This window comes from Miscanthus floridulus, chromosome 18 (assembly GCF_019320115.1).
Source record: "Miscanthus floridulus cultivar M001 chromosome 18, ASM1932011v1, whole genome shotgun sequence".
NCBI lineage: Eukaryota > Viridiplantae > Streptophyta > Magnoliopsida > Poales > Poaceae > Miscanthus > Miscanthus floridulus.
Window position 1 is genome coordinate 18,191,908 of NC_089597.1, and position 72,089 is coordinate 18,263,996.

Here is a 72,089-nt window from a genome sequence, read left to right on the forward strand (position 1 = left end):
ATCTGTATATTCAAAGTTCACAAATGAAGAAACATTGAAGTTTTCCTTCATTTGTCTGTAGCCATGCATGCAAGTCCAACAAAAACTGCTAACATCATCACATGTGATATTTTTGATAAACTAAAAAACGCTTAGTTTACAAACTGGGTATCAAAATTGAGTTCCTATTTGACCATTATATATCCTACAACAAATCCTTCAAAAAAAAGACCCTACATGAATATATTTGGATAAAATTTCGTTAACAAACATTGATCTATGAAGATAGAAAAAATTCTTCTATTGAAACTGCATCTTGAAATAATGGCATATCATATAGTGATGAATATATGGCGGTTGATGGGCTGGATCATTAGCGGATGGTTCGTAGCGTTGTTTCCAAATAATATATAGCGTGTTTATTATACAAGCCATGGATTTACATCGATCTAATTAATTTCTAAAGTAATTTCATTGGTGATCCTTAATTATACTTGTCATTTAGAGTTCCAAATATTCAAAACTTGCCTTAAGATATGTTTTTATTTAAAATCATTTAGAGTTCCAAATATTCATTTTTAGTTTCTAGATTTTGTGATTCAAAATTTGGAATTTTCAATCGACCTCGACCGTTGACATGGCTTACACCAAAGTTGTAGTTTTCGACGTGATCTATAACTCGGCAGTGGAGGGCTCGGACGAATGTACAAAGAGATCGATGAATATATCACCTCGATCAAGCTCGGCAGTGTACGTACTGGAGGGCCTCGGGCCGGCGCGGTGGGGCAACGCGCGGTGGAGGGCCTCGGGCGCGGAGGAGGGCGCGGTGGAGGGCCACGGGCAAGCGCGGAGGAGGGGCACGGGCGCGCACGGTGGAGGCCGCACGAGGAAGAAGACGGCGGCGCCGGTGTCACGGAAGGCGAACGGACGCGGCGCGAGGAAGAAGAGGGCGGCGGTGTTCGACGATGAAGAAGACGAGCGGATCGATCTGCCAGGCGCTGGAGGTTATATAGCAGAGGAGAATTACTCCCGGTGCCAGCCACCAACCGGGAGTAAAAACCCTTTACTCCCGGTGCGTATTACCAACCGGGAGTAAAGGTGCCTTTACTCCCGGTGCGTGTTACCAACCGGGAGTAAAGGTATACCTTTACTCCCGGTTGGTAACACGCACTGGGAGTAAAGGCTTTTTTTTGGCGGGCCACGAAACTGCAGCCCACCTTTACTCCCGGGTGGGCTTCCCACCCGGGAGTAAAGGTGGCCTGCAGTTTCGTTTCCCGCCTGTTTTAAGCAATAGTCTTGTTAAATACAATAGAAATGCAATAGTTTTTATTAAATACATAGTAAATTAAATAAAAGGCATAAAATTATTTTGTTAAAAATATGAATTTTATTTTTGTTTATTGCACATAGGAAAAATCGATAACCTAACTTTTTTTATTTTTTGTTAGAATTATAAAACATAATGTAACTAATATTTATTATTTCGTTAATGCAAAAATATAGTGTTTAATTAAAATTATTAAAATTATTGGTTTTGGACAGGAAATTTGTTTTCACATCATTTTAATGTTAATATTTTAATTTTTCATCACTCAGTATCCTTACCTTTTTGAGAGAGAAATCCCACCAAATCAAACATTGATTTAATTTGAAACATGACATAATAAACATCTGAATTCACAATTATTACATAATATCTCAAACACACACTATATTAAATCACTATATCATCGAGTGGGCACAGCAGTGAACTTCTTCTTTACGTATGTCCCTTGGTTATGATCGCTTCGTAACCATGGAGTGTCCTCATCATTTACCAAGATGCTAGGGTCTTTGTTCACTTTGAAGGGCGGAATTCGGTCATCCTTTTCATATTCTTCTGACATGTCTGACTTGTCCTCAATTCCCACGATGACTCTTTTCCCTGAAAGAACTATGTGGCGCTTTGGCTCTTTGGTTGAGTCATTATCGTTTTTCCCTCTTTTTGGTTTGGTAGACATATCATTGACATAGAACACCTGATTCACATCCTTGGCAAGGACGAATGGTTCGTCTTTGTACCTAATATTACTAAGGTCTACTGTTGTCATTCCATACTCGTTGTCTACTGTTACCCCGCCTCCGGTCACCTTGACCCATTGGCACTTGAACAATGGGATCTTCAAAGTAGGTGCATATTCTAGTTCCCATATTTCATCTATGCGTCCATAATATGTCTGCTATTCCCATTCGGGTCTGTGGCATCTATGCGGACACCACTGTTTTGGTTGGTACTCCTTTTATCTTGGGCTACTGTGTAGAATATGTTCCCATTTATCTCGTACCCTTTGTATGTGACGATATGCCATGATGGTTGCATAGCCAATAAATACAGTTGCTCATGGATGCTCTCATCACCTTGACATTTTTTTCGCAACCAACCGCCGAAAGTTTCCATGTGCTTATGCGTAATCCAAGCTTCAGTCTTCCCTGGAAACTCGGATCGTAAGAGATCCTTGTGTGTCTCAATATACGGATCTACCAAAGAGGAGTTCTGTAGAACTGTGTAGTGCGCTTTATTGAAATAATCATCATCCGTACCAATATATGTTTTCCTCCCTAGTGTCCCCTTTCCGCTTAGTCTCCCCTCATGTCTCGATTCAGGAACACCAATCGAGTCAAGGTCGGGAATAAAGTCAACACAGAACTCAATGACCTCTTCTGTTCCATAGCCCTTGGCGATGCTTCCTTCTGGGCGAGCACGGTTGTGAACATATTTCTTCAGGACTCCCATGAATCTCTCTAAGGGGAACATGTTGTGTAGGAACACAGGACCGAGAGTGAAAATCTCCTTGACTAGGTGAACTAGGAGGTGTGTCATAATATCAAAGAAGGAAGGAGGGAACACTAACTCAAAGCTGACGAGACATTGAACCACATCATTCTGTAGTTTAGCTAGATCAGTTGGATCAATTGCCTTCTGAGAAATTTCATTGAGGAATGCACATAGCTTTACGGTGGCTAGACGTACATTTGGAGGTAGAATTCCTCTTAATGCAACTGGAAGTAATTGTGTCATGAGAACGTGACAGTCATAGGACTTTAAGTTACAGAATTTCTTCTCTGGCACATTTATAATACCCTTTATATTCGAGGAGAATCCAGATGGTACCTTGATGTTGTTTAAGCATTCAAACATGATTTCCTTCTCCTCTTTGCTTAGAGTGTAGCTAGCAGGACGTAAGTAATGGCGTCCATCATCTGTCTTCTCTGGATGCAGGTTGTCTCTTTCTCTCAAACAACGCAGGTCCTGTCGTGCTTCAAATGTGTCCTTAGGCTTTCCATACACACCCATAAAGCCTAGCAGGTTCACACAAAGATTCTTCGTCAGGTGCATCACGTCGATCGAGCTACGGACCTCCAGGACTTGCCAATAGGGTAGGTCCCAAAATATGGACTTTTTCTTCCACATGGGTGCGTGACCGTTAGCGTCTTTCGGAATAGGTTGGCTTCCATGTCCTTTTCCAAAGACGACTTTCACATCATTGACCATATCAAGTACATCCTCACCGGTTCGGTTGCGAGGCTTGGTCAGGTGGTCTACCTTCCCTTTAAAATGCTTACCTTTCTTTCTTACGGGGTGATTTGCAGGAAGAAATCGACGATGACCAAGGTACACGACCTTTCGACATTTTTTCAAGAATACACCTCTAATATCACCGAAGCAGTGTGTGCATGCATTATATCCCTTGTTTGACTGTCCTGAAAGATTACTTAGAGCAGGCCAATCATTGATTGTTACGAACAACAATGCTCGCAGATCAAAGTGTTCCTGTTTGTACTCATCCCACACACGTACACCTTCTTTATTCCACAAAATGAGAAGTTCATCAATAAGTGGTCTCAGGTACACATCGATGTCATTGCCAGGTTGCTTCGGGCCTTGGATGAGCACAAGCATCATAATGAACTTCCGCTTCATGCATAACCAAGGAGGAATGTTGTAGATACTTAGAGTAACAGGCCAAGTGCTATGACTACTGTTCTGCTCTCCAAAAGGATTGATACCATCTGTACTTAAAGCAAACCTTAAGTTTCTTACATCATTTGCAAACTCCGGGAATTCTCTGTCGATTGCTCTCCACTGGGACCCATCAGCAGGGTGTCTCAACATATTGTCTACCTTACGGTCTTCTTTGTGCCATCGTAACAATTTTGCATGTTCTTTGTTTCTGAACAGACGTTTCAAGCGCGGTATTATAGGAGCATACCACATAACCTTGGCAGGGATTTTCTTACGCGGACGTTCACCCTCAACATCACCAGGGTCATCTCGCCTGATCTTATACCGCGACGCATGGCATACCGGGCATGCATCCAATTTCTCGTACTCTTTGCCACGGTATAGGATGCAGTCATTAGGACATGCATGTATCTTCTCTATTTCTAGCCCCATAGGACAGACAACTTGTTTTGCTTCGTAGGTAGTGGCGGGCAATTCATTGTACTTCGGAAGCATCTTCTTTTGGATTTTTAGTAACTCTCCAAATCCCTTGTCAGATACACCATTCTTTGCCTTCCATTGCAGCAATTCTAGTGTGGTTCCCAACTTTTTCTGCCCTGCATCACAAGTTGGGTACAACAATTTCTTGTGATCTTCTAGCATCCGCTCGAACTTGATCTTCTCCTTTTCACTTTCACATTCTCTTTGTGCATCACGAATGACCTGACAAGGATTATCAGCCGGCTCATCTTCTGCGGCTACCTCTTCTTCAGCTTCTCCCATTGCAGTATCATTGAAGCACGCACCATCAGGAATAATATCATTGTCGTCCCATTGTTCTTCTTCATCTTCTTCCATTACAACACCGGTTTCTCCGTGCTTTGTCCAACAAATATAGTTTGGCATAAAACCCGACTTGAACAAGTGTGAATGAAGAGTCCTTGAGCAAGGATATTCCACCGTATTCTTACATATGGCACATGGGCAGCACATGAAACCATCGCGTTTGTTTGCCTCGGCCGCACGTAACAAAGAATGCACGCCGTCAATGAACTCTTGTGAGCGACGATCAGCATTATACATCCAATGACGGCTCATCTGCATTACATGACATAAATATCATATTAAAACCTAGATCATAATTAATTATTTATACAACATGCGTGCCACCATAAAAGATACAAATTTATGAAAGCATCGCTACAATGTAGACAATCCCAACTACCACTAAAAGAACTAAAGCTAAAATACATTTCAGGAGCACAAGGATTTCGCGACCAATCTCAACTAAAACAGACAGATCCCCCGATTGTGCAACATCTTTGGGCTTCTTCGGCTGGATCACTGCCTCATTAGCCGCCGTATCTGCCTGTTGTGCAAGATATTTTTGCACGAGTTCAACATACTCTTCCTCCCAGTAGAAGCCTGAACATCGTCCACTGCCATCCCACTGAAATTAAAACAAAAAATTAGAACTTTAATCACAACCATCATAAAAATAGGTATAAACTAACCATAATCATTAAATACGATAAAATAACTCACATTGCGATCCGGACACTTGTAGAAGATACGATCCTTGTTGGGACCCTCCTTCTTCACTCGGTACTCCATCACAATCTTTGTCTCATCACGACACTTGCCGCATGGAATGAGAGGAAGGCCCGGCCTAAGTCGCTTTGGAAACCCATGAGAGGTCGAGGACCCGGAAGCAGTTGCCATCTACTCTCTATACTCATTTTTTAATACACTATAAATTTCTTCTTTTATAAACAAATAAAATTAACAAACTATAAAATTATCTAGATCTCTAAACAATGATATTTTTAATGGTCATTGTGTTCTTGTCTTTTACTGCGGCAGGTAAGTAATTCATATGATATTTCCGCAAATTAACAGAAGAATGGGAATGTACACACATAACAGACTACTACGACAATATCGGGACGTGTGAATAAATAACCATCCGTACTAGTTGACCTTGCTTACGTGATCATCTCGGCGAGCATTTCTCCACCGGACAGCACCGTACTTGGTCAAGAAAGAGCTCCGATTCTATGAGGAAGGGAACACGGTCTCCCACGACCGTTGTCGCTCTCCCTCGTAGAATCAAAGCTCCTCCTTGATGTCCGTTACCGCTCGACAGAGAACATGCTTGCCGAGCTGAACACGGTCCGCAAGTTCAACTAGTACGGATTTTCTATAATTTTCTAACTATTTTCTAAGTTTTTATTTATATATACTACGTTTAGGTACGGTGATTGACAGACTACTACGACGATATCGGGACATGTGAATAAATAACCATCCGTACTAGTTGACCTTGCTTACGTGATCAGCTCGGCGAGCATTTCTCCACCGGACGGCACCGTACTTGGTCAAGGAAGAGCTCCGATTCTACGAGGAAGGGAACACGGTCTTCCACGACCGTTATCGCTCTCCCTCGTAGAATCAAAGCTCCTCCTTGACGTCCGTTACCGCTCGGCAGAGAACATCCTCGCCGACCTGAACACGGTCCGCAAGTTCAACTAGTAAGGATTTGCTATAATTTTCTAACTATCTTCTAACTTTATATTTATATATACTTTAACCTTCTTTCATGTAAATATGCAAGCTTAAAGTGATTTTGAGCTCAAATTGCTTACAAATGAAAAAAACCACAATAAAGAACCATAAATATATATAGTGAATAAAATGGCATAAGAAAATGGTAAAAAATGAGAGTATGAGATTGGTAACCTTTACAACTGAAGAATCGACGGAGGAATCGAAGAATGGATGGAGGAACAATGGAGGGAGGGAGGAAGCAAGAACACTACTGCAGTGAGCTTCAAAATGTGCTGAGCTCGGGCTCGAGGAGGAAGGAGGAGACGGCCGATTTATAAATGGAGAACATTTAGTCCCGGTTGATAGATCCAACCGGGACTAAAGGTAACTTTCCAACCCCGGGCGCAGCCACGGCCCGGGAGTAGACCTTTACTCCCGGTTGGAGTCACCAACCGGGAGTAAAAGTATACCTTTAGTCCCGGTTGGTGGCTCCAACCGGGACTAAAGGTCCCTGCCACCTCTGTCTGGCGCAGTAGCCGTTGGGCAGGGACCTTTAGTCCCGGTTGGAGCCACCAATCGGGACTAAAGGTATTTCTAGTCCCGGGGGCAAAAAATTCCGGGACTAAAGCCCATTTTGGCCGAGGATCAAAGGTCTGTTCTCTACTAGTGTGTAACAGACTGATGATGTGTTCACGGTTTGTTTTCCCTCAGCTTCATCACATTATTGGTTAATCGATTTGTTGAACTGAATCCTAGTTGCTGGATTTCGTGTTTGAGCTAGTTTGAACAAGCAGATGACAGATGCCCATCAATATTCTGTCGTGTTCCGATCTGTACTAGTCAGTCGGCGCGGCGCACAGACCATGCAAACGCTAGTTGGCCCATGTTTAGTTCCACCCTAAAATTCTAAAAAGTGCTACAGTACCTGTCACATCGAATGTTTACGGTCCGTGCATGAAGCATTAAATGTAGACGAAAAAAAACTAATTGCACAGTTTGGTGGGAAATTGCGGAACGAACGTTTTGAGCCTAATTAGTCCATGTTTGAACGCTAATTACCAAATAAAAACGAAAGTGCTACAGTAGTCCGAAATTCCAACTTCCTGGAACTAAACACGCGCTTGCTCAGTTGCTGCCATTGCTACTGGTACTCAAGTTCTTTCTGTTCAAATCTGGAAATGCATATGCTTCGGCGCGAAGCCAACGGCTCCATATGCAGTCGGCGTCGTGTCAGCAGCTTGAGCCACCGGTTCTTATTAGATTGCTTGCACTTTAATTCAACGAAAATTTCCATCCTATAGTGCCGGGCAATTTAATTTATTGCCATTCTTACGGTTGCCACTCCTCTAGTTGCCAGCGTTAAAAGTGCTCCTACATATTTGCCACTGCATGCAATTCGTCTCCTACGGATTTGCCATTTTCGCCGACGTGTCGTGCCAGATGGACTCGCCAGCATGGAAGGCAGCCTGGGAGGCCTGTTTGGGCCTGGCAAATGACCTTCCTGCCCCTTGCCCTTTTCTTTTGTTCCCAGGCTGGTCCCGGTTGGGTCCGAGGCACCCCACAGCACTCTCGCAGCTTCTCTCACCCCACTCCTCCTGTGTACTATTGATGGAACATGTATATGGAACATGGTGAAAAATACATGCTGGAACATGGTGCATATATGCTGAAAAATGCAAACTCAAATTACCACAAATTACCATAACAACATACATAACTGATCCAACAACATGCATAGATCCATACATAAAAGGTCCACGGTCATTGACATTAGTTCTTACAGCAGTGGCACATGACAACCATTAGTGGTACATGGCCATACAAAATAGGTCCTTGATCCATGACTGAATAGTTTCGTTAAAGTAGTGGCACATGATAGCCATTAGTTATACATGTCCATACATAACAGGTCCATCCAAAAAAGAAAACGCATGCAAAATATTCAACACAGAAGCCTTAGTTGGCAGCCTTTGTTGGTGTGGATTACTTCACCTTGGATGCTAGTTGTTTCTTCCTTGGTGTCATTTTCTTTGGAGCAGCTGCTGGTACTATCTCCAATGGCACCGGTTCCTCCAAGTCCAACCTCCTACATTGAACAAATAGTTAGATTTGTATTTATGGTTTTTTGTCAAGTCAATTGTGGCAACAAACCTCTGGCATGGTGGGGCTGCCTCCATTGATGCTGCTACTGGGACAAGAGCCAAACATGGCGACTGTGCTATTGCCTCTCTTGCTGCTCCTGCTGCTTCTGTCGCCGCCTTTGCCTCCCTTGTTGATGCCCTCTTGGCTCTTGGTGTTTCCTCTCCCACTTCTGCTGAATCTTCAATAGTTTTTTGCTTCTTCCTTCCAGGCTTTGTTGTTGTCTTCTTGGTCCTCTTCCTGTACACAAATATTTGTGAAAGTTAGTAATTAAGTGTGACAAGAAACAAAGGAAGTGAAAATGTAATATACCTTTTCTTGGTCCCTGTGAGGCTACACCTCTAGCTAGTTGCTCTATGGCCAAGTTCACCGCAGCCCTTACATGTCACTTGTCTTGTTGTTTTGCCTGACCTCTCCAAACAGCTTAGGGTTCTATTCTTCTTGGTCCTGCCTAGTGGTTTAGGGTCCTTCACCACAGGTGGAGAAACCTTGAAACCCTTATCTACTTTAGGCCATTGTTGCTTGTCAGTTATGTGTGGTATGACTCCTGCATAAGCTGATTGCAACTTCTTCACACTGTATGCCTCATGCACATATTTGCTCATGTCTGGCTGCCTCTCAACAGTTCCAGAGTTCCCAAAGTTCTAGAGTCTTGATCTTGATTGCATCAGCTAGTGAGTCTAATGGCAAGTCTTTGAACTCTTTGATCCAAGAATTCCAGGACTCTGCCAGGTTGTTGTTTATGTAGTCACATTTAATTTCTTCTGAGAACTTGCTTCTGGCCCACTTTAGTTTGTGATGCTCATTTAACCAAGGCCAAATGTCTGACCTTCCTGCAGTAGCCTTTGCCATTAGCTTGTCAAACTTCTCCTCTGAGTATGCTCTAGCTGCTGGCCACATGTACTAACCAGCATAGGTGGAACCACATAACCTCTTCTTCATGTTCTCCATCAAATGCCTAAAGCATTCCCTCTACTCTACCCTGGGGAATACTTGCTTAACTGCAGCCTCTAGGCCCTTGCAGGCATCTGTGCAGATAGCCAAATGCTCTACTGGCCCAAGTGCCTTAGCCAACTGCTCCATGAACCAAATCCAATTTTCCTTGGTCTCAGACTGAAAGAATCCAAAGGCTATTGGAAACATCCAATTATGACCATCTATACCATTGGCTGAAGGCAACTGACCATTCCACTGGCCATTAAGATGAGTAGAATCTATGCTAATGTATGGCCTGCAGCCCTCTAAAAACCATCAATCTGAATTTGAATGCACATAAAAACCTACTAAAGTGAACCTTATCTCCTACTTGAACAGTGTCTATCTCAACCACACTTCCAGGTGACCTGAGCTCTACCTCTGCTTTGAATCTATATAACCAATCAAAAGAATCATCCCACTTACCAAAAAGCTTATCTGCAGCCCTCTGCCTACCATACCAGCAAGTCTGGTAGTTGATCTTGACCTTGTATTGCTTCTCAAGTTCCTTCCTGACTGCCTTTGCCCCCGTTGAGGGGTCATCTCTAAGCAAAGGAACTGCTCTCTCAGCAATCCAGGCCTAGGATGCCATCCTGTTGAGTACTCTTGATCTAGAAGCACAAGTATGAGTATTCTTGTTTATTTGTATCTGCAAAAGAACAATGACAAATGTCACATATAAAATTCACATATAAAACAATGACAGAGATGTTTATTAAAAAACAATGGCAAGTTATTCAAAAAACAATGGCAAGTTATTCAAAAAACAATGGCAAGTTATTCAAAAAACAATGGCAAGTTCGTATTATACCCTGACACTGCCATCAATCTGAGTTTTTGCTCTAATAATCCATTGGCATCCTCCAGATCTGCAGAAACCCCTAAACCTCTTTTTGTCTGATTTTTCAGTGCCCCACTCAAACTCTTTAACTATAGAATGTTGTTTCACTGTCATTCTAAATTCAGGCATTGATGGATAGATTTGGCCTACAGACATATCAGGATTATCTCTGTCATAGAAATACAAAGGCTCAAACTCAGCATTATCATCAACAGGCATAGCTGCTGCATCCATCTCTGCTTGAAACTCAAGAGGAATGACTGGCACAGGTATCTCGGCTGGACCATCACCACCATCTACAAGATCATCTGCAGCTTTGAAGCCCATGGCTTCATATATTTTGTCCTCATCTACTAAGACAGTGGCATCCCCATCTAATTCTTCCTCTTGTAATATAGTGTAAGTTGACCAATCAATTCCATGATCATCTAAGTTAGTATGGTCTAGACTGCTACAAGCATCATCAGTGCATTCAACATTAGCCTGAGCATTAGCTTGCTCTGCTGTTACACCGGATGTGGAATGAACACTATGCTCATTTGGCACATTTGCCTTTCCTGCATCCCATCTAGGCTGTCTGGATGATTCCTTGTCCCTGTCAAGCACCTCACAGTTCACATCCATTTCCTTCTCATCCCATCTGGCCTCTATCATCTCCATGAACTGCTCATCAGTAGTAACCTTCCACTCTGTCCCACTGTCTTTGTCCACACCCCAAACAAGTAACTGCTGATCCCTACCCCCAAATGATGTTTGTCCTCATTTCTTCCACAAACTTAGACAGGGAGCACTGGGTGCTAAGATCAAACCACACATCATGCTCTTGCTGAACCATTTCCACACTGTCATCATAATCACCAGTGGCTGTGTATTTATCAACACAAACATGGATTCTAAAAGCATTTCCAAGATCAATCCTAGATAGAACCATAAGCACATTAAAAAATGTAGAAGAAAGGACTGCTGGATCCCAAAATCTACAGCACATGCAAGCTCGAACTTACCAAGGAGGGCAGCCAGTCCCCTTCATCTTAATGCATATGAATCAACAATAACCGTAGTGTGACTACATTGGATGTAACAAAAATAAGATTGAAACCCTAGGTTCAGCAGATTTGGGTGAAATGGTGTTCAGGGGAGTACGATTCGTACCTACTGCTCGTCGTGCGTCGAAGAATGGGGACAGTACGTCGTCTGTGGCTGGGGAAGTGGCCACCGCCGCGCCCCCTTCCTGGCCGCCGCCGCTGACTTGACCGCCGCCACTGCCTTGACCGCCGCCGCGGCCAGAAGAAAAATGGGGGAGAGGAGGATGGAGGCGGGAGTCGGAGTGGGGGTGGCGATCCGGCCCGAGGCCGGCCTGGCTACGCCGACAGGGAGGTCGTCGGCGCCTCCTGCTTGCCTGCCGCCGCCGCCATGAGGTTCAGGGAGAGGGCGCTGCGTGAGTTGGAGTAGAGTCGGTGGCTTCTCGGTCCGGGATCGGTCCTTTGCCTGGCCCAGAAAAGAACGTGAGGTGGAGGAGGGGCAATATGGTCATTTGCCACACCCAAATAGGGTTCCCAGGCTGCCTTCCACGCTGGCGAGTCCATCTGCCACGACACGTCGGCGAAAATGGCAAATCCGTAGGAGGCGAATTGCATGCAGTGGCAAATATGTAGGAGCACTTTTAACGCTGGCAACCGGAGGAGTGGCAATAAATTAAATTGCCCTATAGTGCCTGTTGTTACAGTGTAGTTCCACTTTCCAGTGTGCTGCTGTCGGCTGATCACGTGTTAGCGTAGGATTCTAGTGGTCTACTAGTTTGTAGTTTCTTATCAGTTCTTACATAGTTTCCTCACATTCTCAGGTACTCTATCCTACCCTGCAGATGATGTAAACCCTCTATTCCAATGCTCTGTTCGCTTGGCTGATAATACATGACTGAAAGTACTGTTAGCTGGTTTGTTGTGAGAGAAAAATACTATTCGTTGGCTGAAAAACTACGGCTTAGAAGCCAAGCAAACAGGGTGCAAAAATAATTACATTTATCATCTTTCTCTAAATCAATTTTTTAGAATTAATCAAATATATAAAAGATTGTAGATATTTATGACATAGTTGATAGTAGAATATACTCCTATTTTTATATTAAATTTATTTAAAGCTAGTTAAAAATAAAATGTTTTGTTATTTAAGAAATAAGATGTGTACTTATTTTGGCAATAAGTAGTTCACCCTTCTCTCCTTTTTTTCATGTTCCGAAAAGTATACTGGAAGCTAGAAAGTCAAGTCATTCGTATGAGTCATGACAATTGATTATTGACAAGTGTGAACAACCCCCCCCCCCCCCCCCCCCCCGAGCGACCGCCTCGGCAATGTCGTACACGTGAGCTGTACGTGAGAAGGCATCACGTCATCATGACATGTGCTCCGCGTCCGCGTGTGCCCCAGGTCTCGTGAAATCCGAGGTCGAAACTCTTGGCCCCCAGCACCGACCAACCATGGCCGCCGTGGGGATCCTCGTCGCCCTCGGCCTCAACCTCGCGCTGAGAAACTGGCTCTAGTCCAATATTTTATCCTAAGTTGATCAATCCAATATTTTACTCTGTTTATTGAAAAGAACAATAATATTTACAATATCAAATTAATATAGTTAGATACATTGTCAGATGTACTTCATCCGTCCTCAAAAGAATACAATTCTGATACAACGTCACGTTTTAGTATATCAAGTTTGACTAATATAGATATTTATAATATGAAATAAATATCATTAGATTAATTATGAAATGTATTTTCATAATAAATTGATTTGGAGCCATAAATGTGAATATTATTTACTAAAAACTTGGTCAAACATGAATCACTTTAACTGGCACGTAACCCATAGTTGCATCATTTTAGGACAGAGATAGTAGTTTCTTAATTTACCTCCTTAATATCATAGATGCACATCTTTCTATTAACGTGGTCAAAATTATGATAGTTTAACTTGTAACAAACTTACATCCTTTATATTAGTAAAGGACGGAGGGAGGAGAAACTTACATATAAAATTGTTAGATGCGTGAAAAGAAACAATATTGTTCCGCTTCGATGGTCAAGAGAGTTTTGGTTGCCATGCAAACGCTTCCCTACTGAAGACTGTAGCCACTAGCAGCCCCCGATGCTCACCTTAGTGGACATGGGACTCACATTTTTCTTTGTTATTCAACACTACTTTTCAGTCATGAAATAATTTGTTTTCACAATATTTTAGCATAAGCATCAGCATTAGCTAAATTAGCCTTGTTTGGATGTATGTGTATTCATTTCAATTTATATGTGCTGAAGTGAAATAAAATAAATTTTAGTTTAATTTTATGTGTATCCAACAAGGCCTGATAGGGGGGGGGAGCGGGGGGGGGGGGGGGGGGGGGGATGGGATGAACGTGGACCTAGAGTGGACACGAGCGCCGTGGGCATCCCGGCCCACGTTCGAGTCTTGGTCGATTCCCAGTCCCTGGTTTTTTCTCGAAGAAAAGCAACGAGCCCTTGGGACCGGATGAACGGACCCAAAAACTATATGGACTGGCCGCCAATAGTCTGGACTCGGTCACCAGCTGAACCATGCTAGACCCCCACGAACGGGAAGTCGAGGCCCCACTCAGACTAGCCCGTTAACAGCTCACCGAGCACCATGTTTTCGTCCATGGAGGAAAAACATGGCACGACTCAGCCCCTCCGTCTTATCGAAAAAAACGTTTAAGGGACGACGATCACAAAGATGAGCCGACCCTTGTCCGGAACCCTGCTACACGCGGGGGCTCGAGGAAAGTTGGACTCGCAAGAAGACCGAACGTGCGGTCGCAGTACGACGGCGGACTGATCGAATCCTAGCGGACCGGAATCAAGAAAAATCTTTTCGACCTCCTGAATCCTACGGTTACATGCCCCCAAGAAGACCGATCACGACAAAAGAGAACCGCCATCTTACCAGGACACGCCGCGGGCTATAAAAAGAAGGCCAAGGCCCTCAGAATCCGCCCGTCTGAAAAAGCCTCCAAATGAGTATTCTACTCCTCCGCAGGCTCGGGGGCTACTGTCAGGTATCGATATTAGGGATACCCAAAGCAAGGAGGTTAGCGCCCACGCTGACTTCCCCGGATGGAGCAAGACGTATTAAAAGGTCTCGCCCGACCCTAAGGCCGCAGGCTCCGTCTCGCCCGACCTCATGGCCGCGGGCCCCGTCTCGCCCGACCCTAAAGCTACGGGCTCCATCTCGCCTGACCCCAAGGCCACGATTTTCGTGTCGTCTTATAGGGACCCACACCGCCACCAACCACTCCAGGTCTAAGCGTATGGGCTTGGGTCAAAATTCTGACACCAGGGAAGAGACTGGCATGCATCGATGTAACCCATGGCCATGACGGGCCATACCTAAGGATTTACATCAAGAACAGTGTCGGGCTTGCCGATGCTATTCTGCCTAACCCTCATACGAACGCTGGCAAGTGTGTCAGTTCACCACGACGTCCGCCGAGGCAGAATGGAACGTCATGACCGGCAGATGACACTTGCACATGGCGCCAGTGACGAACAGGGCTACGACGTGGAGCCATCTCTATTGACATCTAAAGGATCGGCGAGCCCCGCATGAAGGAGAAGAAGGACCCGACGATCCTAGAAGCCTTCTTCTCTCTCAAGTTCTTCTCCTTTTCCTCCACTGTAACGCGCGCTTTTCCTTCGCCTATAAAAGGGAAAGCAGGACGCCCCTACCAGGGGACCGATCGACAAACGAATCGGAGCACAAGAGCACGACATGAGCACACAGCTGAGCGGCAATCGAGCTCTCAGCACCCGTTCACTCATTCCTCCAGATATTTGGGATCCTTTGCCTCTCTCGCCTGTTTGTAACCCCTACTACAAACTAAGTGTCGGTAACATGAGCAACAGCGAACTGGATGTAGGGACGTTCTGTCCAAACCAGTATAAACCCTTGTGTCCTCCGAGCACACCATCCGAGTCAGACGCGCAAATACAAAATTTCTCGTCGGTGGTCCAAAAACACCGGCAGAAACATCCGCGACAGGCGTAGGAAGTGGCTCGGAGCGCCAGGAGACGCCTGCCGCGGTGAGGGACAGGATCTGACCGAGCGCGTGGCGATGCCGCCGATCAGGACGCGCGCGATGTGCACGATCAGGGAGCGCGGTACAGCGGAGGAAGAGGATGGCAGCGGGTCATTGGGATGACACAGTCGATGCGGACGAAGACGAAGTCGACGAGAAGCACGAGCGCGTGGAAGCGGCGTGAGACGAGGGCGCGGCTGCCGAGCGCCTTGATATCGCCGATGCGGTTGAGGACGTCCCGCTGCAGGGCCCTCCTCCTCCTCCTCCATCCCGCAAAAGTTACAGGCACACAGATCGGTATCGGGGAGAGTCGTCGGCGCGGGGCAGGACTGGGCGGGGCGAGAGCCAGGACGGGAAGGACGTGCGCAAGCACGGGCGCTGCGGAACGTGGTGCCGGTGGTGCCGTAGGAGTCGTTCCTGTTCACGGCGAGCGTCCACGAGAACATCCCATAAGGGCGTGACGGAGGCTACTTTCAGTGCCGTCATTTCTGTCGCTTTATTTTAACGGAATGCTATTTTCAGTTTACGGTTCAATCTTTTGGTGGTATTTTATAAGGACGTAAACTTTTGATGGTATTTTACGGAGATCGTGATCATTCGATGCTACACAACTAATTTTCCCTTTTTTTAATGTAAGTACATGAACACATTCTTAAAAATAATTAGGACACGCGGCGAGCGTGTCGTCTAGATCTGGGCCTGGTGGTTGTTGCCACCATGACTCATTGGAACTTCACGGAAATCTCACGGTAGGACTTCACTTGACTGCGGCGCAGAAGCCCCAACCCAATCCCCAATTCAACACTGCGAATCGACCACCGAGCAGCGCGATGGCGTATGCGGCGGAGCTCCCCTACGCCAACGATCCCAACCAGAAATCCAAACCCGCGGCCGCGGCGCCGGCGGCCCCCACCCGCCGCGTCCGTTGGGCCACCGTGGCGATTCTCGTCTTCCTGGGGCTCAACCTCGCGCTCTGCGTCCGCCGCGTCCGCGGCGACGGCCACGGCGCGGTCGCCTTCGTCGTCGTCTCCCACCTGAACCTGGCCCTGCTCCTCTGCGCGCTCCACCGCTTCGAGGTCGCGCCGCACGGGTCCCCCGCGCGCGGCCGCGCCAGGCTCGCCGTGTGGCTCCTCACCACCACGCTCACAGCCGCCTTCACCTGGAAGATCGGGGAGGTGATGCCACTGGGCCTCGCGGTCGTGGTATGGGTCTTGGCCGCCGCCACCGTCGGCGGTGGGTTCTACGCTCTGTTTCTCCATGATGATGACGATGAGAAGCGATCTGAATCTCTGATCATGCGAGACTGCGAGAGGGATGAGAGACATCTGTATGTTCTTGCTTCATAGATGGGTAAGTATAACAGTATAACACCAACTTCTCTGACACACTCTGATGAGCGTCCATACGATCGACAAATAAAAGTGCCATACTGTATCTATTAATATTGAGGGAGCCTAAGCCTATGAGAACTGCTATTACCTGATCTGATAGATGTTTCTGCATTTTGTTTGCGTCGCTTTCGCCATTTTGCATATAGACTCTTCCAACTTGAACAAATGCTTAGTTCTTGAAGGACAGAACACATTCTAGCCACAATATATTATTAATAATTTTTTATATGGTTCGTCCCAAATTATTCTATGCAAATCGCAACGTATCTGCAATATTTGGCTATTTGCATGTGAATGTAGCTCTGTGAACCTTGATATTTGCATGTGAGTGTAGCTCTGTGGATCCGGTGAGAATATCAATAAGTTGGCCACTTGTTGATGCTTTAGTATTTTGACCATCTATTTTTTCTCTAGACTTTGGTTTTGATATTCTTGGACCTATTAGAAAGCTTTTGTAAAATTCTCCAACTTGAACTTGATATATCATACCAATTCGATCAGCTGTAGAGTCATGAGACAACTCCAATTTCAACCATCTCTTTGTCCCGCCTTCACCTTTTGTTTCTTTCACTTGATCTTTAGTGGTACATTTACCATCCCTGAAACAATAGGTAAACTTTCAGCTATCTAGATTTTGCTGCTTTGAATAGCATATACTATGAGCTATCAGTAATGAAAGTTTATGTCAAATACTAGGGCTAGAGACAAACAGTGCTAGCTCCATCTGGGCATTGAAAAAAATATGCAGTAAGCAGCTTTCAGAACCAGTAGTACTAGTAGTGTCTGATTGATGAAACAAGCGTGATGGTGATGTTGCTAGAAAGCTGCCTTTTCTTTTTCCGGCCTAGAACATTTGTTAACTATCATGGTATCATACTCCACTACCGGATAGAGCATCTTTGCCAAGGGCCCAGGGCACTCGGCAAAGGCCTAAAAGCCCTCGGCAAAGGCTTTGCCGAGCGCCGCCCTCGGCAAAGAGCCCTCGGAAAAAAATTTAACGGCAAAGAGGCTCTTTGCCGAGGGCCAGTTGTTGGGCACTCGGCAAAGCATTTTCCGAGGGCCAACGGCGGTGCTCGGCAAAGAAAAGCAGCCGTCAACGGCGCTGCTCCGTTGACGGCGTCTTTGCCGAGTGCCGACAGTTTGGGCACTCGGCAAAGACATTTTTTATTTTTTTTCAAAAACTCTTTGCCGAGTGCCACGGCGGCAAGGCACTCGGCAAAGACATTTTTTATTTTTTTTAAAAAAACTCTTTGCCGAGTGCCTCCCCAGCTTGGCACTCGGCAAAGATTTTTTGCTTTTTTTTTAAAAAAAATCTTTGCCGAGTGCAATGTCCCGGCACTCGGCAAAGTTTTCCAGCTTTGCCGAGTGTCATGACCATTGCACTCGGCAAATCAACCGAAACTGCAATTTTTTTTTTGTTTTTTGCATTCTACTGACACAAACAGTTCAAATATATATCACATGTCACATATATATCACAAACATCACAATAATCACATATATATTACAACGAAACTATTTTCACACATTATATCACAACCACAACTCAAATAACAACATATCGCAACCACAAGTCAAATATCACAACCACAAGTCATAAATTCACAAACACAGTCCATCAAGTCAAAGCACAAGTCACAACCACAAGTGAAGCTCAAGTCGAAGCACATGACGAAGCACAACTCCTCAGAAAAGCGGCCTATGACACGATGGTTCATTCGGTGACGCATTAGCGGGGTTATTCGAACCCGCCGACGGAAGCTGCAAAAAGGATAAGAGGTTGCATGTGTGAGATTCATCTAGTAAGTTTCTATGTGAAGCATTGGTGTATGTCATAGCTAGTGCAAGCATGTAGTAAGTTTCTATGTTAAGCATCTAGTAAGTTTCTATGTCAAGCATCTAGTAAGTTTGTATGTCAACCATGGTTGTATGTCAAGGAAGCATCTAGTAAGAGTGAATTTTCATACTTACAGGAGTGGCTGTAGGAGTAGGCGGTGGAGGTGCTGCCAACGGCAAAGGTACACTCCCTTGCTGGACACTCCGCATGAAAGCCTCCATTTCTTGCATCCTCCTCTCCTGGGCCGCGAACGCTTCCCTTTGGGCCTGCAGTTGCGCGCTCTGAGCCTCGACCACGAGCTTCTGGGCCTGCAGCTCGGCCTGCAATACAAACTTCAATGTTTTAGTAATGCAAATGTAACTTAGGTGTGCAAAGATGAACGTACGACGAGTAAAACAGGACGTACCTCGAGAGCGTCGACCCGCTGCAGTGACGGACTAGGCCGTGGGCGTATGGGCTGGCTAGAGCTCGTGCTCCGTGCTCGGAGCACGTCGAGAGAGGGAACAGTGGTGGAGTCGATGGCGCCGTCTGCAATCCACAGCCGCCCATGCTGCTTGCCTCCTCCTAGCCTCATGATGGTATCTGCATCAATGGGCTTAGTGCGCACATTGTAATCTTCCCCATGGACCTCCCTCACCTTTGAGGTGTACTCTTGGACCTTAGTGTGCACGGTCGGGTCGGAGTACACCTCGCGCGGGGTAGACGGGTCGAAGGAGACAGAGGAAGACGCCTTGCCCATGTGGGACATAGCCCACGCAGAGAACTCCGAGACCTCCATGCCCGGGTGTGCAGCCTCCTGCGAGTAAGACGGCAAGATGGTGAGAAATAAGGCAGAACTCAGCGTCAAATAAGATAAAAGAAATCACTTACATATGCTTGTTTGTAGGCCGGGAGGCTGCGGCTGCCTTGATGGTGAGTAGCACCTCGCCTCAGCAGACGCTGGTCCCGCCGCCTCGCGTGGTTCTCAGCAAAGTCATTGGACAACCACCTGTCCACGATCATCTCCCAGCACAAGGAGTGGGATCGGCACCACCAGGGAACCACCTACAAGTCATCGATTATTTGACATAGAAAAAGATAAAATTAAACCGACTTAATCTCAAAACGAATCATTATTAATGTTTTTCGTCTACCTCAAGGTACTGGGCCCGGGACAGCTCCACCTGTCTTGCATCAGGCTTGCTGATGGACTGCTTCAACACCACGGCATAGTAGTCTCTGTGGGCCTGCACGCGCGCCTCGTGGTGCATGTCGGTGACGTACTTCCTACAGGAGACGGCAGCCGCCTGATCCGCCCGGGCCTCAAGTCCTTCTGGCTTGAAATACATCTGCATACAAAACCGATGTATCCATTCATTATTTTAATAAAAGACTTGCCCAATGAAGGCCGGGGTCCAACATTTCGTAGAAGGCCTTAGCGGCTTCCTCCATCTCCTCCTTCTCACGTCCTTCTGCGAAGTGAGCTTGGTGAGTGTCATCTAGCATGTCTGCTACTCCGGCATCATCATCAAAAGCCTCGAGGCGTGGTCTCACCACCTCCGCTCTTATACGATCTGCTTCACCATGGTGGATCCACCGGTGGTAGCCAGCCGTATAACCATTGTACACAAGATGTTTACCCATGGTCACCTTGTCTACCCTTATGTTGTTGTCACATTTGCTACAGGGACACCAAGGTTTAGAATGTCCTTTAGCTACACCCGAGCTCCATGCATGTTCCAAGAAAGCATCTGTCCCATTCACCCACTCAATGTCAAAGTCACTCCTGCTTCTCCGGCCCGTGTACATCCACTGACGGTCTTACATCCTTCCACATATACAGAACATAGTAATGTAACCATCAATTGCATTTACGCGGTGCTCCTACTCTCTAATAGGTGAGGATAGGTCCTAATCCCACCCGTGGATGCGTAGATGCGGTTAGTTTCCATGCTCCGCTCCCTATCCGAGACAGAATTTCGGCAGCACCTCCCCGCTGTTCTCCCAATGCACGTCCTGCAAGGGAGAGTGTGTATCCAGAGAACAACAGGGGTGATGCCGAAACACCATCTCGGACCGGAGCGGACCATGAAAACTAACTTATCTACGCATCCGCGGGCTGTCCAAAAAACGTGGACAATCCGAAACAGATACGGTCGCAGATATACAAAGATCTGTATACCTCCAACCGTATCTCTTTCGGACGGGAGACACCTAACTAGGTTACGTGACCAAAGACCACATACGGATAGAGGGGTTATACCTAGGGTGCCGGTGAGGTCAGGGTAGCGGGGCGGTGGAGAGTCGGTGCAGTGGCGAGTGAAAGTGCATGTAGCCCTTTAGTGGGTTTTGGATGATTGAATGACAACGTGATTAAAGAACTAACCTGTTTGCTAAGTGTGGACAGGTAATAGGTTATCTCACAGGTACTTAATGAAAGCCAAAATGATGTGTTATTATGTAAACAATCTAGTTCAAGCACAAGACAACAATGCAAATAGAATTCATGCAAAGGCTTATTTATTGTGGGATTTCCATGTTCTATGTGAAAGCAAACTTGTAAGAATTAATTAATGAGACATAAGAGATTGCATATGGATTGGTCTCATATTTGAAGCTTGCTAAATTGAAATGAAAAAGATAATAATACATATGAATAAATGATTCAACACAAGATGTGACTTAATGGCTTGAGATGGTGAAGATAGCAAGGAAAGGCTTCGAGGTACTAAGCAAGGGTGAAGGGCAAGCGACGGCTTGGCGGCCGAAGAACCTAGCTAGGGTGAAGAAGAAAGTACTTGCATTTAGTTGAGGTACTAATCAAGCTAAGATGGTCATATTGATGTGAAGGATCAAATCTATATTGGACAAGTTGACTAAAGTTACTTGATGCATTTGGAGTTATTCATATTTGATGAATGGAATCAAGTCACATGCTCAAGATGGCTATGCTCAAGTGAAAAGATCAATATTGACATGTTGGCACCCTCACTTGATGAAGATTGAAAGACACGGCATCAATTTAAAGAAGATCAACTCAAAAGGTTTAATTTCGTTTTTCTTTTGATCTTGAGTTAATAGGTATGCCGTACTATTAAGAGGGATGCAAGTTTAGGTGGTCTGAGGAAGATAGAGTGCTCAAGCATAATAATTAAATCAAAAGAGAGACACTCTAGCACTTCACGAGCACAAAGAATAATTTTCTGTGACTATCGGTGTCGGAAGTCCCGACGTAAGCCGGAACTCCCGACAGTCAGAAGTCATGACTCTTGCCGGAAGTGCTGACTCCCAGTCACTGCCTGTGCGATGACTGTGGACGTCGAAAGTCCCAACGTGAGTCGGAACTCCCAACAGTCGAAAGTCCCGACCCAAGCCGGGAGTCCCGGCATCGATGGTTCTACTGACATGCTGACTGTGCACGTCGGAAGTCCCGACGTTTGTCGGAAGTTCCGACCGTCGAAAGTCCCAACGTTCGTCGGAAGTTCCGACGCTGGCTGTCTCGAGTGGACTTTGACCTCGCATGAACAGTGTTTTCTTCATACGTCGGAAGTCCCAAGATCTGCGTCGGAACTCCCGACGTAGATCTGAACGGTTAGATTTTACCTTGGAGTATATATACCCGTCTCCTCCATTCTAACCGTTGCCCACTCATTTCATTGCAACAAACACTCGGCCAAAGCAGCCCCCAAGCATTCTAGGCTCGCCACTCTTCTCTCCTTTGCCTCCAACTTCAATTCCTAAAGGGTTTGAGTGATTGGAGAGTGGATTGAGTGAGAAAAACACTTTGAGCAAGCTTGAGCACATGATTTCTTCGTCAAGCCGGTTTGATTTGCATTTGTTACTCTTGGGGATTTTCCCCTAGCCGGCGAGGCGTCGCCCAAGAGCTTCCATCTTGTGGAAGAGCCTTGGGAAGTTTGTATTACCCTTGTTTTCTAGTGAAGAAACTCAAGTGACCTTTGTGGTATCCTTGAGTGAGGCAAGGAGGTGGAAGAGACTCCGACCAAAGTGGTCACCTCAACGAGGACGTAGGAGCTCCTTTGTGGGGCTGCCGAACCTCGGGATAAATTCTTGTCTCCCGCGTGCTTGTTGTTGTTGTGATTTGCTCGAATTTACATGTATTTGGTTATCTTCCTCTCTCTAGCTATTTCTTAGGGTTTGGGCCTCGATCTACGGAGTGGTGGCTTATCAACGTCAAGAGAGTGACCCAACACCTTACCTTACCACTAGGAAGTGGGTTTGTAAGTAATCGGCATCACAAAGTTCATTTTAGCACTTGTAGTTCATTTCCCGTAGGGGTCGGAAGTGCTGACAGTTTGCGTTGGAAGTTCTGACCCAAACTGTCAGGACTTCTGACACGTCGGAAGTTCTGACCCAAACGTCGGAACTTCTGACACGTCGGAAGTTCTGACCCAAACTGTCGGGACTTCCGACATTAACTGACTAGTGCATTTTGATTCAACTCTTTGGTTGCCGTTGTTTGGCTCCCTAGGTTTATCTAGTATCTTTTATATACTTTGTGGCTAACTTGTGAGGGGTTGTATTACTTTGATTTGGAGTTTCCATTGTGGAAACTCCTATTACTAATAGTTTCCTCTTTTAAAGGTGTTGATTTTTTAGAAACGCCTATTCACCCCCCTCTAGGCGACATCCTAGATCCTTTCAATTGGTAACAGAGCGAGGTTCTCACCTAAAGCTTCACCGCCGTGAGAAAAGGATGTCGATGCCTATCGAGTTGGAGCCGATGCTTCTCCAAAATGATGGTTCAAACTTTCTATCTTGGTCAATTCATGTACTCAATGCTTTTAGAGATATTAGTCCTCTTGTTGAGCATATTGTGTTTGCAAGCATACCTCTTCCTATAGTTGATTGGAGCAACTATAAGAATTTATCAAAAGAGGAAGAAATATGCGTGCAACTCAATGCTCAAGCTATTAATATCATTTTGAGTACATTGAGTGTAGAGGTTCAAGATGAGGCAATATTCAATGGACAACCACCTCCTGAGAGTGCTCATCTCATTTGGACCAAACTCGTTGAGGTATATGGAAAATCCAAATGCGATGATGCACTTGAGGTCGAGTCAATGGAAAATATGTCCATTATGTCTTCATGTGGCGAAGAAGCCTCACAAGACCTCAAGAGCGTCGAGCCAGAGCTAGAGATGCAAGCCGAGGCGACTGCGCTGTCTGCAAGCACATACCGGACATGTTCGGTATCCCTGCCAAACGTGTCTGGTATGGCTGAGGCAGCCGGACAGCAGGCAGTCTGTGATGATGAGGCTCAAGCTCGGTGGCGGCCAAGTGATGAGTCAACCTCAGTATCTCATGATACTCATCACTTGTGTCTCATGGCCAAGAAAAGCAAGAAGAAGGCTAGCAAGAAAGATCAAGCCAAGGAGATAGCACGAGTAGATGATCAAGAAGAGAGTGATATTGAAATTGAAGATAGCTACACTCTTGATCATCTAAGCAACAAAGACAAGCTCATTCTCATGAAGCTAGTTGAGAAGAATGATGAGCTAGAGGAAGAGAATGAGAAACAATAGCAATCACTTCAAAATCAAGAAAAGTTTCTCATCTCCAAATTGCAAGAGCTAAAGGCCATAAATGAGAGGTATGAAAAATTATCAATTGAGCATGCTTTAGTTACTAACTCCTCTTCTAGTGTTTCACAACTAGAGAAGGAAAACTTTGAGCTCAAGGCAAAATTAGATGAACTCTCAAGCAAATATAATGTGCTACAAGCAAACTATGTTCATCTCAAGTGCTCTCATGAAGAATTAGTAGAATCAAGCATCATGCTTGAGGTGGCTCATGAGGTTGTGATTACAACGGTAAAATCATCTCAACCTTCCACTCACACACTCACTTGTACACAATCTCAATTGAATATTTCTTGTGCTAATGAGTGTGCTTCTCAAGCAAGCCAATCTTCGATTGAGCAAAAATTTATAGAAAATGTAGAGCTTAAGGAAGAAGTGGAAAGGCTAAAAAATGATGTGATTCGATTGAAGGGTAAGGAGAGAGCACAACCTTCTCAAGATAACCGTGTTAACATGGTGAAGAAGCTTGAGAAGGGTTCAAACCTTGCTTCCTCCAAATTCCAACAAAAGAATCACATTTCAAGCAAGGCCAACACAACCAAGAGCAAGAAACATGAAAAAAGATTATGCTATGGTTGTGGAGTGAATGGACATGAGATTACCATGTGTCCACACAAGAGTTGGGCCGACAAGTGTGAAGTGGCCGATCAAACGGCCTCAAACAAGTTGGCCAACCAAAGGAAAAGTGATGGACAAAGCACTTATCTCATGTGCAAGAAGTTGGGGCATCCAACCAAGAAATGCCCAATGTACAAGGAGGCAAGAAAGGAAGCTCAAGTTGCAACAAGAAGATGCTATGGATGCAATGAGATGGGCCACAAGGTTGATGGATGTCCATACAAGCAAAACAAGCATAGAGCAAACAAAGGTCGCATATGCTATGCTTGTGGAAGAAAGGGGCATCTAAGCTATGATTGCCCAAATGGTAACATCCCTAAGCCGAACACATTTGTTTATGATAATATGCTTAGGAAGACCACAAATAGAATTAGCACTAGCAAGGTGATGTGTTCACCACAAACTAGTACTAAGGCCATTTGGGTGCCTAAGCACTTGTTGACTAACCCAAAAGGACCCAACAAGAGTTGGGTACCAAAATGTGCTTAGGTTGATAATGTAGATACTTGGTGGTGAGATGAAAGCTTCGGGATGGTTGAGCAAGCAAATTGAAAATATTCACTCAATCTATCAATCAATTCTTATCATAATCTCATATATGGCTGACCCGAAGATAAATCAATGACCATATCGTTTACTTCATCTCTACCATTGGTAACAAGTACCTAAAGACCTTATAGGAAAGCCACTTTGTGTTTAGTGCTCAATGGCTCACAAATAAGCATATTTGTGAAATAATTGGAAGTGACTAATTAGTTTTATTTAACCATTATCATATTTGCCATGTGATGCTTTTAATGGCTCTCTAGTAGAGCAATGCATTTGTTCAGATGCAGGCATACAAGAAGTACTAGAGCTAAAACGAAGAATCACAAGCAGCGCTTCAATTGTTTCTGTCCTGCGCCTACCAGACATGTCTGGTATGGCCAGGGTAGAAAGGAAAAGTGTTTATGTTCTTCACATGCCGGACGTGTCCGGTATGTCTACCGGACGTGTCTGGTATGGTAGGAACCAGAGCACTAATTGGGATGCAATTGAGGTTTGATCCATATGATTTCATATATCCTTAATTTGCTTAGAAGCTTGTGATCTATCAAACCTAAGTGGGTTGTGAGTATGTCTCAACGAAATTTAAATATGGCAAATTACTTTGTGTTGGTCAAAATAGAAAATTGACTCCCAAATTCTTAAAAGAATAAAGTGCCTGTTGAAAGTCATTCAAATTACTTATGGTACTTATTTAGGGGGAGCTCAGTTTCTATTTTGCACCATTGTGGACTAACAAATTTATCTAGTATTATTTGTAGTCCTTTGGATGAAAATTGATTTCATATATGGTATGATTATTTGACAAGTGAGGTCAACATGATGTTGTCATGCCATGTATTATCTCAGTGGTGATATTGTGGACTAACAAATTTATCTAGTATTATTTGTAGTCCTTTGGATGAAAATTGATTTCATATATGGTATGATTATTTGACAAGTGAGGTCAACATGATGTTGTCATGCCATGTATTATCTCAGTGGTGATATTGTGGGCTCAAGACAAAGGTATGTATTTACATACATGCATGGTAAGTGCATCTAAGGCCCTTTATATGCTAGTGTGTGCATTTGTGTGATATAGGATAGATGTTTTTCAAAATCTCTAACTAGCATGTGTAGGTGGTGTGGTTTTTGAAAAACATGTGGTTTTTGGGTCTTTGTGACATAGTCATGTCATATTGTGATTATTGCTACCCTTGGTTGATTATTTGCCTAATCACATGTGACATGGTTCTCTCAAGTCCATAAAAATCCCTATGTCCGTCTAAAATCTCTCTCAAGTTTTTGAAAATCATAATTTTGCTAAATATTCAAAAAAAAGAAAATCAATTCTTGGCTAATTCATGTCCCCTAAGTGAGAATCCTAAGCCTATTTCAATTGATGCAAATATTATGCCTATGAAGGTTTATTATTGTACCTTATTGGTTAGTATTGCAAAAATTCCGCTATTTATACTAAGGCTATGCCTAAGTATGTTGCGTCTAACATGAGAGGACCCAAACTAGTTTGGGTACCATCGAAAAGTGGATGATCGTTTATAGGTACCATGGCATTGGAGACTTGATTCAATGAAATTATTATTGTTCATCTTATGTTGAGTCAAGTATTAAAACCTAGTGCAATTCTATCCCAATGCCAAGTCAAAATTGAGTGAAGTCCATATGCTATCAACATACAAGTGTCATATTCAAGTTATGGGAATTTATTGATATATTTGAATGCCTGCAAATAAGTGGAGTTGAAGCTTGCAAAGATGATCATAAGCTATCAAGGTATATCTCTTGTTGATCAAAGTTTATTTGGGTGCATATGAGTTAATTGAATTGGATATATATGCATATGTTGCTTGCTATGAGATGTTTGAATGGATTAAATGCTTAAGTAATCAAGTTTGAAGTTGGTTTGATTGGATATGTTCATAAGATTTCTTCTAGTAAGTGGTTTGAATGGACATGTGTCTTGTGAGAGTATTCAAACAAGTTGATTTCAAGTTTGGTTCAATTTGAAGAAAAATAGCTCAATTATTGAAATCTGTCCAATATTGAAAATCTGAGCTAGCAATGATCATTGACATGTTTGAGCAACCAAATCTATTTGTATTGGCTTGAAATTTGGCCTGCATGCTCTACACTTATGGTATTAGTTGCTGTGCAAATTTTATGAGATTTGGATAAGTGATACTTCGGATTTGGAGTAGATCTTGTCAGCTATAGTGCAGCAGTTTTCAGCATGTAGCAGTGTGGAAAGATATGAAATCTGGTAGCAATATAGAAGTCAAAAGAAGCTAAAATTTTTACAGCTACTAGAAGGCTTAGTGTGTCACATCTTCACCAAATTTTGTGGTTTTTGGATATGTACTTTGGGAGATATGATTTATTCTTTGAAGAGTACAGAATCTGCTAGGAAAGTGACAATTATTGGATTGATCAAAAGTCACTTAGATTCAAAGGTCCTCAAATTAGAATCATATCTATAAGTGATTGAGGTACCTATGTTTTGGTTTTGGTTTGAGATAGAAGCATGACAAATGATGAGTACAAGACAATTTGTTTGAAGAGTGTATCTGGTACACATTTGGTACTCAAGCTAGAGATCAAGACCAAGATCAAGATGAAGATAAAGTTTAAGTTCTAGTGATAATTGAAGATCTTTTGATAGAAACAAAAGGACTTAAACAAGTAGAAAGAAAATGACTTAAAGAAGGATTCAAAGTTATTCATCAAATTAAGTCCAACAATATGGATCAATCAAATAAAATCTTTCAAGTGGATCAAGTGGTTTCCTTTCAAGTTATTTCAAGTGAGTATCAAGGATGGTTCTTTGGACAGAGGTCACTTCGCTCTAGGCTTGGATGGCTAAAATTGAAGTGGTAATCTAAAGGGACATTTGAGGTACTTGGTTGAAGAAAATCAAGAGATTGGTCTAGAAAGCAAGCAACACCCAAAAGAGAACAAGTCATGAAATTGCAAGTGGTATCATGAAATTTCAAGTGGTATTACAAGTGGTGCATCTTTTAGTTCTCTCAAGCAAGCAATGATCAAAGAAGAAGCAAGCTAACCACAATAAGAAGAGTGCACTTGATCATTAGTGATTCTCAATTCATATGGGTGAAGAATAGGAATTCAAAGAATTGGCATCTATTGGTCTTCACTAAGCTTATAATTGGACTTCATGGTGTTATTAGAGAAATGAATTGAAATCTATATGACTATCTTCCTCTCCAATATAGCAAAGGTATCATTGTATTGTGCATGATCATTTTTCATCCATTACTAGTATGCGGTTAGTGCATATAGTACATGCTTATAGGATCATGCATTACAAATGAAAATTTTTAGATTCATAGACTACCACTATTGCTTGAATGATTATATAATCTAGTGGTTAGTGTATGAGTTTGTTCATGAGCTAGTAAACCCATGTATTTGATCTATTTTGAATTGCAAACAAGTGACAAGTACAACCTCTTTAAGATGACAAAGGGGGAGAGTTTAATACAAAGGGAGAGATTAGTACAAAGTTTGAACCTTAAGCATTCTTTGTGCTTTGTATGACAGCTTGTAGCCCCTTTGTCCTTAGTATGTCATTGTTGGACCTTTGTGGTGATAGATGACAAAGGGGGAGAGAGACTGATTAAAGCTTCAGGATAGTCTCATTTGCTTATCTTTGTACCTGAAGATATGTACTGCAGGCTGTCGTTTCTTATTTTTGAGCTTCATTGATGTATCTTGGATTTGAGATAGATTGTATCATGTGAGAGATGAGACTCACTTATGCTTTATCTATGTATTTCTTGAGATATGATCTTTTTTATATATCGGTGGTTTCTGGACTTGAGAAAATGTGTAATGAGTGCTATGTGTGAATTACATGTGTTATATTTATTTTCATAAGGACTATGCATGCTAGAATGAAAATATTTGATGTGATGCCTTTATATTTATTCTTGTGTGATATATCTTGTCATATGCATCACGGTTTAACTTTGTCACACACATGCACCCCACGGATGCAATGATTTAGGGGGAGTCTCCTATATGTTTTAGTATGTGCAATTGACATTTGAGGTCATTTTGTGAATTCTAATCATAAGCACATATTAAGGGGGGGCCTCTCATAAATCATTAAACCCAAAAGTTTAAATGTTTATATCATTTTGTAAGCTTTAATCAAGTTGTCATCAATCACCAAAAAGGGGGAGATTGAAAGTGCATGTAGCCATTTAGTAGGTTTTGGATGATTAAATGACAACGTGATTAAAGAACTAACCTGTTTGCTAAGTGTGGACAGGTAATAGGTTATCTCACAGGTACTTAATGAAAGCCAAAATGATGTGTTATTGTGTAAACAATCTAGTTCAAGCACAAGACAACAATGCAAATAGAATTCATGCAAAGGCTTATTTATTGTGGGATTTCCATGTTCTATGTGAAAGCAAGCTTGTAAGAATTAATTAATGAGACATAAGGGATTGCATATGGATTGGTCTCATATTTGAAGCTTGCTAAATTGAAATGAAAAAGATAATAATACATATGAATAAATGATTCAACACAAGATGTGACTTAATGGCTTGAGATGGTGAAGATAGCAAGGAAAGGCTTTGAGGTACTAAGCAAGGGTGAAGGGCAAGCGATGGCTTGGCGGCCGAAAAACCTAGCTAGGGTGAAGAAGAAAGTACTTGCATTTAGTTGAGGTACTAATCAAGCTAAGATGGTCATATTGATGTGAAGGATCAAATCTATATTGGACAAGTTGACTAAAGTGACTTGATGCATTTGGAGTTATTCATATTTGATGAATGGAATCAAGTCACATGCTCAAGATGGCTATGCTCAAGTGAAAAGATCAATATTGACATGTTGGCACCCTCACTTGATGAAGATTGAAAGACACGGCATCAATTTAAAGAAGATCAACTCAAAAGGTTTAATTTCGTTTTTCTTTTAATCTTGAGTTAATAGGTATGCCGTACTATTAAGAGGGATGCAAGTTTAGGTGGTCTGAGGAAGATAGAGTGCTCAAGCATAATAATTAAATCAAAAGAGAGACACTCTAGCACTTCACGAGCACAAAGAATAATTTTCTGTGACTGTCGATGTCGGAAGTCCCGACGTAAGCCGGAACTCCCGACAGTCGGAAGTCATGACTCTTGCCGGAAGTGCTGACTCCCAGTCACTGCCTGTGCGATGACTGTGGACGTCGAAAGTCCCAACGTGAGTCGGAACTCCCGACAGTCGGAAGTCCTGACCCAAGCCGGGAGTCCCGGCATCGATGGTTCTACTGACATGCTGACTGTGCACGTCGGAAGTCCCGACGTTTGTCAGAAGTTCCGACCGTCGAAAGTCCCAACGTTCGTCGGAAGTTCCGACGCTGGCTGTCTCGAGTGGACTTTGACCTCACATGAACAGTGTTTTCTTCATACGTCGGAAGTCCCAAGATCTGCGTCGGAACTCCCGACGTAGATCTGAACGGTTAGATTTTACCTTGGAGTATATATACCCGTCTCCTCCATTCTAACCGTTGCCCACTCATTTCATTGCAACAAACACTCGGCCAAAGCAGCCCCCAAGCATTCTAGGCTCGCCACTCTTCTCTCCTTTGCCTCCAACTTCAATTCCTAAAGGGTTTGAGTGATTGGAGAGTGGATTGAGTGAGAAAAACACTTTGAGCAAGCTTGAGCACATGATTTCTTCGTCAAGCCGGTTTGATTTGCATTTGTTACTCTTGGGGATTTTCCCCTAGCCGGCGAGGCGTCGCCCAAGAGCTTCCATCTTGTGGAAGAGCCTTGGGAAGTTTGTATTACCCTTGTTTTCTAGTGAAGAAACTCAAGTGACCTTTGTGGTATCCTTGAGTGAGGCAAGGAGGTGGAAGAGACTTCGACCAAAGTGGTCACCTCAACAACGAGGACGTAGGAGCTCCTTTGTGGGGCTGTCGAACCTCGGGATAAATTCTTGTCTCCCGCGTGCTTGTTGTTGTTGTGATTTGCTCGAATTTACATGTATTTGGTTATCTTCCTCTCTCTAGCTATTTCTTAGGGTTTGGGCCTCGATCTACGGAGTGGTGGCTTATCAACGTCAAGAGAGTGACCCAACACCTTACCTTACCACTAGGAAGTGGGTTTGTAAGTTATCGGCATCACAAAGTTCATTTTAGCACTTGTAGTTCATTTCCCGTAGGGGTCGGAAGTGCTGATAGTTTGCGTTGGAAGTTCTGACCCAAACTGTCAGGACTTCTGACACGTCGGAAGTTCTGACCCAAACGTCGGGACTTCTGACACGTCGGAAGTTCTGACCCAAACTGTCGGAACTTCCGACATTAACTGACTAGTGCATTTTGATTCAACTCTTTGGTTGCCGTTGTTTGGCTCCCTAGGTTTATCTAGTATCTTTTATATACTTTGTGGCTAACTTGTGAGGGGTTGTATTACTTTGATTTGGAGTTTCCATTGTGGAAACTCCTATTACTAATAGTTTCCGCTTTTAAAGGTGTTGATTTTTTAGAAATGCCTATTCACCCCCCTCTAGGCGACATCCTAGATCCTTTCAGCGAGTCGACGCGGTGCAGGAAGACCCGCAGCACCGACGAAGACGATCGGGGTCACCGAGTCCCTCCCACAGGTCCTCCTGCAAAAAAGGGCAAAAATGGTTAGTGTCGACTCAAAATTTTGGCAGCACCTCCCCTGCACGGGGAGGTTCCCAAAACTTGAAAAAAACATGGCACAAAGGCCAACAACCACATATATACCAAACATGGGCACGAAGGCCAACAACCACCAATATATCAAGAGGAGCCATGCATTTTAGTTCTCTTTCCATTCAGATGAAAGTATTGAAGTAGTACAACAACAATTACTACTAACCCTACAACTACTACTAAAACTACTACTAACAACTACTTAACTACTAACAGTACTAATACTAAGAACTACTTAACTATTAACAACTACTACTACTAACCACTACTACTTACTAACTACTACTATTTACTAACTACTACTACTACTAACCCTACAACTAACACTACTAACTAATACTACTAACCACTACTACTTACTAACTACTACTATTTACTAACTACTACTACTACTAACCCTACAACTAACACTACTAACTACTACTACTAACACTACAACTAACTACTACTAACTACTAACTACTAACTACTACTACTACTACTAACCCTACAAGGGTAGGGCTTACCTTGGCGGCAAGAACGACAAGAGCGAGGGCCGACGACGACGGCGGGGATGACCGCAGCAGCGCGAGGATCAACGGGCGGTCGGAACGAAGCGAGGATCGACGGGCGGTCGGGTCGGCACCTTCCTCTTCTTCCTCCTCCCCTTTCTCTTTCTTCCTCTTCCTCCTCCCCCTTCTCTTTCTTCCTCCTCCCCCTTCTCTTTCTTCCTCTTGCTCCTCTCCTTCTCCCTCTGCTGGCCGGCCGCAGGGGCGCGGGCGCGGGGCGTGGGAAAGCCGGGGCGGCGGGCGCGGGGCTGCTGGGCCGCCGGGGCCGGGCGAGAGCGCCGGCCGGGCGCCGGCGAGCTCGGGGCGCGGCGCAGGGCCGCCGGGGCGGGGGCGTGGGGCCGCCGGGGCTGGACAGGGGCGCCGGGGCGGGACGGGGGCGCCGGGCCGGGCCCGGCAGGAGCTCGCCGGCCGGAGGGGGACGACGGCGGGGGCGGCGCGGGCGGCGGCGGCGCGGCAGGGACGCGGGGGCGCGGGTGGGAGAGAGGAGGGGGTCGGTTGGGCCGGCCCGTTGTGGGCCTTTAGGTTAGAAGCTTTGCCGAGTGCCGGGCCCAGCGGCACTCGGCAAAGTTTTTTACAATTTTTTTAAAAAAAATCCTTTGCCGAGCGCCCTGTGACCTGGCGCTCGGCAAAGACAGTCTTTGCCGAGTGTCAATGTTGGCACTCGGCAAATTAAAAAAAAAATTTGTTTTTTTCTCCCCATTTTTTCCTGGGCCTTGCTACAGTAATTGAAACTCCATTTCAAAATTTGGGACAATTTTGAGTTTTTTTACTATATTTCCTTAATTATTTTTGTTTCATTGATTTTTTTTCGACTATTTCAAATTTGAACTGCATGTACATGAAATAATGGAATTTGGTCATTCAAAAAATGGTATTCATGATGTTTGGCGTATAGTCATTCAAAGTTGTGACGTCGGATGCCTAAAAGCCAAACATCTCCACTTGTGATCAAATTCCATTATTTCATGTACATGCAGTTCAAATTTGAAATAGTCGAAAAAATTCAACGAAACAAAAATAATTAAGGAAATATAGTAAAAAAACTCAAAATTGTCCCAAATTTTGAAATGGAGTTTCAATTACTGTAGCAAGGCCCAGGAAAAAATGGAGAGAAAAAAAAAACAAATTTTTTTTTTAATTTGCCGAGTGCCAACCTTGACACTCGACAAAGACTGTCTTTGCCGAGCGCCAGGTCACAGGGCGCTCGGCAAAGGATTTTTAAAAAAAAATGCAAAAACGGTTAAAAAGTCTTTGCCGAGGGCCTAACGGTGATGCCCTCGGCAAAGATTGACGGTAGAAGACGGACATCGTGTCAGGCGGTGTTGCCGAGGGCCGGCCCTTTGCCGAGGGTTTAGCCCTCGGCAAATAATTATTGTTGCCGTGTGCTTGTCTTTGCCGAGGGTCTGGCCCTTGGCAAAGAGTCTTTGCCGAGGGCTGTTCTTTGCCGAGGGTCAGGCCCTCGGCAAAGACTCTTTGCCGAGTGCCCGATTATTTGCCCTCGGCAAAGGGACAGGCCCTCGACAAAGATGCTCTGTCCGGTAGTGCTCGTTGCTTTACTGCTGAGACTAATCAAAATACCTGCGCGTCCACCAGCTTAGCATTTTCACTTTTCAATCATACTGACATACTGCCCATCAGCTATGCTTTCTTGTGTCCTTCATTTTGGCACATGGATTTTATTCATAAGTTTTGTCATTTCATTTTGACACTTCCGTTAATCTGAAACAATTGTTGACCGTGGCATGATATTGTTCTAAATATTTTTCTAATACACAGTAGTACTAATGCCAGTAGTAAGCTTTATGATACTTATCACCAGACAGCAGCAGTAGCAGCATTTGCGATGGTATCGCTTCTGCAGTGTTTGCTTGCTGCTGTACCAGATGTCCAGATGCATGCATGTGACACTGCTAGTCTATGTATCCTTCAGTTTCAGTTTATGATATAAAACTTGGATCTGAAACTATGGGACATCTTTCTGTATTGTTTTCTTTCCTGGTAACTAAACAAAATTTCATTTTTCAGATCAAGATCTGGAACTTGAAGAGGGCTAGCAGTAGCAGTAGCAGGTATGTTGTGAACCAACCTTTTCCTAGTATGTTCTTGTAGCTGAAATTGTCTGAACTGCTGGACGGATCCTACGTGCATTCAGTTTACATTTCACTGTTTCACTGTGCATACATTTAGCAATGGGTTTCTTTTTCTTTCAGAGACTATAGCTAGCTTTGTCTTTTGTATTTGTGCGTGCATTCCAGTTGGGATGATTAACTCAGGGACGCTTTACACATATTCGTGGTGATGATTCAGTTGGGCAGTGGGCACACTGCATTCCAGTGCAACCCTAAGCTGTGACATAGTTCTGCAATGCTTCTTTATTATTTCTTTAGTTTTTTTTGGTTAAGGTATGAGGTGTAGCGATACAGTATATCTACTAACATTATTGTCTTTTGCAATGCTCATTTTCATGATCCTAACATTATTGTCTTCTGAGTAGTTTTATGTTACTATCAGCTTCTTATGGTTATAGTATTCTCAATGATCAACAAAAATATGGCCTTCGGAGCACAGGATTGAGCTGCCTTAAGTAGTACTGCCTTCAGTCCTAAACCAAAGTATAGAAAGTGACACATGAAATTGAGCTGTTAAAAACAAACAAAATATGTAAATCTAATTGACTTATATGCAGGCTGTGAGGTTCTTGCTAGCTAGCTAGCTAGCTGTGAGGTTCTATTGTTCCTTCCTCTGATGAATACTCAGATCCACCAAGTGTTTCTATGGGTCATCTTGCTGTGTTCTTTTTTCTCCCAAAATTTTTGTTCAGTTCAAATGAATCTCCATTCTCCCAAAAATTACTTGTTAGTACTTAGTTCTAGTTGCTACTTGACTTCTTTAGCAATCTTATGTTGGTCGATTGAGCAATCTTGATTTTTTGGAGCAAGTAGTTAGTAAGGAACAGTGAAATAGTTACTATTGTTCATCTTTTTACCCAAGAGCTCAAGAGTTTCCATGTTGCCAATAGTGATTTGTGCATAGAGTACGGAGTATAGTGTTATTGATATTCACACTTGTGCAGAACCTGAGTTGTGTCAAGCAAAAGCTAACAGGATATACTTTATTGTTATTTTACAGATTACAGATGCCAAGAAGAGTATCGCTTTTGTTAAAAGTGCATCTGCTTCCTAGGTGACGGCATCACCAAGCAAAATCCATCAGCATCTGTAAATAAAATCAAGCTAATAAATAACTTAGGTCGCCATGCATTCTATCCATTCTGTAGACTGTAGTTCTCCTTTTGTTATCCTGATGACCACTCTGTAAAGTAACATGTAGACTTGTTCTCCTGATTTGGAACTAGTTCTCCTGATGAGCACTCTGGCAGGCAGCCTTGTCATGTTTACTGTGCTACTTAATTTAGACTTTTTCGGAACTAATTTTAAATCTAACACTTTCGGGTTTTTTAAACTAACACTTTTGGCCGCGCCTATTGTCCTGGCGCGGCCAAATGTCTGTGTCGCGCCATGCATGGTGGCGCAGCAGAGGGCTGACGTGGCGGTGACCAGAAGCGCTGACCGCTGACGTGGTAGGGCTCTGCCGCGCCACCGATCTTGGCGCGGCAGTGCCGCGTCCTGATCCATGGCACGGCAAAGCCAGGTATAACCTCCGCCGCGGCCCACGTGCCCGAGCAGTCGCCGTTCTCCGAGCAGCACAGCAAGGCAGCCTGGCCGCCACGCCCGCCTTCGCCCGCGCCTGCCCGCCGCCGTGCATGTCGTCGGCCGCGGCCACATCCGCCCACGCCAGCCATCCCGCCCGCGCCAGCAAGCCAGCCGCGTCCGCCCGCCCGCGCCAGCCAGGCCGCCGACCGTCGGGTGCGGCCGCCGCGCCCGCACGCCGGCGCGCCTCTCCCTCCGGCCAGAACCTCCGGTCACGCACGACGGCTGCCCTGCGCCCGCGCCTCCCGGCCCAGTCTTGCACTCTGCAACGAGGTACTCCACTAATATAGTTAGCACAGTTAATAAAGTTAGTAAAATTATTAAAGTATAGTTAGTAAAGTTAGTTAGTTTAGTTAGTATACGTAATATAATAAGTTAGTATAGGTAGTAAAGTTAGGTAGTTTAGTTAGTACAGTTATAGTATGCCTTGTATAGATGTTAATATTTGATTAGTTAGTATAGTTATAGTTAGAAAATATATTAATGTTAGTATGGACATTACGTACGATGATTTCGACGACTTAACGAAGTTTCTTGAAATGCTTCTGCAGATGGATTGTTGTGTTAGAGTTTTGTACGGAGGAAGTGTTAGGAGAGAGGATGGTATGTTTGAGGATATGAAAGAAGAATTAGAATGGTTTGATGAACCTCCTAGCTTCAACGACCATTGTGTCCGTTTGAATATAAAGTTTGGCGGTGATTTCACACTAAAGGGGAGGTTTGATACTGGAAAGACTAGAGCACACTATGTCCTCATGCCCTTGCGTGACCCTACTCACTGGTCCCGCTACACTAGGGTTCTCCAAGGTTTTAATGTGCCCATGGCTGAGGTGGTGGTGGAGAATACAGGATGCATGGTGTTCAGGACGGCTCGTCATTGATGATTTTGGAGGTAATAAAAAAGAATTAGGGGTCGAAGGGGAAGCAACTCAGGATAACATGGATTTGGACGGTCAGTTGACGCAGGAGCAGTTTTATTCAACTGCAGTAGGCTGTATAAGTAATGACTTCGATGTGAATGAGTTCGAACGGGAAGAGGAGCAGGAGGAGGAGGACAGGATCGGTGATGTAGTTAGTAGTGATTCAGACGCTTCTGATGATGACCAAGGAGGTATAGATGCTATGGCAACAACGACTGATGCCATGCCAGTACCGGTACATACTATGCCATTACCAGTACCAACTGAGGTTTTGCAAGGTGTCCATGCTCAGGGTAGACTATGTTGTGTACCACCATAGACCGTACACCGTCACTCATTCGGACCAAGAGTTGATGTACCACTTGATATGCAAAAACGGTTGTCTGTGGAGGTTAAATGCACGATCGTCATATTTTAGCCGGTTCAAGGTCCAACACGTGGGGTGCACTTGTACGCATGCATCATTCTTTAGCCGTTAGAAAGGCGTCTCAGGTCCAGCTTTCCGACTCGCGCACACATTATTTGAGGCTGGGTTGGCATGCATGACCGATCGTCTTTTTTTGCGAGGAGAAAACATGGCTGGTCACTAGTCTGATCGAGCGTCCGGAGTTCTGAATATAAGTTGGATAGGCGAAAGGGCATTCATGGGTAAGTGCATAGATGCACCGTAGGTTTTATTAATTAGCAGAGTGTATAATGTGACACCGCGTAGGCCGCTAAAAAAACATCGGGTCAAAATTTTGATCCGTGCCCACCCGGTGAACACGTTGGGCTGGTTGGGTCAGACTATTGCTTATAAGTTCTTCGTTAGATTAGATTTTCCTATGTTTGCATGGTCAGGCTTTTTTTTCTGGGTTAGATTATTAGATCGAGTATCGGTCGAAAACTATGATCTGAGTCCATCGATGTTCTGGTTGAGTTAGGTCTTTTTTTGGGACTAATCGGATTAATTAGATTGGTCGGGTCGAGTTTACTTCAACAAGAGCCTTTTTGAATCTTGGTCACTGCATGCATTTCAAAGCACTACAGAGGAAAATAATGCTGGGTCTTTCAAAAAGCAAAGCTTATTTTTTTTCCTTCTTCTTTTATGTAGGTTTCAAATAAATGCGTGCCCTGTCAGTGTCAGCCATACCACAGTATATACATACCCTTTCAAATAAATGTTGCTTTTATTTCCACGACGTGTGCGTTATGATCTTCCGTGCACTGGAGGAGATTTTTTTTTTTAACTTCCCTGCACTTGCCGTGACGTCCGATCCTAGGCGTGGACGGATGAAGACATGAAGTCGTCGATCGTACTTCCATTCCAAGTCATATATGTCAATCGGAATCGAGTCAGTAAAGGAAGTAGTGCGAATCCTGTGGGTATCTGGGGCATTGCGGCCTTGAGCGTCTTGGGTCTACTCTACGTGCTCATCTTTCACTAGCCTACTAGGGCAAGAGGGAAGCGATCTCACCTGATCTGATTAGTGCAACAGGAAGTAGTATGATGCTCTTGTTCTACACGCAAGTCGTAGTATGATGATGATGCTTGGTGCGTTCTGTCTGGTTTAATTCTCTGATGCTAGATGCTGTTTTTGCTGTATGTTTGTGGCCTATATATGCCTATAAAACCACTGATACGTTTGGGCATTGTGAGCCGTGTGGAAGATAGAATATCTGTTGTGCTGGACCTAGCCATCGTCGGAGCCAATGCACCTGGAAATCATGTGAAATTTCACCTGAAATTAGTAGCACCCTGATGATGAAATTCAGTGTTCTGACTGAATTGCTTTGCATTGGTACGTACTTTCGCCTGAGTTTACTCATCATTCATGTGCGTGCTGATTCAGGTAGCGGTCGACCGAGCCTGCTCTTGTTTTACTAGCAGAACCAATCTAATGATCTGACTGGTGTGCACTGTTGGCAGACACACAGCTGGTACAATGCTTGATGATGCATGCACCCTGTCTCTGCTTAACTAATTTCACCTGAACTTAGTCGTCACCTTTGATCAATAACTTGTTGTTTCGTCCAGTTATCCACATATGTTGTGGTCATATACCTGATGAAATCCAGTGTTGCCGTCCAGTTGCATCGTGTTGGTATCACCGGAATTTACTTGTCCTATTCATTTGGTGAGTGTAAAATTCCAATCTGACTATAGATTAGTTTTTATGTGGTTAAAAAGTCATATTATAAAGTCAAGATAGTAGAAAGCTAAGGATCCCTGGTACAACCTGAGAGCTTAATTCTTTAATCAATTCAAGTTCAAGTTGCTATACTCCATTAGTAATTACGAATCAAAGCATGCATTTGTAATTTTGTGTTGCACCTTCCTGCTGTGCTCTTCAGTCACCAACAACACTTTGCTGGTTGTTGATTCTGACTGCTTTTATTTAGCAGACCAAATGCATGAGGAAATTTCTCCATCTTGTTATATATGTACATTTGGTCGCTCACAACTCCACCGGGGATGAAATCCACTCTCCAAGTCATATATATATGTGTCGTCTGTGCTATCTGAAATACTGAATGTTGTACTTGCTTGGTTGCCTCGATCTTAAGCAAAGTTTGTAACGTGTCAGCTTCCTGAGATGGTTACACGATATCTTGAACTCAATCTTATTGTTTTATTTATATGTATCTATATATCATCCGTGTGGTGGGTCTCATTTGAACAAGGAGACGGCGTGGAGTATCTTAACAACATTGTATTATATTCCTACCTTTATACTCCCTCCGTTTTTTTACATGCTGTATAAGATTTCTTCTAAGTCAAACATTCCTATATTTGATCATCATTTTTCTTAAAAAAATATATACTTTCATAAAACGTAAATTATATATTCTAAAAGTACTTCTTACAGTAGACCTAAACCATAAATCTTATGTTATTGATCGATCTATATAAAACCTTTTGAAATTAATAATGAAAGGTACAAATATTTGACTTAGACTAAAGCTAATATAACATGTAAAAAAAATAAAGGGAGTAGTTGCGGGTTCAAAGTGTAACGTGTGATTTCAGTCGTGCCGACGATTTGTTCTAAGTCAAACATTTCTATATTTGATCATCATTTTTTTAGAAAATTATATACTTTTATAGCACATGAATTATATATTCTGAAAGTATTTCTTACAGTAGACCTAAAAATATAAATCTTATGTTATTAATCTATATAAAACCTTTTGAAATTAATAATGAAAGATAAAAATATTTAATTTAGATTAAAGCTATTATAACATGTAAAAAACGCTAATGCACCTTTTAGAGCGCCCGTAGCGTCGGACGCTCACGCGCTCCATTTTGGACTTGGGCCATGAGCGTAGAGCGCAAGACGGGATCAACCTCGTTGTCGGGGGTCGCAGCTTGCTAGCGGTGTGCCTCTCGACATCGGCCACCAGCTGCCGTATCCTCAACTCCATTGAGCCCTTCCACTCTCGGAGCTCGTCCTCGCCGCCTTCCACCGTGGCGTCCACCTGCAGGTAGCTCCTGTGCGCCCGAAAGAAGTGGAACGGCCGGAACAACGTGTCCCAGCTGGCTCCTGGCAGGCCTGGTGGCCGGCGTGGATCTACTCCGCGATGACCCGTTGTGTGGGCTCTGTGACGTTGTAGGTGCACTTCATGCAGGGGTACACACGTGACGACGGGCATGAGGTGTGCGTCCAGTCGTGCGTGTTCCAGCGGCCATCCCAGATAGGGAGGCCGAGCTCGGCGTCGTGCTCGATGTCGCGCATTATCAACATGACCTACAAATCTTGCGACTTATGTTTTTCGGTGTTGCATATATTGTTCCTCCATGCTGCAAACGGACGAGCGATCTGCATGCAACATACCCCGATGTTGTGGCTGGAATCGGATCTCATGAGATCGAATACTAAGCCATTATTTTCATTATATTTTTTTTATGTTGCAAAAGATATTTTTCGAGGTTGCAGACATTGTTTCTCCATGTTGTGACGGACTGATGATGTTGTTTATGATGTGTGCAACATCAACATATGTTGCAGGGGAGTTGAGCAGATGACGTCTGCGCTCGGATGGCAGGAGTACGTTCGGCTGCTGACTGGTGACCGGGATGGTGTTGATGTTGCATAAGATATTTTTTGATGTTGCAGATATTGGTTGTCCATGTTGTGACGGACCGGTGATGTTGCATGCAACCCTAGGTGATGTGGCGAGCGTCCAACAGCCAGCGTACAGATTGGACGTCCGGGCGCTAGTAGCGCCGTCGAAAAAATGGAAGGAGTAGTTCCGGGTTCAAGATGTCATGTGTGACTTCAGTCGTGCTGAAGGAAGCAAACAAAGTTGGCCTTGTTGGAGAAGTAGGGCTCCGTACCGTAAGATCTCGCAACGATCGTGTCATGTCCCACCCGTGGCGTACCACCACCTCGCCTATCTCATTTGTGTGCCGCCGGCCTTCCTCGCCTCCACGCCCCAGCTCGATATCCTCCCTCCGTGCGTGGCTCTTCGCCTCGCACCCCCCCCCCCCCTCAAAGCCTCACCGCCTCGCCAGGCAATGTGGCCGTCGGCTCCATCTCCGACGAAGCCACTCCTTCTCGAGCTCCGGTTTTCCTCGACATCCTACTTCGACAGCGAGGCCTGACCTGCTCCGGACACCGGCTCCCCCGGCCCTTCCCCCTTCTACCGGACGTCCCCATGCCTGCTAACCACGTCACCCGCCCCTACACTGGACCAAGATGTTAGCAAGTAAGAGGGGTGCTGATGGTCACTACGTCAAATATGGTTTTTAGGGGTGGCTAATAAGCATTTATAGGGGCGGTTCAGCCAGCCGCCCCTACCATACAATCTCTACAAATCATGCATTTGTAGGGGCGGTTCTCAGACCGCTCCTACAAATCGATTTGTAGGGGCGGTTGGTACTTAGCCGCCCCTACAAATCGATTTATAGGGGCGGTCTAGGAACACCAGCTGCCCCTATAAATCGATTTGTAGGGGCGACTACAGTACCAAACGCCCCTACAAATCATTTTTCCACCAAAAAAAATTTAAATTTACAATTCAAATTCGACCAGAACATATATTTTTCATGCACAACTCCATCATGACTTATCTGTGTCTGAACTTGTACATGTAGGATGGGCGTTGGTCAGGCTTGATAAGCAAATCTGAGACAAGTTTTCAGATGCTTTGCGAAGACTAAAAATGAATGTAGTCAAGTACTCAACTAGATCTAATAGCTACACATTAGGAAAAAATAATACTATGAGCTCTTATTCTTCTCCAGACACACCTGCTACCCGACCACAGACAGCTCTATCGACATTATAGATTTGAAACGCCTTGGAAACTTCCTTCTCATTCTCAATCGCATCAGCTATCTGCAAATTAGATAATATAAATAATGGTGCTCCAAGCAGATAAAACTTGAGTTCCTAGCAACCGCACTTCATTTTAGACAGGTTAAGGCTGTGCATGGACCATAAATACAGTTCTAGTTTCATGAACATGGAATGATGAGTTGCTTTGATTGATGATACTGGAAAATCAGGTTTAGTGGACAACCATTAGTCAAGTTAGTCCATGTAACTAAGAGAACTTATCAAAAACACTACCTCAGGATCTGCAAGGATTGTCTCATCAAGAACAGGGCCATTAGTGTGGACGTCCTGGCTCCTAATCTGGGAGCTGCTCCATTCGGGCAATCCAGCATTCTGATGTAAAAACCATTGATTTAAATAGAAAGCACATGGAAGATATGCTAATGCTTCAAATAATAATGGCTGCTAATACATACTGATAAGAGGTATCCAAGATCGATGTGCTGCGTTCTCACCAACGAGACATGCTTTGGTTTAAGCAAACCTGTTCGCCCAATGATGTCATCCAGCTTCTCATAACCCAACTGAGCTAATGCAGCTCGAACGTAAATGAATTAACCAATTTTCAAAAGTTACAATTATCCCTAAAAAATAGGCAGGTCTTGCAACAATCAAGGAACAAGGCTAAGACAAACAGCATCAGTAATGAGAATCATGACATACCTCCTCGGCAACAAAGAGGAAGTAGTTAACCAAAGCCATATTCATCAACCCCCATAGCAGCAGCCATAATAACATCTTGACCACTCCTGAATCCACCATCCACCCTAAGTACTACCCTCTCTCTCAATCCATTTTGTATAAGTGTCTGGAGGAAGTTAACTAGCATTACAAAACAGAAAATAATTTCATGGAAAAACTGTTACAGCAAAAAATGTAGGAAACCTGATTTGTTTCTGTAAGACCAAGTTCCCAAGGACCCCCAGCATGTTTGATGGAGCTGATTGGGCTAGCTCCAGTACCACCATCATGACCTGATATCTGTGTAATAGAATAGTTATTTAGAAGACAAAAATAAGTACACATAAAACTCTAATTCACCCAATACAGCAGGCCTTTGAGAGAACCATTTGCAAGCAATTGAATAAGAGCTCATAGTAAAGTTCTAAAGACTAATAAAAAAAATAATCCGCTTGCAGCTTTGAATATAATAACTAAAAAGCAGCAACCACACTGCCACATTTTATAATGAAAAAAGAACCACCGGCAATAGATCCGAAACATCTAAGAACAGACATAAAACAAGCATATCTTATAAGAACCTTATTATCAAAAGAAAACCAAAAACTACATGGGGCACAAGAGTCGGTGCTTATATTATCTAAAAAGGAAGCATAGGGATGAACTAACGACAGGCCAAGTGCATCCATCAAACACATTGACCAGATCTAAAAAACTAACCAAAAGCACCAGACGTATGAACTCATAGCAGCATCCAGATCCAATAAATAATAGTTTACTAAAAGCAGCAGATGGCTGAAGAGAGTAAAGATGAGGAGAGGTGAGAGTTCGTGGAAAACCGTTGTCGTCTTCATCCATGGGAAGAGCTTCTGGAACAGAGAGATGACGGAAGAGAGGTAAAGATGGGGAGAAGTGATAGATCCAGACGGAAGAGCTTGCGGAAAAGCACAGGACTAACGGAGTAAGGCAAGAACTGTGGAGACGACGGAGCACGGCGATGAAGACTAGCGGAGGGGGACGATGAAGTGCGTGTAGCATGGTGGCGCGGTGAGAGGTCTAGGAAAAGGGAGGGGGAGAAGAGAGAGGAGCTGGAGAAGAAAGAGAAAAAAGAAGGAGCCCCTGCAGCCGGATCTGGTCGGATCCGCACATGGACGCGCCCGTCGGTGGAGCCCCTGCAGCTGGATCTCGCCAGATTGCGCGGAGGAGGCCACTGAGGCGACGGCCATGATTCACCGCCGCTGCCTCTGCGGAAGAAGCCCCACCAGGATCGATTTGTGAGGGAGAGGGAGAGGGAGAGGGTGAGGGTGAGGGAGAGTTAGGAAGAGGGAGACAGGGTCCGCTAGCCACTCACCTAGGAGATGAAGCTCCACCTTCAGAGCTGCGGCTATGGGCAGATTTGGGCCGTCGTCGAGCAAGGGGAGGAGATCCGGAGGCCAGAGATCCGGAGCGCCATCGTTGCGGACGGGGAAGGAGCTATGCTCTTCGCGCATGGTTGACGAGGTCACGAACAATGGAGCAAACCATGAGCACGACGGGTGTCGCGACAGGGGAGGAGGTGGCCACAGGCGGAGCGCAGTTGCGAGAGAGAGAGGACGGGGGCGGCGGATGGATGGAAGAGTCGAGACGGAGAGAGAGAAAGGAGGGCAGTAAATATTTTGGGTGAGTCAGTACTGTACGTAGGGCATTTGTAGGGACGACTCAAACACCAGCTGCCCCTCACTACTACACAAACGATTATGCGCAGCGTTGCATTTTTGCACTCCGTGGCGGTCACCTATTTTTGCCCGCTGCGGTAGATGCCACGATTTACCGCGGCGGGCATTTTTTATTTACCGTGGCGGGCACTTTAGCCCGCCACGGTAAATCGATTTACCGTGGCGGGCGTCTTAAGATGCCCGCTACGGTAAATAGGGCATTTACCGTGGCGGATGTCTTAAGATGCTTGCCATGGTAAATCGATTTACCGTGGCGGGCATCCTATAAGGCCCGTCACGTAAAATGCTGGCCCAATTTTGAGCCCAAATCAGCCGATCTATTGGGCTTCATATAAAAGGGAGGTGTTAGGGTTTCACCCAGCTTCAGCCACCGCACCCCTCTCCCTCCCACTTGCCACGAGACGGCCGCGAAGCCGAAGGACTCTCGCGCTGTGGTGGAGCTCGTCCTCCCCTCACTCCTCTCCCTCCCGTCTCACCGCACCCTTCTCCTTCCACTCCCGTCTCCCCACCTCACCTCTCACTCTCTTCCCTCCCTCACTCCTCTTGGCAGGGTGGTGGAGCTCGCCGTGGTGGCCTCTCAGCGCGAAGGTGCGGTGGCTCAGCCTCGTCGGCCAGAGGCGCGGCGTTCCAGAGAGGAGGCGCAGCCTCGCGGGCATGGCCGGCCTCTCGGCGTGGCCCGGAGGTGCGGAGGCCCGGGGCGGAGAGCGGCGCCGGCGTGGCCGGCTCGCCAGCGGTGGGGGAAGGCCGGATCCGGCGCCCCTCCACCTTCTTCCCTGCGGCCCCTTGGCGGCGGATCCGTTCACGGGGGGGGGGGGGACAGATCGAGCCGCGGCGGCGGCAGATCCCGACGGTGCTCCACCCGGCGGCGCCCATCATGGTGGTGCTACACCAGGCGCCATCGGCGGCGGTGGCGCATGGATGATCGAGTGGCGGCGCATGTGGATGCAGCGGATCGAGGCCATCCCCGGAGGCGGATGGATCCGTCAGCGGCGAGCTCGTGGAGGCTGGATCTGTCTGCGGCAAGGCTGGATCCATGGATCTGGCGGCGGCGGTGGCGGCGGCCTCCACCATGGCGGCCTGATCCAGATCCGATGGCGGCGGCGCTGCAGCCCTAGATGGGCTCGGTGGGCCCGTGGATGGGTTCGTCGGGCCTGTCCAGGGTTTTCTTTTCTTTTTTTCTTTTTTTAAAATCATTAACCGCGGCGGGCAGCTGCCCGCCGTGGGAAGGCCACGATTTACCGTGACCTTTGCATGGTGGCGGATGGCTTTGCCCGCCGCGGTAAACTAAAAACGCCCGCTGCGGAAGCGTTTTCTGTAATAGTGCCTACAAATAACAATACAGGGGGCGGCTGGTGAGTGAGCTGCCCCTACAAATTCGACCCATTTGTAGGGACGGCTCGTATCACCAGCCGCCCCTACTGTTCCATTTGTAGGGGCGACTGGTCTCATTGGTCTCCAGCACTCCGCTGTAAGGGCGGCTCTATCACTAGCCGCCCCTACAAAAAATTTGTGCCATTACTGCTGGGTTACTTTCATATGGAGATAAAGAATGTCTTGTGTTCTCGGATGCTGATAAATGCTCTAAGAATTGGTTAGGGGCGGCATTTTTTGATTTTGATGGAAACTTTGTTGGTATGAACCACGAGATTTTTTTGCCACCAAGAATAGTTCTCGAACAGTCAATATCCACGCAAAGGAGGGCATTTTGCTATGTTGGTATGAATGGTTGGTTTGAGACTATAAGTGGGGAGCATTGGTTCCGTCCTATGGCATATGATTGTGTTGACAAGGAACTATTTCAGCATCTATACTCTTTGGGTTATCCCATTCCATCAAGGAGTATGGTCAATAGTGGCTGGGTTTTGCTTAATACATTTGAAGATGATTTCAGTAATGTCTATTCCGAAGGTGTCTGACATCTTTTCAGTAAAAGAGTTTCTTCTGAAATATCTCGAAGTGTTGTGGCATTGGCTTCTTTCAAAGGCGAGACAAGGTTTTCTGCATGCACAGGAGTTTTCGTTGACTTCGATGATGCATGTCCGACTATTCTGACTTCAGCGTGCTTGGTTACGGCTCCTTATCTTCACAATAAGATTGTTGAAGGCTTGAGGATTGAGGTGTTGCTCCTAAACAAACACCGTGTGGATGGGGCATTGGTACATTACAGTTTACATTACAATGTTGCTCTAGTTAGTGTCAAGAATTGCCGAGCTTGTTATCCTGTGAATCTTAAACATACAATTCCTATGGAACTTGAGGATCATATTATAGATACAAAGGTATTTGCTGTTGGGCGGATCTTCACATCAGGCGAATTAATGGCCACAAGTGGAAAAATCACTGTCGATACAGACAGTCTTGACTATGGTATCCTTTGGTACTCCACATGTGAAGTCACTAAGGCTGCTGTTGGAGACCCCCATGTAAATGGTAATTATATTGGCATGAACTTTATTGGATTGAATAAGGAAATAGGAACTGCGTACCTATCACAGAACCGACTAATTTATAAGAGCACAAGTATAAAAAACAATCGCCGAAACGATTAAATTCTCACACTTGAGCCCATATAAACCCGGTAGTCAAATGAAACCACGAAGGATTTCAAACCAACTTGCATACAACCAAGATCATAGTGATTCAACATAACATATCATACGTTACAATTCAACATAACATATCATACGTTACAACATTTCACAGACAGTTTGCAAATAGATTACATCACCTCAGAGTCATCGTTATTTCAAAACAAGTGTTGTAAAGTACGCGGAAGCAAATAGTTTAACTTACACACCCAAGTTCAAATACAAAAACTAGTTTGCTGATCACAACCCGCAAAAGCATTCGGATAAGAGGAACAGAGATCATGCCCATGATCTAGTCTTCGTCACTCGCTGGGTGAAGACAATACTTACAGAAGCCATGATATAGAAGGTCATCTGCAACATGAGGGAATAAACCCTGAGTACGAGAATGTACTCAGCTAGACTTACCCGTCGGAAACCAAAACAAATGACACCAAGGATCATGCATAGCTTAATTTAGTGGATCTGGCTGACACTTTCTTTTTGCGAAAAAAACATAAGTAATAATGATCAACTCTTAACCTGAACTAGCAGTGACTTTTAGCCATTAACCTGTCATCTATATTAGCACCTGTACTAAGCAATCATTTGATTAAGATGCAAACATTAATAACCATAGCAGGTATAAATCGTGGCAACGTTATCATCATTATCCATTTAACCATATCGTTAAATTAATTGAGTCTACGTTGCCGCTGCTTAGTCAAGTTCTCACTATCCGGGAGAGACGGCGATTCGAATCGATTCCTATCCAGCTGGAGGGGTATTCCTAAACACAAACCCTGCTTCCCCCGTCAGGGTCGCAACAAGTCACCTTTGGTACAATTTAGGAGTCGCGAGTCCGATCAGTGCCGCAAAATCAGAGAACCACTCTGACATGAGTGCTCGGTGACTTAACCCGCCCTTAGGCTTATGCCAATGGCTCTCCGCATATTCTTACTACCATCTAGATTGCGACCCCCGCTCGCGTCCCCGGCCTGAATCGAGCTACTAGGCTTCGCGGGCAGAATGAGTTATCCGGCCAGCTAAGTGTTAGGCTATGTTCAACATGACATGAGGACGTACATCGTATCGGTCCTTAAACAACACAGACGGAGTCACTATGTCCAAACCTACACAAGACTCCGCCCGGTCTTCATTCATTATTAACATGGTTCTTTTCCACGATAGCAAATATAGCCAACCGTGATCCACCTCATCCTAAAGCTCGTAGGTGATAGGAAATCATATGACTTCTACCGCTCTAAGCATGGCTAAGCATTTAACCTGTTCCTGAACTTAAATAGAATTCAAGTGCGATATCTGGACAAGGCTGAATATATAATGCAACAATTGGTTCCAACCAATTCCTATACTTAATGCACCATCAACAATAAGATATACTCAAGATATTTATAAAAACATGGGAGACTTAATATGCTCCGGGGCTTGCCTTTCAGGAAAGAGGACGGTTGGTGGTTAGGGCACTCGGGCAACTCCTCCTCGGTGGCTGCTTCGTCGATTTCCTGCACCTTGGGCTCCACCTCCTGGCTCGCTCCCTCGAACTCCAGCAGCGTCACTCCCTCCGCCACATCTATTGCATGTATGCGCACGATAAATATCATGGATGCACATGAACGAAGTTAGAAATGCTCGGGGGATGCACATGCTTACTGCAGTCCGCATTTTCCGACTTAAGCTCTATTCAAATCACTTTAACTTACCAAGTTTATACAATCTAATGTACAATTGCTCAACTTCAGTTAAGGACCTAGCACATGCACCTAAACAATCAACAAGAACATCGCAACTGAGCACACACACAATCATTCGTATTTTAGCAAAACAGGAACTAATATAGCGGTATAGTAAACTGACCACAACTAGAGATCTACAAATCGAAATGACAGGCAACAAGACAATTTGAAAAGCTTATGAAATTGCCTACAATTCATCTTTAGACCTCAAGGCATGATTCCAACCTTTACCGGGTCGAAATTACTGAACCACATAATCAGATCCAACAAGACAGAGAGCAAGTAAAACTGTGATCTAACTTTGAACAGCTGTAGCTCCTAAACTACTAGGCCAAATGCCACCAAATTTTAACAGGAGCTAGATACATAACTTATCTACAACTTTTGTATTCACCACATTCCCAGCAAACCAAAATATCATGGGGAACTTTGTAAAGTCCCGAAAATTGTCCAGAAAGACATAATACCAGGAAATATTTATTAACTTACGTTGCAAACAAATAATTGGACAAAACCAACTCTACTCATTTATCACACATGTCACAAGAACACCAGAAAGTAAAGTGTTCACCACCAATTCATTTCTTTTAATGCATTTCTTTAATTATTTAATTAATTAGGGGAAATGGTAAACATATATGAAAACTACACCATTTAATCTACAAAACTTACAATAGGTGCCACATGCTCCAAGTAGACTACTATAAAAATTTCACATCATTTGAGCAAGTATAACATCCTATACAAAAATGACAAGGCATAAAGGCTTAAAATGACATAATAAGGAAACCCTAGTGAAAAGTGTCAAGAAATAGATTTTATATTTTTCCTAGCATCCTTAAGGTACTAGGACATTCCCCACAAAATTTCATGGTCATTGGATTCCTAGATAAATTAGAAAAATTCACTCAAGGATCATTCAATGATAAAAGGAAAATCTATAACTCAAAAACCATACATGCAATGACTCTCAAATTTTTACCAGAGCTTCTACTAAGCAAGAATAGCTCACCAACAAAATTTCATAATTTTTGGAGCAAAGGAACTCAAGATATAATTTAAACAAGTTTGCATGCATTTAAAAACACATTTTAAGTTTCAATTTAATTCATCCAAAACTTCCACTACAAGTGTTCATGTCATATTTTTCCTAAATACTAAACTTCACTATGATCCTAAAAAAATTGGAACCACCCAATTTGAATCTACAAAACTCTAGATATAGATTTTACAAAATAGCATCAAAATCAGAACAAATGAACTAGCTTTCTATAGCATAGTGACTAACAGCAGGGACCCGCATGTCAGTAGGCCACGCCTGTCATCGACACAAAACAGGGGACGACATTTGCGACGGCGCGGAAATGGCGTAGCTCATTGACGGTGAGGACTTCGGTGACGGGGAGGGTACCTCCACGTTCGCCATGACTTCCCGCACCGATTGAATCCCTAAACCTAGACGCTAGGGAACCCTAGGCACATCGGCCACAGCGCACGGTGGCTCGGCCATAGCGCACAGCGGCGCTTGGCCATGTTCCAGCGCGGCTGGTTCGGTAATGGCGGTAGCGTCATCACCGGAGCATCTACTTGTGATGGTGAAGGCTAGACGAGGGCTAGGGAAGGACGAGAGAGGCTGTGTTGTGCTAGCCACGGTGAGCTCCAACTCCGGCAAGGTACGGTGGCGGTGAAAACCAAAAATGCGGCCACTACCTTGGTTCGTCGGCCCAACGGTGAGGTGGAAGAGCTAAAGGAGGCTACGGTGGAGCTTTGGGCTAGTTGGAGGCAGCGTTTTCACGGTGGCAAGGGAGCTAGGTGACGGTGCATGCTCGGCGGCAGTGGCGGAGCCGGCGTGCTGCTGCTGCTGCTGCTGCTACCCTGAGCGAGGAAGGCGATGGAGGGTGAAGGAGAGTGAGTAGAGAGGCATGAGGACATGACTTCAAGCAGAGGACACCAGGCAATGGCGTCAGGCCAGCCACGGCGCATGGCGGCCACGCGGCAGTAAGGCTCTGCTGCCGGTCGGTCACTGTAGCAAGTCTGAAAATCCTATTCAGTTTCCAATCGTGCCGACTGACTAGCGATGTTTGACGATGCATAACTCCTAATCGGCTCGACCAAAAGCTAATCCAGTTGAACTACATGATAGAGCTAAGTGAGTACTCCAAATGACTCAACATGAGCTCGAGCTAAATCACCATGGATTTCAATCTACAAAGCTCCAAAGTCATCTTCATGAAACTGGAAAACAGTTCCAACACTTAGAAAAATTTTAAGTGTTGAAACAACATTGATTTCTGGATTGTGGGCCCAATTTGAACATGTTCTACACATTTTCATGACTTGGCTCCTAAATAAAGTTTGTTCCTTATAAAATTTTCTACAACTTTGATTTAGGTTGCTCAGACATGCAAACAATCTAAGCTACACTTTTTAAACAGTAAACTTAGGAGCTCTAGGGGTCCATAATAGTCAAACCATGACTTGGAAACCTAATTAGGCAAAATGATCAACATGAACATTGTTCCTAACGACATTCTAAGTATAACTAAGTTGCTTAAGAGGATAATTAGCCACACCATACATTGGTCACACGAAAATCAAGCATCACATGTACTGAAACAAGGACAAACAAGTGACTTTGTTACTTCTATTTCAAAACCATGTTTCATGTGTCTCATGAGTTTGTGGCATTGTACTAGCTAACCATGTTTCACTAAAGTGTGTTGCACATGTTGCACTTGAGTGTAGGGTTAGACACTATTAATTTCCTAAAACAATCACACATAGAAGGTAACAATATGTTGCAATGTTTCAAAAGCATGTTTCAGACAATTCTAAACTCATGAATGGATGAATGATGCTCATGTTTATGAAATGCAAGTGCAAATGTGGAAGCCAAACACCTAGGGTGTTACAGCCTTCTCCCCTTATAAAAATCTCGTCCTAAGATTTAACAAGCGTAACATTGTTGATAGAATTCCTTATAACCGTCCCTCAAATAATCTTCTCTTTCCCAAGTTGTATCGCGTTCACTACCCTGATTACTCCACATGACTTTGTAAAACTTGACCACCCGACTCTGAGTCACTTGTTCACGAGTGTCAATTACTTGGACCGGCTTTTCTTCAAAGGTCAAATTAGATTTTAACTTGATATCCCCCAGTCGAACTCTTTCTTCAGGGATGCAAAGACATTTCTTCAATTGGGATACGTGAAAGACATTGAAGATAGCACTCATCTCAGGAGGTAATTGGATCTTATATGCTACCTTACCACTTTGTCCAATGATTTCAAATGGACCGACATATCTCGGTGCAAGCTTTCGCTTCACACCAAAGCGTTGGACACTCTTCATGGGTGAGACTTTTAGATAAACGAAGTCTCCAACTTCGAACTCAATAGGTTTTCTACGACGATCAGCATAACTTTTCTGCCTAGCTTGAGCTGTGGCCATATGGGTTTGGATAGTATGGACTTGTTCTTCAGCTTCTTGAACAAAATCAATTCCATAATATCTCCTTTCACCGGCTTCAACCTAATTCATCGGGGTTCTACACTTCTGACCGTACAAAGCTTCAAACGGTGCCATCTTGATGCTCTCTTGATAACTATTATTGTAAAAGAATTCAGCTAGGGGCAACCACTTCCATGAACCCTTAGCCAAGATGACACATGCTCTCAACATATCTTCTAAGATTTGATTCACTCGCTCAGTTTGCCCATTGATTTGGGGATGATAGGCAGAGCTTCTTACTAACTTAGTTCCTAATAATTCGTGTAAGTGCTCCCAAAAGTGAGCAGTGAATTGTGGTCCTCTATCGGAGACAATAGTGCAAGGTATCCCATGAAGTCAGACTATCTGATTAAAGTACAACTCCGCATAGTCAGTTGGACGGAAATCTATGCGGACAGGAATGAAGTGTGCAGACTTGGTCAGACGGTCTACAATCACCTAAATGGAGTTAAAATTCCTCTGAGTAGTAGGAAGTCCAACAATAAAATCCATACTTATCTCCTCTCATTTCCAACCTAGAATAGAGAGTGACTAAAGCAATCCAGCTTTCATGTGCACCGCTTTGACTCAACAACAAGTGTCACACCTAGCCACATAGGCGGCTATCTCTTTCTTCATTTTGGTCCACCAAAAGTGATGCTTCAAATCATGATACATTTTGCTACTACCAGGATGAATAGACAATTTCGAGGAATGTGCTTCGGATAGGATTTGATTTCTAAGCTCTCTATCTTTTGAAACCATTAACCTATCCTTAAACCATAACACGTCATTATCATCTAACCGAAAGTGCTTGGTTGCTTGCTCTTTCATCTTGCGCTCGATGTGGAACACACCTGAATCTATCTTTTGTAGCTCGATAATTCAACTCTGTAGAGTACAACTGATAGTGATGTTGCGAAGGACTGCAGGATGTAGAAGTTTTGACAAATGGAAGTCACTTTCAATCAAAGAGTGGCAATGAGATTTCATGCTTAAGGCATCCGCAACGACATTTGCCTTGCTAGGGTGATAGTGCACTTGGAGATTATAATTCTTGATTAACTCGAGCCATCTTCTCTGACGCAAATTTTAACTCCGATTGAGTGAAGATGTACTTAAGACTTTTATGATCAGTGTAGATATTGAACACATTGCCAAGCAAATAATGTCTCCAGGCCTTCAAAGCATGAACAACTACAGCGAGTTCTAAGAAATGTGTAGGGTAGTTCACCTCATGCTTCCAAAGTTGGCAAGAGGTATAAGCAATGACTCTACCCTCCTGCATAAGAACACCTCCTAAACCTATACCTGATGCATCGCAGAACACATCAAAAGGTTTCTCGATATTCGGTTGCGCCAAAACCGGAGCCGAGGTTAGAAGAGTTCACAGGGTGTGAAAAGCCACATCACACTCAGAAGTCCAGACAAACCTCATGTCTTTTTTGCAGCAACCGAGTCATAGGCTTGGCTATTTTAGACAAATCTGGGATGAAGCGACGATAATAGCTAGCCAATCCCAGAAAACTCTGAACCTCGTGCACCAAGATGGGAGCCTTCTAGTCCAACACTTCTTGCACCTTGGTGGGATCCACCATAATTCCACCATCGGACAACACGTGTCTGAGAAAAGGTACCTCATGAAGCCAGAATTCACACTTGCTGAACTTTGCATAAAGCTTGTGTTCCCACAATCTAGTGAGAACCACTCGCAAATATTCAACATGATCTTCTTCATTCTCAGAATAGACCAAGATATCATCTATAAATACCACCACAAATTTGTCCAATTCAGGCATAAACACCGAATTCATCAAATACATGAAGTGTACAGGGGCATTGGTCAATCCAAAAGACATAACAAGATACTCATATAGACCGTATCTTGTAGAGAATGCAATTTTTGGAACATCCTCAGGCCAAATTTTGATTTGATGATAACCAGATCCCAAATCAATCTTGGAAAAGACTTTTGCTTTAGACAACTGATCAAATAAGATATCTATGCGTGGCAGAGGGTACTTATTCTTGATGGTGACTGCATTCAAAGGCCTATAATCTACACACATGCATAGTGATTGATCCTTCTTCATAAAGATAGCTGGGCACCCCCACGGAGATGAACTAGGATAGATAAGGCCTTTCTTTAGAAGTTCATTCAACTAGGTCTTAAGTTTAGCTAGTTCATTGGGAGGCATCCTATAAGGCCTTCTAGAGATGGGCGTTGTACCGGGTAGCAACTCTATCTTGAACTCCATGTCTCGATCCGAGGGCAACTCGGGCAAATCATCGGGAAAAACATCCAGAAAATCACACACAACAAGGATGTCTACAATAGCCTTTGCTTACACTGCATTAGTCGTACAAGAAAGATTGATGTCTCTGGGTAGCTGTACTAGAAAACCCTCCTGATTACAAGGATCTTTAAGTATGACTACTCTAGTCGATGTATCAATAAGCACTCCATGACTGTTCATCTAGTTCATTCCCAATATCACATCGATACCCAGCCCTGGTAAAACTACTAGATCAACCCGATAACTTCGCCCCTCTATCTCAAATTGTACGTCCCCAACTACAAGCTTGGTTGGGATAGTACCACTGGTAGCCCTAATACAATAACCCTCACCCTCAATAGTATATTTTTCTGCATAAACTTGGATGCAAATGCAGGACTAATAAAAGATTGCGAAGCACCCTAATCAAATAGTACAACTACGGGGTGTTGATCTACCAGAAACTTACCAGCCATTACTACCTCTCCCGACAGAATATTAGCTATATTAGTGTGGTTCACCTGCCCCTGACGACCACCTTGGTAGTTATTCTTCTTGGGGTAAGGATACTTCCTCGCCCAGTGACCTGGCTTGTTGCAGTTCCAGCATGGCATGTTGCTTGGCGGAACATTAGAACTGCCTTGACTGGTAGTGCCCTTGGGAAGAGCAACTGTAAAAGCCTTACAAAACCCAGTCTTGTCTGGATTCTTCTTCAGCGGTGGCGGAACTTAGCAGCTGATGCTGGAGGGTGGAATGGAGCCCTTTGTGTGACTGGAGCCTTAGATTGTGAGGCACCCGCCTCATAGGCCCTCTTACGATTCTTCAAAGCAGCATATACATCATTGTTATTCTCTTGAGATAAAGCATCACTCACAAACTCATTAAAATGAGCACACTTGCAATTTCCCATGGTCTTCATCAATTTGGGGCTAAGTCCCCACTTGAAACTAGCGATCATCTTGGCATCAGTGTCAACAAACTCAGTAGCATACCTTGTGAGGTTATTGATAGCCTGTAGGTATTCATTCAAGCTCTTGTTCCCCTGGGTTAGCTTCATGAACTCCGTATGCTTGATTGCCATGAGACCAGGAGGAATATAATTTCCACTAAAAGCAGACTTGAACTGATCCCAAGTGATTTGGGCATTAGCGGGCATAGTGGACCGATGATGACTCCACCAAATACCAGCTGGTCCATGCAGTTGGTGAGATGCATACTCAGTCTTCAACACCTCAGTCAAGCGAAGCAGACAGAACTTCTGCTCGAGAGTGTTTAACCACTCATTAGCTTGGAGGGGCTCTTCAGCCTCCTTGAAGATCGGTGGTTTAGTGTCGAGGAAATCTTTGAAGTCGCTATACTGATTTGGTTCTGGTCCTTGGCGTGCACCACGACCATCTTGATTTGCAATCATGTGGAGAGCCTCAGCCATAGTGCGCTGTCCTTCCGCAAGAATTGCCATCAATTTTGTTGGTGTGGGTGGTGGTGGTGATGGAAGATTGTCATCATCACCAGCCGCACCAGTGGAACGAGTGTGAGGCATCTACAACAATACGCAACCAGTAATTATTGGTGATGTCAGTACATTGGAGAGGAACAATGTAATTACGCCAAACTGAATTTACTAGAGAGAATAAAAAATTCATACAATAAACAGAGGCAATAATTCATTCTCCAATCACCATATCATCAATTAGATTACTAGAGCCATACGTAGTGCATTCCAACATGACAAGTTTTAAACTTAACCAACAAGATACGCATCTCGAAGGGAGCGGATTAAAGTACATTACATGCCAAGTTTGAATTAAAAAGTACATCCAACATTAGTCATAGTACTAAGTCCATTACACCAATGACTGCAAAAGCTTAAACTAGTGAGACTTGCTAACTAACTACTCATCGAAGTGATTGCTGTCCACATCAGAGACGCCTTGGACTTCTTCTGGATCTTCCTCTTCTTCTTCATTTGCAGGTTCAGCTGCATTGTCATCCATCTACATGTCCTCTTCTTCTTCATTGGCCTCAATCACTTGAGGTCCACCCACATTAGGATACCTTGGTATGGGGTGAGGAATAGGAGATAGACGGTTGTTCAGTTGATGGTGCTGAACCTAAAGCTCTTCAAGATGCTCTTAGAGCTCATGCTCCCTTTGGAAAGCATTATGGTTAGCCATGATCCAGCCCTGACGTCTTTCTTCTGCCAACTCTAAAGTTGCATCTCTATTATGGGTCACACGATCCAACTCCTGTGCTGCCTCATCTCTCTCTATGGTAAGGTTCATCAGCTAGTTATGAAGCTTGTCTCTCTCACATGCTATTTGACCCCACTGCTGTAGGCGATAATTTGCAATACCCCGAATCTCCTCTACTTCTTACTGAGCTCACCCACATGCATCCGCCCTACGACGATACTTGTGGGCACGCAACCTGAACTTGTGTTGGGCTGCCATTGCCTTGCCAGCTTCTTCTAGCACACTAGAAAGGGTGTCCTGTCTGACTCAACAAAGCTTCAAGACGGCCATCATAGCACTCATTCTAGCATTATCGCTCTGAACACATTCACCATGGCCTCAAACCAAGGCCTGGCCAACTTCTTGAGTCCACTCAGCCTCAGTAGGAGCCACTCGGGGAATGGATGAAGTTGGTCCACCCACTAACTCATCCCTGAAGCTCTGTGCTATATCCATAAGCACATTGAGGGCAGCAACTTGAGCGGCTTCCCATGGGCTTTGCCCATCAGTCTCAATGCTCCACCCATGCCACAATGGTCTTGTGGAGTTCTATGGTACAATAAAGGTCACAACGTACCAAGGTACATCTCCCAATGGCACTGCCTGTCTCCACGTGTAGTGGGGTGCCTCCGGGTACCCAACTAAACTGAGCACCCTCTAGAGCAAGGTGGGTGTACCAAACTGGTCCAAAAAGATGCTGCTACCAGTAGGAAACACGGGCGTGGCCATCTGTATCAAAAAGGGATGCAACTCATGTGAGAGGATTATTTTGCTGAGAGATTGAACTTAATACTTGGGATAAGCAATTATAAGGGAGGGAGTAATGCAATATGAATGACATGAGTGAATATGATGCATGCTCGTTCCGTACGTTCTCACAAACCTAAGAAAAGTTAAGTTTTAGCAAAATATACGGTGGCATACATACGTTCTCTCAATTAGCGGTAACAAGTCGATCTACACGGTGCGTTGTTAGCGTACCTGTAGAAAACATCATTGCAGCCCAACCCAACAAGATATAATGCTAATAATGAAAGTAGTAACTAAGATACTCTCCATATATACATCCCCAGATACATATACTTTGGTATCCAAACTACCCGACAGATGTACCCACAATTAAGTACCTTCATATATACATGCATGCAACATGTAAATACTCTAGTAACCACAACTAACTCTCCCCTAGACCGATGGTTGGACGGTCATGCTCTCACAACTCACACTTACCTTAGCGTAGAGGCAATTGATCCATACATTACCATTCAAACGAATGGTACCCATGCAATAGCACGCTGCATGGACGACGAAATAGAAACAATCAATTTCCCCCAAGTTAGTAATTATATATAAGCCACCTAGAAGTCCTTAAGTGGGCAACAAGGGATGTGATCACTAGCACACCATAAAATTTTTGATTTTTGAACACTTATATATAACTATAAGTTGAAAAACCATTTTCACAACAAAAGCTTTTGTTTTTAAATACCCGTATGACATGTTTAGTGTTGAATCTAGCTCTGATACCAGCTGTCACAGAACCGACCAATTTATAAGAGCACAAGTATAAAAAACAATCACCGAAACGATCAAATTCTCGCACTTGAGCCCATATAAACCCGGTAGTCAACTAAAACCACGAAGGATTTCAAACCAACTTGCATACAACCAAGATCACAGTAATTCAACATAACATATCATATGTTACAACATTTCACAGACAGTTTGCAAATAGATTACATCACCTCAGAGTCATCGTTATTACAAAACAAGTGTTCTAAAGTACATGGAAGCAAATAGTTTAACTTACACACCCGAGTTCAAATACAAATACTGGTTTGCTAATCACAACCCGCAAAAGCATTCGGATAAGAGAAACAGAGATCATGCCCATGATCTAGTCTTCATCACCCGACGGGTGGAGACAATACTTACAGAAGCCCTGATATAGAAGGTCATCTGCAACAAGAGGGAATAAACCCTAAGTACGAGAATGTACTCAGCTAGACTTACCCGTCAAAAACCAAAACAAATGACACCAAGGATCATGCATAGCTTAATTTAGTGGATCTGGCTGACACTTTCTTTTTTGTGGAAAAAGCATAAGTAATAATGATCAATTCTTAATCTGAACTAGCAGTGACTTTTAGCCATTAACCTGTCATCTATATTAGCACTTGTACTAAGCAATTATTTGATTAAGATGCAAACATTAATAACCATAGCAGGTATAAATTGTGGCAACGTTATCATCATTATCCATTTAACCATATTGTTAACTTAATTGAGTCTACGTTGCCGCTGCTCAGTCAAGTTCTCACTATCCGGGAGAGATGGTGATTCGAATCGATTCCTACCTAGCTAGAGGGGTATTCCTAAACACAAACCCTGCTTCCCCCGTCAGGGTCGCAACAAGTCACCTTTGGTACAATTCGAGAGTCGTGAGTCCAATCAGTGCTGCAAAATCAGAGAACCACTCTACCATGAGTGCTCAGTGACTTAACTGAAAGGATCAAGATGCCCAAGAGGGGGGGTGAATTGGGCTAATTCTAAATTCTCTTGCAATAATCAAATCCTACGGATAGCCCAATTAACCCCTTGTGCCTAGAAAAGTGTTTATATCAAACTAATGCACAACAACCTCGCAACCTATGTTCCAAACTTACTCTAGCAAGCAATTCTATGGATGTAAAACAAGTATTGAATTTGCTCAAAGTAAATACTCAAAGTAAGTGCTCAAAGTAAGTAGAGAGAGAAAAGAACGTGGCGATGTTTTGCCGAGGTATCGGAGAGTCGCCACTCCCCACTAGTCCTCATTGGAGCACCCGCGCAAGGGTGTAGCTCCCCCTTGATCCGCGCAAGGATCAAGTGCTCTCTACGGATTGATTCTTCGACACTCCATCGCGGCGAATCATCCAAAGCCGCTCACAACTTGAGTTGGGTCACCCACAAGCTCCGCCGGGTGAACACCAAACTCCCAATCACCACCAAGCCGTCTAGGTGATGGCGATCACCAAGAGTAACAAGTACGAACTCTCACTTGACCACGCGAAGCCTAATGAGAAGATGGATGCACACTTTGCTACTCTTGATTTGCTAGTGAGGCTACTCTCTTGGATTATCAAATCACAAACACCTCACTAGGACCTTGCTCTTCTTGGCACTCACAAACGTGTTTCTCAGCTATTGGAATGAGCAAAAGATGCTCCACTCACGAGTGGAGCTTCTATTTATAAGCCAGCCTGAAAAACGAACTGTTATGAGCTTCTGCGGGACGACCGGACGCTCTGATCGCTATGACCGGACGCTCCGGTCAGTTCAACCCATGAACAATTTTCAAGTGATGATCGGACGCTATTAGGGTCCGGTCAGTACCGACCGGACGCGTCCGGTCGCTCTTGGATGCTTACTGTAAACGACCGAACGCTGGATACTCAGGGTCCGGTCACACTGACCGAACACGTCCGGTCACTCTTTCCCAAGTCTGGACCCTTACTGGAGTCGACCGGACGCTGGCCCTCAGCGTCTGGTTACATGACCTCCCAGCGTCCGGTCACACTAGACTTGATCCCCTTGGTCAAATGAACTGACCGGACCCTGCGGCCAGCGTCCGGTCAGTGTTTGACCCTCCATTCACTTCCAACTTCCGAACATATGTGAATGAAGTTTGCTCCAAAAGATCTTAGGCATTCATAGGAGCTACCTAGAGCTAGTTTTAACAAGTGTGCACCACACCTAACTCACTAGACTCAACTAGGTCAAGCTACCCGTTTATACCCCCTTCATAGTACGACCAAAGGAAAAACAAAGTCCTAAACTACTCTAAGTGTCTCTCCAACTCCAATCGACACTTAGAACTAGTTATCCTTAACCTTGTCGTCCATCCTTTGAAAACCGAAACGATTTCCATCATAGGGGCATGACAACCTCGATTGCCCAATCGATCTCCATTACCATGACCTAACTTAATTGCCTCTGCAAAACACACGTTAGTCATAGTAATCTTGTATTGACATTAATCACCGAAATCCAACTAGGGGCCTAGATGCTTTCAATCTCCCCCTTTTTGGTGATTGATGATAATACCACCTCAAGTATGTTATGGAGTGAGGTTTTTGATGGGCTTGGTTCATATAAGCTTTTGTCAATAAGAACAGAAGAGTTAGTCAAGCTTATATGACCCAAGCCAACACAATGTACTCAAAGGATATGAATTAAGCATGAGTACAAATAACAAAGCTCATTTGCTTCGAAGTATAAACGCGGAAGCAAAAACAAATGAGCATTACATAAGTGATATGACATATAGATAAAGCAACGTAGAAGTCACACATGTCAAATATCACAATCACGTAGATAGCACTATCACATATATATATAATAGTATGTATGAAAGTAAACACACGAATGCATAAGTAATAGTGTATCACACAAATAAAGACTTCAAATGTATATAATAAGCTAATACTAGATAACTAGCTCCCCCAAAAACTCGCTCCCCCTAAGTCTACATACTCAAACCCTCTCCCCCTTTGGCGTCAAACACCAAAACCTAAGGGTCGGATGGCGGGGCTGCAGCGGACGAGTCGGGCGCTGAAGTACGTGGAGCAAGATGGAACTGGGCGCCATCATCATCTGACCCTGAGCTCTGAACTGACTGACCCTCTGAAGCAGGAAGTGTCGCTGAAGCGGTCTGAGTCTGAGCTGGGGCTGGTGCTGCCTGTGAAGCTGCAAGTATGTTTGTCGTAGGATCTGACGAGGCGACAGACGAGGGGAGCCTCTGAGTAGTCATGATAGCTGGAGCTGCTGTAGACGGACCGGCAGTGTGCATGTGAGGCGGAGTAGGCATGCCGGTCAACTCGCTGAATGATGCTCCAAGACTCCTGGAGACTGATGACTCAGGCACAAATAGTGAGGAAGTCTGCTCTAGTGAGAAACCCGTGTGATAAGGAGTGAACTGCAGGGCTACACCAGGTGAGGCTAACCACTAGGACACCTATACAGGAGGTGAAGGAAACTGAGCTGGAGGCTATCCCTAACTCTGAAGCCCGATGGGCTATACTGCTAGAGTCGTCGAAGTGGTAGGCGGCTGTGCAAGCTGGGGCGAAGTCTATGGCAGTGGGATCCCAATGGCTGTCACTACATGCTGCATGAATCCCATGAGCTGCTGCTGCATAAGTAACTGCTAGTGCTGAAGAAGCTGCTGCTGCCTTTGAAACTCATCCTGATGAGCCTGAAACTGTGCGAAGTTGGCAGCTGTCTCCTATGCCTATCGTGTCTGATCCTGCTGCATCCGCTCAAGAATAGCAATGAGAGCGAGGTCTATCTGTGGAGCAGGTGGAGCAGAACTGGAGCTACCTGCCTCTGCATCGTGTCTGCGTGGAGGCATCTGAGGTATAGGCTGGTAGTCGTCGTCAGAGCTGTCACTGTACTCACTCACCCTCTGTTGTGCCTCTAGCTCCTCCTCCTCAGTGGCTGCAATCACTCTAATGATCTCATCCTACTGAGCTGCAGACTCTGGCACGTCGGGGCGACAGCTAGGCTCACTTAGTGCCTGAGGAGTGGCGTGTCTGATCCTCTATGACAGGTTGTAAGCCGGGAACTCTGTGGTGGCACCTGTATACTCATCCATCATACCAGGGGGCTTATCAAGCACTATTCTGTGGATGAGGAACGTGATCCAGTGAGCATAGGGAAGCTACCTGCGACCCATGAATCCCTCAGCTATGGTATCCTCCATCTCTGAAAGAAGGAGGTCCCAGATGTCAAATACTGTCCTCTGCATAATGGCATTGAGAAGCCAGAGCTGTAAGCGAGTCAGGCCCTCCCTGTATCCCAACCTGGGAAGCAGTGTCCTCCTGATAATGGCCTCTAGTACTCTCGCTGTAGGAGTCAAGTCACTGGGGTTCCTGCTCGACCCCTCACCAAAGGGCTCCTTGAAGCAATGGCGCACTAAATCTGTAGGGGGCACCAACCCTCCATGGGGACGCCTGGGAGGTCCCTGCTGTCCATAACAGACCTCATGCATCTTTATAGGTTGCTCCTGTAGCCTCAGTATCTCTCTAGCCCTGCTACTCGTCACTCTATAGTCTTTGCCTCTGAAAGCAAAGTGAATGAATCTATGATGTGGATCGATGAAGAGTGAGGCATAAAACTGACGGACCCAAGAAGGTACATATATCCCCGTCCGCCCAATCAGATCTGACAGTCCTGGCAAATATGACAAGTATGGCCGAATGCTCTCTCCGGCTGCTGCCACAATAGACTCTATCTGACAGACCCTCTGAGATCTGAACACTGCCCCACTATTGAGATATGCATTGTAGAAATCCTCTTGCAGTGGTGTGTAGAATCCCTCAGCTGCTCTCTCATCCCTCCTTGGAGGAAACCAGACCTCAAACTCAACAAACCGTAGCTGCTGAACCTGCCTGGCTGTAGCGGCCCTCAAGTCGAGGTGAACCACTGGAGGCGGACCCTGTGGTCTGGGCGGAGGGCAAGAACCCCTACGCTGTGTAACTGGCCTCGGTGGAACTGCAGCACTGGTACAACTCGAGCGGCGTAGCTGAGGTGCCGGCTCAGTCTCCTGACTCTCCTGAGTCTCCTAGGCTGGCTGAGGCTCTGCTGGTGGGGGCTGCTACTATGCTGACGGACCCTCCTCAATGGCGACCCATCGTCCTGCAAACGTGGCAGTCCCAGCTGGACTACCGTGACGACGCTCAACCTCCTCAATTGCAGCTCTGACTGCGGGTGAAACTGGCTGATCTGCAATGACAACTCCGCTGCGGGTACCACCTCTCTCGGCATGCTCTGCGGCCTCTGCAACAGCTGCTGCTCTCGTTGTCTCTGCATCGGGGTACTTGCGCTTCTTGGATGTCAACTGCTTGGTTGACTTGCCCTTAGATCCGGCTGGCTGGCGAGGCGGGGGCCTCCGATCATCATCACCTGGGCCACCACCAACATTCTTGGTGCGAGCCATCTGAACTGACAAGATGGTGAACTATCGCTGATGAAGATCAACTGTCAAACTGCCGCTTTCGAGGCTTGGCCTTGATCCTTACTCGCGAGCTTGGCTCCGAGTTGACTGCCAACTGCCAGACGAAACACAACGAAACCGACTCGCTGCACAATAGAATAGATGGATATACAAATAAATACCATATATCTAATAGATGCGAAATCCTAATAGAGAAAGCAATTTTAGATGCAAACTTGAATCGAGTGGCTGTCTACCTGACGATCAGCGATCCGAGAATAGATAAGATGTCACGTGGGGGATCTCGGAATCGGCTAGGGTTAGGTCAAATGCTCTGAATGCAATGGGGAATCAGTGTATTTAGAATTTGATCTAGGTCACAATTGGAGATCAAGATTGAAACACAAAACTTGCCTTACTAATCAATGGGAGGATAGGGCAAGCACACTTGGCGAAGACCGGCAGCCTTGGCAACGGCGGAGCGGCGAGCTTGGGCGCGAGGAGGCCGGCGTGGTGCTGAGTAGGCGCGGTGGCGCGCGGGATGGCGGCGCATAGCTCGGCTGCGGGCTTGGCTGGAGCACGGCGGCGCTGCAGAGGTTGCGGGCAGGTTAAGTAATCCCCCAAATCGTGACAGAAAAGGAAACGGGGAAAAGAGTCCTTAAGACGCGCAAGATCCACTGACCGGACGCTCCGGTGGTAGCGACCAGACGCTACCACCCAGCGTCCGGTCGATTCCAGAGAGGTCCAAATCCTTTGGAATCAGGACCGGACGTGTCCGGTGGTCCATGACCGGACGCAGGCAGGGTCCGGTCAGTACAACTTGATCATCCTTCGATCGACCGGACGCTGAACCCTTCCTGACCGGACGCACAGACGCAGCGTCCGGTCACTCCTTCAGTAGCAGTTCACCTCCTGTGAACTGACCGGACGCTGGACAGCAGCGTCCGATGCAGCGTCCGGTGCACCTTTTCCAGCAAACCTTCAACCTTCCTTCGCGCTGCCTGTTCCCAATCAAGTCCCAACTTGAACAAGATCCAAATAAACACCAATTGGGACTGATGTGAGTGACCTCTCTCAAACCCTCATATTTTTCAAAATATTTTGCCTTAGGCTATAATTCTTTTTAAGAAAATAGGCAACAAGAGGGCAAATGGAACAAAACGACAAAACAACATTCATGTATATGTAATACTTATAAGTAAATCTAGTTGCTTGTCAAGTTTGATCCAAGGTTAAGCTTTTTCACATGCTTTTCGGCGGTTATCTTAACCATGTTAGACAAGCCCTATATGCATTGCCACAAATTAAACATGTTGTATATTACAATGAATGCAAGGGACAACATAAGCTCAATTTTTAGTGAAGTTACTAAAATCAAGTACATTGAGCTCGTTCCGCAATCTACAAAATGTAGCCTCATCTAGCGGTTTAGTGAAGATATCCGCTAATTGATCTTCGGATCTTACACCTTCTAGTGATATATCATTTTTAGCTACATGATCTCTTAGAAAGTGATGGTGGATATCTATATGCTTGGTGCGAGAGTGTTGAACCGGATTATTTGCAAGTTTTACCGCACTTTCATTGTCGCACAAAAGAGGTACTTTCTCTAGAACTACTCCATAGTCTAGTAAAGTTTGTTTCATGTATAATATTTGTGCACAACAAGCACCCGCGGCAATGTATTCTGCTTCGGCGGTGGACAAAGCCACACTATTTTGTTTCTTGGAGAACCAAGACACAAGTGATCTACCAAGCAAATGGCACCCTCCGGATGTGCTCTTTCTATCAACTTTGCATCCGGCATAATCCGAATCGGAATAGCCAATTAATTCAAATAAAGCTCCTTTGGGATACCAAAGGCCAATGCTTGGCATGTGCTTAAGATACCTAAGGATTCTTTTTACGGCAATTAAATGTGTTTCCTTAGGACTAGCTTGAAACCTAGCACACATACACACACACTAAACATGATGTCAGGCCTAGATGTGGTTAAATATAACAAGCTACCAATCATAGAACGGTAGAGAGTTTGATCAACCGAGTTACCTCCCTCATCTAAGTCGAGATGTCCATTGGTAGGCATTGGGGTCTTGATTGGCTTACATTCATCCATCTTGAATCTCTTGAGAAGATCTTTTGTGTATTTCTCTTGAGAGATGAAGATGCCTTCTTTCATTTGCTTGACTTGAAAACCAAGAAAGAATGTAAGCTCACCAATCATTGACATCTCGAACTCCTTAGACATCAATTCACCAAATTCTTTGCATGAGTCTTCATTTGATGATCCAAAGATGATATCATCAACATATACTTGACAAATGAAGATATGCCCATCAAGCTTCTTGGTGAATAGTATGGTGTCGACCTTCCCAATGGTGAAGCCCTTCTCAATGAGGAAATCCCGAAGGCGCTCATACCAAGCTCTTGGGGCTTGCTTAAGCCCATATAGTGCCTTGGACAACCTATAAACATGATTAGGATATCTAGGGTCTTCAAACCCGGGAGGTTGATCAACATAGACTAGTTCATTAATAAAGCCATTTAAGAATGCACTTTTCACATCCATTTGATATAGTTTCATTTCATGATGTGATGCATATGCAAGAAGGATACGGATGGCTTCTAATCTTGCAACCGGTGCAAAGGTTTCTCCAAAATCTAAACCTTCAACTTAAGAGAACCCCTTTGCCACTAGTCTTGCATTGTTCCTCACAATAACACCTTGATCATCTTGCTTGTTGCGAAACACCCACTTTGTTCCAATTACTCTTGCACCTTTTGGTCGCTCTTCAAGATTCCAAACTTCATTGCGAGTGAAGTTGTTCAACTCTTCATGCATGGCATTGATCCAATCCGGATCTTTTAGAGCTTCTTCTACCTTGGTAGGCTCATAGCAAGAGACAAAAGAGTGATGAGCAATAAATGAGGTAAGTTTTTGAGATCGAGTCATCACCCCCTTTGTTGGACTCCCTATGATGAGATCTTGTGGATGATCTTGTAGGAGAGGTGTATTTCTTCTATTGACCACTTGAGGAGGAGGTTGTGGAGCATCAACATCTTGTGCTTGTACCACCATTTGCTCATGGGAGATATGAGTATCTTCATTTTCTACTCTCCCAACTTTTTCACTATCTTGTGGTACATTTGATGAAGAGGGTTGGTTAATGACTTGTACATCATCTTCATCATCTTTTGGCTTGATGTCTCCCACCAGAATATTCTTCATAGCCTCCCTCAATGGTTCATCACCTACATCATCAAGATTCTCATGTGCTCCTTAGGAGCCGTTAGATTCATCAAATTCCACATCATATGTTTTTTCAACCAAGCCGGTGGCATGATTAAATACTCTATATACTTTGGACTTCAATGAGTAACCAACAAGAAAACCTATATCACAACGCCTTTGAAACTTCCCTAGGTGTTGCCGCTTCTTGTAGATGTAGCACTTGCAACCAAACACCCTAAAGAAGGAGACATCCGGCTTCTTCCCATTGAGCAACTCATATGGTGTCTTGACAAGGAACTTTTGAAGAAATAGGCGGTTGGATGCATAACATGCGGTGTTGATTGCTTCCGCCCATAGAGCTTCGAGGGTGTTATACTCATCTAGCATTGTCCTTGCAAGAGTGATCAAAGTCCAGTTCTTCCTCTCAACTACACCATTTTGTTGAGGAGTATAGGTTGCGGAGACTTCATGTTTGATTCCAACTTCATCACAATAAGCTTCTATGTTTGTGTTATCAAACTCTTTGCCATTGTCACTTCTTATCTTCTTGAGCTTCACTTCAAATTCATTTTGAGCTCTCTTGGCAAACTTCTTGAAACAAGATGCAACTTTGGATTTGTCATGAAGGAAGAACACCCATGTATATCTTGAATAGTCATCCACAATCACAAGACAATAGAGATTTCCTCCCAAACTCTTGTATGTTGTTGGTCTAAATAAATCCATGTGTAGGAGTTCTAGCACTCTTGTGGTTGACATGAAAGCTTTGGTTGGATGAGTGTTTGCAACTTGCTTACCGGCTTGACATGCACTACAAAGCTTGTCCTTCTCAAATTTCACATCCTTCAACCCTCTCACCAAATCATTCTTCATAAGCTTCTTGAGTGAGCTCATCCCAACATGAGCAAGTCTTCTATGCCATAGCCACCCAAGTGTTGTTTTGGTGAATAGGCAAGTCTTCAAGTTTGCATCTTTGGAGGTGAAGTCAACTAGATATAAGTTGTTGTATCTAAATCCATGAAATATCACTTGATTGTCATCTAACTTGGATACAACAACCTCCTTCTCGGTGAATAGGCATTGAAAGCCAAGATCACACAATTGCCCAACGGATAGCAAGTTGAAGCTCAATGAAGCAACATAGAGCACATTGGAGATGGAATGATCATTTGATATTGCCACTTTGCCCAATCCTTTAACCTTGCCCTTTGAATTATCTCCAAATGTTATTTTCTCTTGTCCATCTACCTCTTCATCTAGTGAGGTGAACATACGAGGATCACCGGTCATATGTTGAGTGCAACCACTATCAATAACCCAATGACTTCCACCGGTCTTGTAGTTCACCTACACACAAGAGATTCAAGCTTTAGGGATCCAAGCTTGTTGAGGGCCCTTCACCTTCTCAACAAGTGACTTAGCCACCCAAATTTTCTTAGGCCTACTCTTGTTGGGGGGACCTAAGAACACGACTTTCATCTTTCCACTCGAATCTTTTCTAAGCATGTAGTGAGCATTGAAAGCAAAGGGTCTAGCATGCTTGGGCAAGGGTTGTGGTGGTGGAGTTTGACACTCATGAGCAAAGTGGCCTTCTTGTCCACACTCAAAACATCTCTTTGGCTTTGGCTTTGGCTTTGATTGTTGGTGTTGAGCTTGAGCCTTCTTCTTCTCTACACTTGCCATATATCCAATGCCACTTCTATTCATCTTCATGACGGTATTCATGAGTAGCTCACTTTGGAGATGCTTGCCTCTAGCAAACTTGCTCAATCCCACCTTGAGATGCTCTTTCTCCATCTTAAGCTTCTTGTTCTCTTCCTTGAGAATATCATTGTTCTTCTCCTCCTTGAGTTTCTTGATTTCTTCTTTTAGCTTCTCATTCTCAAGGATCACCTCTTTGTCATGATCAAGAGTTTCTAGCACAATGGTGTTGTGACTTTTCATCTCTTCAAGATCTTTCATGAGCTTCTCATTTTCACTCTTGAGCTTGACATACTCATCATAGTCATTGCACTCAACCACTTGCTTGCCCTTGCTACTAGATCCATGCTCAATGCATTCATCAATTAAATCATCACATGAGGTAGCTATATCAATCTTAACAACATGGTTAGTAGCATCATGTGGCTCATTTGGTAAGAATTCTTGTGCAATAATAAGGGTATCATAATTGATCTTTAGAGTTGCATATTCATCTTTTAGCTTATTGTGACTAGTGATAAGCTCATTGTGCACCCACTCAAGTTTATCATTTTTATCTTTAAGCTCTTTCTTAGAAGATTTGAGCTCCTTGAGTTTGGATGATATAGAATCATTTGTTTCCTTGAGCTCATCATTAGCCTTTTCTAATGTATCACACTTAGCTAAGAGTGAATCATTTTTAGCATCAAGTTTTTCATTTGTAGCTCTACTCTTTCTAATGATCTTAGTATATTTTCTTAGTATTTTGACAAGATCATCATAAGTAGGTGAGTCATCATCATCGCTATCACTATCATCATCACTAGCATGTTCATCATCACTACTATCATCACTCTGAGTTACCTTGCGTTCACCTTTGGCCATAAGGCATAGGTGTGTAGAGGATGATGGCGATGGTGGTGGTGAAGATGCAAGATCAATAGCAATGGCGGCCACCTTTTCATCGTCACTATCATCATCGGATGATCCACTTGATGAATCAATGTCCGTAAGCCAATCACCGACAATGTAGGCCTTGCCACTCTTCTTCTTCTTGTAGAAGTCCCTCTTTTTGCCATCTCTCTTCTTGTATGGCTTGTTCTTTTTCTTTTCATCTTCATCGCTTGACTCATCTTTCTTGCCCTTGTTCTTGAACTTGTCTTTCTTGGGCTTTGTGCATTGATGAGCTAGGTGGCCAAGTTCGCCACAATTGTAGCAATCCATCTCGGAGATTGGCTTTCTTCTTGAGCTAGTGAAGAACTTCTTCTTCTTGCCATCAAACTTGATGCCACTCTTGTTTAGCCTTTTTAGCATCTTGGTGGTCTTCTTCACCATGAGGGCAAGGCTTTCTTCATCATCTTCGTCACTTGAGCTCTCATACTCAAGTCTTGCTTTGCCCTTGTCTTGGCTAGCTTTGAATGCTAAGTCATTCTCTTTCTTCTTTGTAGAGGATGAGCCATCTTGTGATGTGATGTGCATGTACATCTCATGAGCATTGATCTTTCCCAAGATTTGTGTCGGTGTAGCGGTAGAAAGATCACCTTGATGTAGCACGGTCACAATGTGCCCATATTTGTCAATGGGGAGGACACTCAAGATTTTTCTCACAACGTCGGATGGTGACATTTGAGTGAGTCCAAGCCCATTGACTTCCTCTACAAGAACATTTAATCGAGAATACATCTCATTAGCACTTTTTTTGGGAAACATCTCAAAAGAATTTAGCTTTTTAATCACAAGATGATAGCTTTCCTCACGCTCACTCTTGGTTCCCTCATGGAGCGCACAAACGTCCGACCATAGTGCATGGGCGTCTTTGTGGTTCCTTACACGATTGAACACATCTTTGCAAAGGCCTCTAAAGATGGTGTTGCGAGCCTTTGCATTCCATTTTTCATAATTCACTTCATCACCTTGAAGTTGTGCGGCATTCCTAGGTGCTGGGAACCCTTGAGAGGCGGCTCTTAGAATTCCAACATCTAGAGCTTCTAAGTATGCCTCCATGCGGATTTTCCAATATGGAAAATCATCTCCCTCAAAGATAGGAGAAGGTCCATCCCCGTGAGACATCTTGCTCTAAGCGATTAAGCTTAAAAAACGTGAGCACGAGGCTCTGATACCAATTGAAAGGATCAAGATGCCCAAGAGGGGGGGGGTAAATTGGGCTAATTCTAAATTCTCTTGCAATAATCAAATCCTACGGATAGCCCAATTAACCCCTTGTACCTAGAAAAGTGTTTATATCAAACTAATGCACAACAACCTCGCAACCTATGTTCCAAACTTACTCTAGCAAGCAATTCTATGGATGTAAAACAAGTATTGAATTTGCTCAAAGTAAATACTCAAAGTAAGTGCTCAAAGTAAGTAGAGAGAGAAAAGAACGCGGCGATGTTTTGCCGAGGTATCGGAGAGTCGCCACTCCCCACTAGTCCTCGTTGGAGCACCCGCGCAAGGGTGTAGCTCCCCCTTGATCCGCGCAAGGATCAAGTGCTCTCTACGGGTTGATTCTTCGACACTCCGTCATGGCGAATCACCCAAAGCCGCTCACAACTTGAGTTGGGTCACCCACAAGCTCCGCCGGGTGAACACCAAACTCCCAATCACCACCAAGCCATCTAGGTGATGGCGATCACCAAGAGTAACAAGTACGAACTCTCACTTGACCACGCGAAGCCTAATGAGAAGATGGATGCACACTTTGCTACTCTTGATTTGCTAGTGAGGCTACTCTCTTGGATTCTCAAATCACAAACACCTCACTA

The 72,089-nt window shown here is 44.5% G+C and overlaps 1 protein-coding gene and 1 long non-coding RNA gene across 2 annotated transcripts; one reads left to right on the plus strand and one right to left on the minus strand.

Annotated features, from left to right (window-relative positions):
• The first annotated feature begins 16,310 nt into the window (after positions 1–16,310).
• LOC136523126 (uncharacterized) lies at positions 16,311–36,150 on the plus strand. Its single transcript, XM_066516907.1, has 3 exons — positions 16,311–16,897; positions 34,794–34,837; positions 35,898–36,150. The coding sequence occupies exon 1, from the start codon at positions 16,378–16,380 to the stop codon at positions 16,891–16,893; it is 516 nt and encodes a 171-aa protein (XP_066373004.1). The 5' UTR covers positions 16,311–16,377; the 3' UTR covers positions 16,894–16,897; positions 34,794–34,837; positions 35,898–36,150.
• Positions 36,151–42,402: 6,252 nt separating this feature from the next.
• On the minus strand, positions 42,403–43,267 carry LOC136519705 (uncharacterized). The gene is made up of 3 exons (XR_010775024.1): positions 43,139–43,267; positions 42,957–43,055; positions 42,403–42,722 (listed from the first exon to the last, which is right to left on the minus strand). It is a non-coding gene; the product is annotated as an uncharacterized lncRNA (long non-coding RNA).
• Positions 43,268–72,089: the final 28,822 nt, after the last annotated feature.

Coding starts and splice junctions, on each gene's coding strand:
- LOC136523126 (XM_066516907.1), top strand. CDS start 16,378: ATGGCGTATGCGGCGGAGCTCCCCTACGCCAACGATCCCAACCAGAAA.